The sequence below is a fragment of the Artemia sp. Qi Xiang Cuo genome, chromosome 10, assembly GCF_049724085.1.
Source record: "Artemia sp. Qi Xiang Cuo chromosome 10, ASM4972408v1, whole genome shotgun sequence".
Classification (NCBI taxonomy): domain Eukaryota; kingdom Metazoa; phylum Arthropoda; class Branchiopoda; order Anostraca; family Artemiidae; genus Artemia; species Artemia sp. Qi Xiang Cuo.
The window spans coordinates 8,639,996-8,695,235 of NC_142803.1; the positions used below are offsets into that span (position 1 = coordinate 8,639,996).

Genomic DNA, 55,240 nt, shown 5'->3' on the forward strand with positions numbered 1-55,240 from the left:
AAATTATCACTGACAAAGTCCATAAAAACATACAAAAATGTGACAAAATTCCTGTTTTTCAAATTCTCACTGACAAAATCCATAAAAAACATCAAATAAATCGACCGACACACATAACCATCCATGAATTATGTAAAAAAAGTTATAGGTGGCAGCAGGGGTGCGTGATCGGAGTAGCACCTCCCTCTCTACTCACCTGTCCAAAACTCTTTGATATCTGGTCCTTTTGTTACCTCTTAGGACATCTGATTGACATTTTGTGGTACTTATTTTGTACTTTCTATTTGGCTGCTCAATTTTGCCTGGGGAGGAATTGTCAATGGGGGGGAGGGGGGAATTTTCCGTGGGGGTAATTTTCCAGGGATATTTTTGGCCGGAAGAATTTTCCAGGGGGTGGCCGGCTCCCACTATTCTGTTAACCAGGGGATTTATTAAAATTATCACTTTCATTAAACACAAAATAGTTAAATTTTCAAAAACATATGCTTGAGCAACAGGAAATTTTTATAATTTACAGACGTGGGTGTATAGCTAGCATCGACTATTGGTTGGCATCGACGTGTGTGTCAACTCTGGATGGATGCCAGAGAATTTGTGTCTTTTTTTCTCAAGGAAAAATACACTGGAGGGGATAGTTCCCTCCTATATCTGCCCCTCTCGTATAGGAAGGGCAATGCCCCCTTATTTTTTCTTTTTTATCAAGTCTTCTTTCTTCTCTCTTTTTTTTCCTGATCCACCTCCGATAATGTCAATGCAAGGATAGTTCAAAACCATTTAATATATCTTTTTATTCAATAACAGTTTGGCTTCCTCTGAGTTGGCCACTCTAGAACTTTGGACTATGAACTTCGGACTTTCCGCTTAACCACGAAAAAACGAAACAAATTTCTTCTATAAGGAGGGCCACTGGTAGGTCCGCCTAGCCCAAATGCCCCCTTAGCTTTTCGCTCCCAGTCCGCTTCTGTTAATCCCTAATACTTTCTGGGAATATTTCAGGTATATGGGAATATTTCTGTTATTATGGAAGTATAGAGGAATATTAAACCCCAAAATTAGCAGAATTTGTTTTGTATAGGAGGTAGCTGCCCTTTCCTCGTCCTCAGCCTCCCCCTTCTGGTCGTAGAAATTTCAGAGGACGCTTTTTCGATCGAAAATTGAGAGTTCTAGTTTTTTTTTTATAAGTCGACAACGTGGGGAAATTTTCTGGGGGTATTTTTCCCGAGAATATTTTCCGAGGGTGAACGCCAACTCCCACTATTTTGTTAACCTGGACACATATTAAAATCTTCACTTCTACTAGATGCAAAATGATCAAATTTTCAAAACCATATTCTTGAGCAACAGAAAATTTTTATAATTTACAAATGTGGGTATTTAGCTTATGTCATCTCTGAATGGATATATTGGAGTTGATGTCTTCTTTTTTGTCAAGGAGGACATCACTCATCCTAGTCCACCTCCGATAATGTTCATACAAGGATAGTTCGAAACCTTTTTAATATATATTTTTATTCAATGAAAGTTCGGCTTCCTCAGAGTCAGCTGTTCAAGAACTTTGAAATACTTATGAGCTTTGGAATCATGAAGAGACATGAAGCAAGTATATATCAAGCTCGATGAGTGCTTAAACAATTACAATTCTGCTCACAAGTTTTTGCTTCCAAGTTAATCTTCGGGATAGAGGAATATCTCTGAAATACGAAATTTTCAAGTTTGATAGAGCTTGGACTTCTAAGGTAATAAAAAAAAGAAAAACATGTTTCTTTCACTGAAAGTAGGGACCAACAATAAAACGAACAGAAATCATTAAGTATATGAGAGGAGTCACCCTCTCCTCAATGCCCTGTTTTTTAAGCTAAAGCTTTGATTTTCTGTTCCAGTTATTTAAGAATGACTCCTGAATCACAAAGGCCGTTTAATTAGAATAATAAGCTCTTTGAAAAGTTCTAAGACCCCCCCCTCCACCAGAATAATCCCCCTGAAAAACCTGCGTCTACTTACCAATATCCAATACTAAATTTAAACAATGGGCAAAGTTCATAGCTTGCCGCTCTTCCCCCAGGCACTGTGGGAGGTCAAGACATCCCCATAGACATATTTATTAGATTTTTCGACTATTCTAAAAAAGGTGGCTATCTCAAAGCTTTGATTGGGAAACCTTAGGGAAAAAGGAGCTTGGGAGGGGGCTAACTTCCCTCCAATATTTTTGGTCACTTAAAAAGGGCACTAGAGCTTTTGATTTCGGATCAAAAACACGCATCAGTGATCTTTCTTCCGGCCAAAAATGCAAAATTCTACCTTTTTGTACATAGGAGCTTGAAACTTCTACAGTAAGGTTGTATGGTACGCTAAATCTGATGGTGTAATTTTCATTAAGATCACTTGATGTTTTGGGAGTGTTTCCCCCCTTTTCAATAAATTGGGCAAGTTTTCCCAGGCTCGTAACTTTTGATGGGTAATATCAAACTTGATGAATTTTGTATATTTTGAACAAGCATCAAAATTCAATATTCTTTTGATATATCTATTGTTATCAAGACTTTGTTTCTTGGAGTTTCGGTTTCTATTGAGCCGCATCACTCCTTACTCACAGTTCGTTACCACGCACTGATTGAAACATCTGAAGAAGGAATCCTGGAAGTGTCAAACACCTTTGAATATCTGCCTCGTTTTACCCCGTGGGCTAACTTATTTACCCAATAAGGTCAAAGAAGATCCAAGCAATTTCGTGGAAAAGTTAGAGAAAAGGTTTATACTCCCTGGAAATGTCCTTTTGCGTAGGTCACCAATCCACGATACTCGCTCTTCAACTTTCAGGTCAATCCATAAAAAAAACCTATCTTTTCAAGTCAGGCTTAGCATTTGGGATGTTTTTATGCTTTCCGAATACTTTTGAAATTAGTCTGAAGAAGTTTTCCCCCAATTAATACTAAGATTAGCCTAAAGATGGGAATTTTAGACGCCCCTACACAAAAATTTTCTTTTATATTCCCTCCACGCCCCTTATTTCTTGTCCTTATATATCTGACACCTATGGAAGCATTCATTTTTTTTGGGGGGGAGACAACCTCTCTGGGGCTGAGAAGTTTAAAATCTCGGGAAATTGATTGCACGCCTAGTTGGTGCAATCATTAGGTGGCATTCTATAATTAGATGATTAATACGCATTGATTAATAATCAATTCTTGTGTGCTGATTTCTATAGCCAAGAATTTTTTACAGTGGGTCATCATCATTGGTATTATGATAATGGTGAAAAGTAACTTTTAATTCAAACCAAGCTTCTGTCCCAGGAGACAATTTGGTAAAGCAGTTGATCGCTTCTTTCCACGTAATCTGATCAGTTACGCTCGGGCATTTTCAATGTGTATCGGATAAAGTCGTATTCAACAATGAGTAAGTTTTTTCCTGTTTTTGCAAAAACTGTTATGTATTTCTGTTACCTTAGGTAATTTACAGTTAAAGACACTTTTTTTTCAAGAGTCTTTATGCCAATCCTATAATGGATGTAACACATACATGTTCTATAAATGCTTGAAAATTTCTGAAAAAAAAAATAACAGCGATGTAGGAATCTCAAGACGGCTTACAAAATGTGGTTTACATTCAGGAATTCTTAATAAACCGCTCAGGTTCCACCACGTATAAATTCATTACTGGATGAGGTACAGATCTGAAAAATGTGAAGAATTGTAAAAAAATTAAAATAAAAAAATTAAAAGAATATCTCAAGATATCTATGAAGAGCACGGTCGCTTTCCCCCCAATTCTGCTATACATTTCATTTCTTGGCATAGGTCTCACCCAGGCACTATGCAGGAATTTCTTGGGAGGGAACAAGAAAAAATAACAAACTCTGTCGATATATATGAATAATAGATCCACAAAATAAATTTTGTATAGGGATGGGTACTTGTCTGTTAAACGGCACACATTCAAGAATTAAGTTATGTCACATCTGACAATAATCTGTTTGTCTCTCTGGAATTGGTTATGATTTGCCTATTTTGAGTAAGAAAAACTACGATGTAGCTATATTTTAACTAAATATTTAGGAGGTGGTTAACTAAATATATGGAGGTGGTTAGGGATTAGGTTCGGTATTTAATATAATGCAGTGTGCGGGGCCTGCTTTCCATAAATCTTTCTCGTAGTTTCCGTAATTTTGTTTAAGTATTATTTTATCATCATGTTTGGTGTATTTCATTTACCACACAAGTACCTAGGGATGCCCCCCCCCCCAGTGTACGTTCCTTTTTTCACCCCAGATCTTACAATCTGTCAATGTTTGTTCCATATCTTTTATGCGTTAGTTTTTCATTTTTTGACAAACACTTCCCCTAGATACAAAGAAAAAAGATCGGTTGTAAAGCAAAAACAAAAGTATTTTTTTTCTTCAAATGAAAGTAACGAGTGACATTACAAATCAAACGGACAAAAAAATTATTACATACATAAAGGGGCCTGCACTTTTCCTTATCTTCTTGCTTATTTTAAAGTCTTTCTTTACTTTTATTTAAAAAAAAACACGTTATTTAGTAAAAATAATTTTTTTAAACTCAATGCGAGACCTACTGCCTCCTCAAACAAGGCTTTTTAAATCAAAATTAACTTTTGGACAGCAATACTTCAAGAAACTGAGTTCATTTTGCAAGTTTGCTATTCGAAATAAAACATAATCATCCAAATCAGGCAAACATCTCCGCAACATGATGGAAGTTTTCATTCCCGCAGGTCTCACAGGATATGCAGACTTTCACATAAATCTTCTAGGGTATAAATCTTCAAAGCTGTCCTAAATTTCTACATAGTAATTTTTTTTTTATAATTCTTAGTTTAGTAGTTTTTAATGGAATTTTTTGACAGTAAATACCTATAGCAGTGGCACATTAAGTATATTTGAGGTAGGGGAGGGGGCGATTGATGGTGAATAATTTGAGTTATACTTAATTTCTAATAGCAAACAAACATAAAAAAGGTACTACTATAAACGAATAAATAAATCTTGAATATTTGAATCGAATTTAAACTGAACAAAAATCACAACAAACAAGAGTTTGGTTGTTGCCCTCTTCCCCAACTGTAAAAGTTTGATGCCTACTGCGTCATTTGCCTCTTATTGAAAACTATATGTCTTGAACAGTTCTTGTAAAGAAGTAATAAAATTAAACTGAATATATAATATATAATGGTACTAATCACTAAAAGCTCAGCAGGTTAAAATTTTACTTTAGCGTAGTTTTTATCTTTATTTTCAATATTGTATGTACAAAAGAAAATATTCGTAATAAAATTCCTTTTCAGTAAAGAACAAATGACGCAATGGGCTTTAGACTTTTATAGCTAAGGAAGAAGGCTGTAACCAAACTCTTGCTTGTTCAAGTACTTTTGTTGGTTCAAGTTTGATTTGAATATTCGAGATTGATTTATTCATTTATTTTAGCACATTTTATATGTTTGTTTTCTGTGATTGATTATTTACTTTCTGTTCATTTTGGATTTCACTTATTCTTTAATAGTAATTTTTGGTCGTTTTGGGTTAGAATTATTATAGGATTTTCCTATTGGCCTTAAGTTTAATATGGCTCTTTACTATTCTTTGAAAACATTTCTTATTCCGAAGGTCTTTTTTAGTTATTTTCTGTTTGTTTTTTCTTTTTATAAGTTCTTCAATGTTCCCCATTTCAACATCATTTTTTTTTCAACATCATCAACTTTTTTTCAACATTTTTTTTTTTAATCAAAGCATCAAAACATGAAAGTGAGGTTTTTTTCAACATTAAAGTTTCAAAGTTCAAAATTCCCTGAAAGTAGTTGCAAATAGATGCAGTAGCAGTTGCAAGCAGTTGCGGCCACATTTGCAAATTATGAAACAAATAGACGTTCCGTACTTGTGCATTATTTCTCACCCATTGATATGCATGAAAAAAGTCAAGTTTGGTTAATGCTAATGAAATAAAGTAAAAAGGATGAAAATATAATAGTTTAGGAACAAATTTGGGCTATATATTTGCACATTAGGGGGGTGGGGGAGTAAAACATAGCATATATTAAATACGTAACCTAACCTAGGTACCTATTCCCCCCCCCCCTAAACCCCCAAAACAACAGTTTAAATATTATAAACGTAATGAGAAATCACATTTTGCGATCCATTTATCTAGCAAATACCCATTTTTCTGGTTTCCTGTAGTGTTTCCTTGTACAGTCTATAGCGGTGGGGGAGATATAATGCACAAGTACCAAACGTTCAAATGGGGATAAGTCCATTTATTTAGATAGTGAAAACAGATACAAAAGTTTAGACATTTTGATCACATATACAGAGATCGTCATCAGTAGAAATACTAAAGTATTAAAAGTATAGCTAACATATTTATACAAAACAAAATAATTAATTTCCGGTTCATACCCTAGATTTTTCTGAGAGAGTTCACTGACAGAGTTCATTCAAAGTCTTGAGATATACATTTTCTTCTTTAATACTGCCTAACTGTAAAATGAATTTCCAATAATGGTGGTAGTCTCAATACGCTTCGCCTTTTTGTACACATCCAGAATCAACATTCCCCCCTTTTACTAATTATAAATTCTGCTTTTAAAAAAACGGAACAGTTGCATAATTCACATTCCTTGTCCCGGGTGCTGTAGGGGCATAGCATCTCCAGGGGCTTAGCTATTAAATGTTATGACTTTTTCGAATAAAATAACTTTTTAAGATTTCTATCAGTATTAAGTAGAAAATCTAAAAGAGCAAGAGGAAGGAGGGGTAGCTTCCCTTTTCTCTTTTTTCAACAACCCTCTCAATATGTCTTTAAAGTTTAAACTTAACACCATTAGTCGTTACTTAGATATTGGTGTTAGATATGTTGGATACTGGTGTATGTTAGATAATGTTAGATATTGGTGTATTCTTTCGAAAAACCCTCCTGCAAATAGTGTGCCTTTATTTTGTTCGACCTCGCTCTCAACATTTCTTAAAAATTATACCTTAATATTCTTAGCCTTTTTGGAGAAAAAAAGCCTTTCCCAACTTTGTACATAAAAAATTGGCAACTTATATAACTCACAGCACTTGCCCCAAGGGCTGGGAGGGGGGGGTTAAATCATTCCCGAAGATATTGTTTTTTTTTTACTTTATTGACTATTTTGAACAAGATGGCTATTTCAAAGTTTTGATGGAATATCTTTGCAGGGAGGACAGTTGAAAAGGAATGAGAGGGGATCTGATTGCCCTCCAGCCCCTTTTTAATATCTCCCTTAACATAATCTGAAAGTTTAAACACAATACCCTCATCTATTCTTGTGATACTAAAGATTCACCTATTTGGTAAACAGGAAGCTCAGAGTATCTTCAGATTTAGTTTAATATGCCCCTCAACATTTTCCGAAGTTTTGCCTTAATACGTCTAGCCTTTTCCAACACACTTAGAATAAAAAATTCCTCCTTTTTCCTAGCGATAAATCCTATATATGAAAAATGTAAATTGAATAATTTACAATCCTTAGCCTGGGGCTATGGGAGCGTTGCATCCCCGGAGGCATAGTTACTAGACCTTTCGACTGTTTTGAACAAAATCACTTTTTCAAAATTTTGATCAGTGATGAGGGAAGAGGTCATCTATAAAGAGCAATGGGACTTGTTGCCCTCCGATGGCCCTTCAATATTCCTTGAAATTTTCAACTGAGTACCCTAACCAGTTTCTTAGATACTGATGATACGTCCTTCTGACTATTAACGCGTATTTTATTGTTGTGTTTTACAGTGTGTTTTATTGTGTTCAACATCCTTCTTCCAAGCTTTGCGGGGTTATGTCACTGCCATTGGCATAGTCATTTGAACTTATGAATAATTTGAACAAGATGTCTATTTCAAAATTTTGATCCAATATTTTTGAAGAGATTGCAACTAAAAAGGCATGGGAGGGGGCTCGTGGGCCTCCGAACAATTTTGAACCCCTCCTCTTATCAAATTTTCATACTCCCTCTAGTTGCCCTGAAATGGAAAACTGGATACCCTTCGCAAAAAAATCTGTTTACTTTCTTTGATAGCTTGGATATACTTAATCTATTTTGATTTGGTTAAATTTTAAGAGCAGAAGTAGTCCCAAAAGTTTGAACGTAATACCCGTAGTCATTCTTGGGATACTGCTGAGATGCTTTATTGGGAATTAGCATTAACACAGTGCATTTTGATTTAATCTCAAGACAACATTTAGTTTTTAAACATAATGAGTAAATGGGAGGGTGGGGGTGGGAGGGGGATTAGTCGCCCTCCAATCACTTTCGACTATCAAAAAGGGCACCAGCCCTTTCTATTTTCAATCGAATGAGCCTTTTTCGAAGTTCCTACGACAACTCCTTCGATACGAAGTGCCCTGGTCTAAACAGCAACAAAAAAAATAATATATTGCTCCCATATCGATGTTTATTATAAAAATTTCAAGCCTTCCAATCACTTTCGACTATAAAAAAGAGCACTAGGCCTTTTGATTTCCAATCAAATGAGCCCTTTTTGAGTTTCTACGACAACGCTTTATATAAACGCCTTATATGCCCCCAGGGCATAAATTACAACCCTTACCTTAAGGGCTGTGAGGGTTTTCATCCTCAAAGACCCAATTTCCAGTACTTTCAACTACGTTAAACAAAATGGCTATCTAAAAATTTTGATTGGATCTGTTTGGGAAAATGGTTGGCGTGAGAGGGGCGTTAGTTGCTCTCCAATCACTTTCAACTATTAAAAAAGGCACTAGCCCTTTCAATTTCCAATCAAATAAGCCCTTTTGAAATTTTTACGACAACGCTTTCAATATAAACCTTGTATGCCCCCAGGGCATAACTTACAACCCTTGCCCTGAGGGCTGGGGGGGGGGTTGTCATCCTCAAAACATAATTTCCAGAACTTTGTACTAAGTTGAACAAAATGGCTATCTGAAAATTTTTATTAGATGTATTTTGAGGAATGGTGGGCGTGAAATGGGGGTTAGTTACCCTCCAATCACTTTCGACTATTAAAAAGGGCACTAGTCCTCTCAATTTCCAATTGAAAGAGCCCCTTTTGAAGTTTTTACGACAACACTATCTATAAAAACTTATATGCCCCCAGGGCATAACTTACAACCTTTGCCCTGGGGCACTGGGGGGTTTGTCATCCTCAAATACATAAGTTCCAGAACTTTCAACTACGTTGAACAAAATGGCTATCTCTAAACTTTGATTGAATGTTTATGGGGAAATGGTGGGTTTGAGAGGGAGGTTAATTACTCTCTACTTACTTTCGACTATTAAAAAGGGCATAAGCCCTTTCAAGTTCCAATCAAATGAGTCCTTTTTCAAATTTCTGCAAGAACTTTCTATATAAACCTTATATGCCCCCAGGGCATAACTTACAACTCTTTTACTAAGGGCTCTGAGGGGGTTATCATCCTAAAACACCTAATTTCCTGAACTTTCAACTACGTTGAACAAAATAGATATCTCAAAATTTTCATTGGATGTGTTTGGGGAAATGGTGGGCGCGAAAGGGGGGTTAGTTGCCCTTCAATCACTTTCGACTATTAAAAAGGGCACTAGCCCTCTCAATTTCAAATTTAATGAGCCCTTTTTGAAGTTTCTACAACATCGCTTTCTATAAAAACCCTACATGCCCCCAGGGCATAACTTACAACCCTTGCCATGAGGAGTGTGGGGGAAGGGGGTTGTCATCCTTAAAGACCTAATTTCCAAAACTTTCAACTACGTTGAATAAAGTGGCTATCTACAAATTTTGATTGGATGTGTTTGGGGCAAAGGTGGATATGAGAGGGGGGTTATTTGCCCTCAAATCACTTTCGAATATTACAAATGAGCACTAGCCCTTTGAATTTCCAAATGAATGAGCCTTTTTTCAAGTTTCTACGACAAAGATTTCAATAAAAACCTCATATGCCCCCAGGGCATAACTTATAAATCTTGCCCTAAAGACTGTGGGGGGAGTGTCCTGCTCAAAGGTATAATTTCCAGAACTTCCAACTGCGTGTAACAAAATGGCTATCTGAAAATGTTGATTGGATGTGTTTGGGGAAATGGGGGGCGTGGAAGGGGTGTTAGTTGCCTTCCAATCACTTTGGACTATTAAAAAGGGCACTAGCCATTTCAATTTACAATTGAATGAGCCCTTTTTGAAATTTCTATGACAACGCTTTCTATAAAAACTTATATGCCCCCAGGGCATAACTTACAACCCTTGCCCTAAGGGCTTTGGGGGGTTGTCTTCCTCAAAGACCTAATTTCCAGAACTTTCAACTACGTTGAACAAAATGGCCATTTCTAAATTTTGATTGGATGTGTTTGGGGAAAAGGTGGGCTTGAGAGGGGGTTAATTGCCCTCCAATCACTTTCGACTATTAAAAGGGCACTAGCCCTTCGAATTTCCAATCGAATGAGACGTTTTTGAAGTTTCTACGTTCTATGACATCCCTTTCTGTAAAAAGCTTATATGCCCCCAGGGCATAACTTACAACCCTTGTAAGGGCTGTGGGGGAGTGTCCTCCTCAAAACATAATTTCTATGTGGAAATCAACTACGCTGAACAAAATGGCTATCTCAAAATTTTGATTGGATATGTTTGGGGAAATGGTGGGCGTGGAAGGGGTGTTAGTTGCCTTCCAATAAATTTCGACTATTAAAAAATGCATTAGCCCTTTAAACCTTCGATTGGATGAGCCGCTTTCGAAGTTCCTGTGACAGAACTTTTTTTAAAAACCTTGAGTGCTACCAGGCCATAGCTTACAATCCTTGCCTGAAGGACTGGGGGGGTAGGGTGGTCCTTATTTTATCACTTCAGAATTATAAACCTCCCACCCTGCCATTTTTGTCTATATCAAAAGTCAACAACATGGGCAAAAAATTTCCAAATTGGTCAATATTTAGGGTATGTTCAATTCAAGTGAAGTTAAGCATACAATTGCTATACTTCTGCTTGGACAATGTTTAACGCAATTTCGGATGCACTTAGGAAATTCATTCAGCAAACGAAATTTAATGAGGACATATTACACATAATCTCATACAATCTCATACACTAAACTCATACAATCATTAGTTTGTTAAAGCAATCATAATGACTGGTTAAAATATGTCACTGGCATAGCAAATATCAAACATATCTTTCAGTAATTGATAAAAATTGCACACTACAAAGCCATGATGGGCCTGGGCTGTCAGAGTTTGTAGCTTGCCCTTGAAGGATTGTTGACTTGTTAGAATCAAGAAAACGTTTGCGATGCTCTTTAACTACTTGCAGAGCAAATTGCGTCTGGTGTTCATTTTTTGTTAGCAGCAAATTGTAGTCCTGCATAAGGGCAACTGCACGTTCGGCTGTGTTATTCCCTACTCGTAGTTCTCTGACGATTGCTTCAGCCTTCACATAGGATTCATTATCCACCCAGGTCTCAGGATCTGTAAACAAGAAACTATCTGGAATGGAAAGGATATAAAAGAAGTTCCTTGTATTGTGTGCAACGAAGTCCTGTAGAATCTTGTTGGTGACTATAGTTTTGTCCACAGTGATGTGCTTCGGTGGGTCCTCTGGTCCTTCATGGCAGAGTACTTCGACTATTGCTCTTTTTTCAGCTGCATCAACACCCCTGTCAAAAAATGCCAGTCCTATCAGTTCTTCACTTAGATACCACAGCTGCCCACACAGTTTCTTCAGTGCACCAGTTGCTGCTGACGATCCACGAGTGAGGAGATTTTTCAGACGCATTAAATCATTGGCTGGTGCTGCTGTTGGCAGAGGAGAAAGAAACAACGATTTAAGATAACTTCCTAACCCACAAGCACAGAAGTTGCCCAGACCAGTGGTTTCACAATCTGTCAGCTTGAAGCCAGAATATCTGAACATGTATATTTTCAATGCATAAATCAGTCGTGCCATGAAACGAACACCATGAAGGACTCCTGGTTTCCTGAACATCACATAACGAGCTGGAAGTCCACCAATGAAAAGCAGGGAAAGCTCGAGGAGCTCACGATAGTCTTCACGTTGGTGACAAATATGCAGCTGATCAGTCAGAAAAATCTTAATATCATCCAGGGCAACAACCAGATCTGCAGCAATGACCAGAACCTCAACACCAGACTTGTAATCAGTATACACAATATTTGTCCAAAAGGCTTTGACCCGTTTGAACAGCTGGATGTCAGGGCCGCTTGAAGGTCCCATTGTGATGCTGAATGCCTCTTCCAGCATTAATTCATGGATGTGGTGTCTGCTTGCAAGATGCAGAACATTTCTACCAAGATGCTGTTCAAACAGAGTACAGGGACCGTTCGTTCGGCCGGTGTTGCTTGATGTTCTATCAAAGATGAGAGCCTTGATGCTGTCTACAGTGCCCCAGTCTGACACTGTGTCCATCGTTGCATCTGCCATGGCTTTACCAGTACCTGAACCCAGCTTTGGGATACAAAGTAGTTGTTCTCACAATAAATACACAATTAACTAATAAATATATGCCGTGAACAAATGATTTTCTTTATATACACCCGAGTTCTATAACATTCGTGTATAATCAAAATTCGGGTGCCTTCAGCATACCCCAAGCATGAAGTTATTCTAAAAATAAATGACACTTTTTTTTCTATTATAGAAGAATAGTTTGGGATGGCGGGAGGCAGGAAAAACAATAAATATTTTTTTGATATATACATAAGGACCACTCTACTCTGGGGGGTTGTCATCCTCAAGACCTAATTTCCAGAACTTTCAACTACGTTGAATGAAATAGCTATCTGGAAATTTTGATTGGATGTGTTTGGGGAAAAGGTGGGCGTGAGAAGGGGTTTGGTTGCCCTCCAATTACTTTCTACTATTAAAAAGGGCACTAGCCCTTTGTATTTCCAATCGAATGAGCCTTTTTTGAAGTTTCTACGACAACGCTTTCTTTAAAAACCTTATTTGCCCCCAGGACACAATTTACAACCCTTTCCCTGGGGGTCGGGGGGGAGTGTCCATCTCAAAAACATAATTTATATATGGAAATCAACTGCGCCGAACAAAATAGATATCTCGAAATTTTGATTGGGTGTGTGTCGGGAAATGGTGGGTATGGAATGGGTGTTAGTTGCCTTTTAATCACTTTCGACTATTAAAAAGGGCACAAGCAGCTCCAATTTCCAATTGAATGAGCCCTTTTCGAAGTTTCTACGACAACTTCTTCGATAGGAAGTGCCCTGGTCTAAAGGGAAAAAAAATAATACATTGTGCCAATATCGTTCTTATATGCCCCCAGGGCATAATTTAAAACCCTTGCCCTGAGGGCTATGGGGGAGTGTTCTCCTCAAAAACATATTTTCTATCTAGGAATCAACTACGCTGAACAAAATGGCTATCTCAAAATTTTGATTGGATGTATTTGGGGAAATGGGGGGCGTGGAAGGGGTGTTAATTGCCTTCCAATCACTTTCGAGTAAAAAGGGCACAAGCCACTCCAATTTTCAATCGAAAGAGCCCTTTTCGAAGTTTCTACGACAACTCTTTCGATACGAAGTGTCCTGGTCTAAAGGAAAAAAAATAATAATAAATAATACATTGTGCCAACATCGTTCTTTACTTAGGCAACGCTATTGCGCTGCCTATGATACATCCTGATGTAAACAATGGGCAAATTGCGTAATTTACAATCCTTACCTTGGGGCTATGGGGTCCTGACATTTTTTTAAGTATGGCTTTTAGTCTTTTAGACTAGTTTGAACAAAATGAAAATTCCCAAATTTCGATCTGTTTTGAGTAGAAGGGCACCTAAAAAGAGCAAGTAGAGGGGGGTCTGGTTCCCTAAAATCTCTTTTTCACATCTCCTTAACATACTTTGAAATTTACAACTTAATACCCTAAGTCACTCTTTAGATATTGCTAATATTCCCTTTTCACAACCAGCAAGCACATAATTTTTTTTTTTTATTGTGTTTGGCTTCCCTCTCAACATATCCTTAAATTTTCACCTCAACACCCAAAGTCTTTTTGGAGACCCAGTATTAAACATGCCCTTTTTTCAATAAAAATCCTTATGTGTACAATGGGCAAATTGCATATACTATAGCCATTGCCAAGAGACTGGAAGAAGTGCGTCAACCCTGGTGGCATTATTATTTGATCTTTGAACTTTTTTGAACAAACAAACTATTTCTAAATTTTGACCTGATACATTTGAAGGAAAAAGGCCTGTAGGGGGCCTGATTGCCATTTGATCAATTTTGAATCCTAATAACCACGCCAACCAGTACAACCACGCCTTCTATAAAAACCTTTTATGTTAACAATAAGCAACTTGCGTTGCTTACAGCCCTTTCCCAGGTGCTGGGAGGGGTAGGGGGGTTAAATCCCTGTAAATATTGTTATAGAGTCGTTTAGTGTGGGGGGCTGGTTGCCCTTTGATCACTTTGGACTCTTAAAAAGGGAACTAGAACTTTTGATTTCAAATCAAATGAGCCTGTTCCGAAGTTTTTGCGACCATCCCTTGAATAAAAACCTTTTATGTTAACAATGGGCAACTTACATAGCTTACAGTCCTTGCTTTTGGGGCTGTGAGGGGTTTTGTGTGCCCCAGTGGCATAGTTATTTATCCTCAGGATTATTTTGAATAAAATGATTACCTCAAAATAACCATTTTGGAAGCAAAAAAAAAACATTTTTAGTTTGAAGTTTCTTGCTTTTGGAACTTGCAAAGGATACTAAAACAATTAAAAAGTACATACAAACATTAAAGCGTAAACTTGATAATGTTGCAATATCAGTGTAAGAATTCTATAACGTCTTAAAGGGCGACCCTTTAAAAAGTAGGAGGGGGGATGCAAACTGGATCTCTTCGAAGCTCATTCGCCCTAACACATCTTTTTCTTCTAATACGAGTTTCAACCAAATTTAGGTAAAACGCTTGTTGATGCAATTTAAATCTTTTAGATTACCATGACACGGAGCCCTTCAGTTCCAATAATTCAGAGAGCTCAGATTCACAATACAGCTTTGAGGAATATCCAGGGGAAATCCAAAGGGAAATGTGTCTGCCAAAAGAGAAATTAGGATTTTTAAAACGGTGGTTGTCTGAACATATTTATGATCCATACCCAACAGAGTTAGAAAAAAAACGTTTGGCGCAACTATCCGGCTTAACCATGCTACAGGTAAGCAGGGTTGTCAAAAATTATGCTTTTGGATTTATTTCACTCATTTCAATTAACACTATCGATATTTTGATAAAAAGGATTTTTCAAATTGGCTATTTTTTTTAGCGTCCTTAGCCTATTCCAATTTTTGTTTTAGCCCAATTGGTAGAACTTATGTGCAAAATTGTGACAGTGCAGATTCGTCGATGGCTGTCCCCTTGACACAAAATAGTGGTACTTGTTGATAAAGCAAAATTATGGGCGATTTTAGAATTGTCTTTTATCTTTCACAAAGGTAAGTTATGGTATTGGTTAGTTTCAGTAATTACATAAAAACTAGAATTTTGTTGTTAGAGCTATACAATGCTGTGATCAAAACAAGTTGAAGCTCGGTGTTTATAAGATACCAGTGTAAATAAGCAATAATGGAAAAATGGAATGGAATGCTCTTACCTGAGCGATCACGGAGAAAATAGGTATTTTCAAGCTACCTGACCAACATTGCCTCATATGTAATTACCTCCCCTGCGGTGATATAATCGGGGTTTTGGGTGAAGTCCTGAGTCAGTAGTTAATGTATTGGCTCCGTTTCATGGCTTATTTACAAACATTTATTTTCCTAACGAGGATAGGCTGGGTATACGAGGTTGGAACTGCCTATTGTTTTCAGATCGTTTGGGGGTCTCTACTTCGTCGTAAGTTCCTTTCTCCGTCTTCATCTCCGACAGGGAAATCCTGCTTGCGTGGCTTGATAGTTGCATCATAGTGGACCTTTCAGGAGTTTTCGTATTAAAAATCCGACTGCTAACAGCGCTGCAGGGTGACTTTAAAGGTTGGTGCCCTCGAAGAAATTATAGCCTAGTAAACGACATAGCATTTGCGCTGGGCACTGATTAATTGAAAGTTTCTCTGGGTTTCGTTTGTTTTGGCTTGCTTTTGGGGGACGGAAAAACTTTAGGGGGAACCCATTGTGCGTTGCACCCCCCCCCCCCCATTGTAACATTTATATTTTTAGGCATGAATATATAATGAGTAGAAGGTAATACGCTTGAGATTCTCTCTGCACGATTTAGAATATTGTTGATAGAAGAGCATCGCCAACTGTGGAAAACCATGTCGTGACCAAAATGGGTCCAGGACTGCACAAAGCCTCCATTCCCTAGAGGTCGCAAGGACTTCTTATTGTACGGTTCTAAGCTGGATTAAGGGCTTTTTGTAGAGTTAAAAAATACATTAGTCCCCGTCCTGCACTGGCAGTTGGACCATTACTTTTCCTGAGGTCATAATAATTTCAATTACTAAAAGAATATGAAACTTGCAACTGGGATTGTTATGACATTGAAGACAAATATTGCAGGAAGATTTTGACTGGCGAATTCAGACGCTTCGAACTGTACTTATAGAGAATTTCAGAAACTCCTATCCTTGAGGTAGGAAACATGAAATTAGCTGATATAGAACTTATTTACTCAGATAGGAAGGAGGGGGTGCAGAGGCCGGGAGTAAGGCTCGTGATGAATAAGGAAGCTTCCAAATCCTGTTTAGATTGGGAAGGTACTAATAACAGAATACTAGTCGCGTATTTTGTGACTACTAAATGCAGGGTATCATTCGTAGTAGTATACGCCCCTGAAGAACTGACTGATGGAGATAGTACTGAGTCAGATAACTTTTACTTACAGTTACAGGAATAAATAGATAGTGCCCCAAGAAGAGATATGGCCTTTTATTAGATGATTTTAACGTCCAGGCTGGTAGAAACGGGGATAGATGGTATCCTAACCTAGGTAAATATTATGTACCGTAGCCTATGGTATCCTGAACTAGGTACAGTAATGGCTACAGATTGCTCTTTTCCAGCCTTTCCCCCAGTAATTATTATTATTTTCTTACGTATGTTGTTACAAAATTCAGTAGCAAGCAGTCGTCATTCATTGCACATAACCTTTGAAATATTAAAATTGAGCATTAGCATAATCATCGCGTTATTCTACAGTTTTAAGGCAGGGGTGGGAAAATCCGTCACTTCAGTTGAATTAAGAAATTTTGGCGTGACTTCAATTAGTACCTTCTGTTTATTAATTTAAAAAAAAAGAACAGGAATAAAGAAAATTTGGTATTACAATTTTATTACATGGGCCTCTCGGCTTAATCACTATAGACTGGCAATGATAAAACCCGTTTTGTGACGGCTTAACTGTTGTAGAGCAGGCAATGATAGCAAGGTTTTCATTGCGTATACGATATTAAACTGTGGTTTTTTGGGGTTTAGGGGGAAACGTACCTAGGTTAGGTTACGTATTTAGTATATGCAATGCTTTACCCCCAACCCCCCCCCCTAATTTACAAATACATAGCCCAAATTTGTTTCTAAACTATTATATATTCATCCTATTTTATCTTATTTCATTAGCATTATCCAAACTTGACTTTTTAAAATGGCCCATATAATGGGATTGTACCGAAATTTTTTAGAAAGCTCAAGTTGGTTAAAACTGCTCTTAGGTCTACGATGAATGAAAAACGACTCGACCATTTGCTGAGACTCTCCTGTGAAAGGGATTTTTCGGATCAATGAAACCCGGAAAGGAATGAAAACTTAGCTAATCCCTCTCTAATTATCATTTTATGCATATTATGCGATCTTTAAATATTACAGTGTATTAGAAGGTCATTTTTTTTTTTTTTCGGAGAAAATCTGGTAATGATTCGGTAAGTTCTAATAGACCTCCCCCCCCCCAAACATTGGAAAGAGGCTCAGGACACCCCTGGCTACTACTATTACTAATCCAACATCTACGTCTTTTACAACTACTACTAAGGCTAAGAGTATTAAGGTGAAAATTTGCGGATATGTCGAGGGGAAAATTGAATTAAATCAAAACATGTTATGGGCATACAAATTGTCAAAAGGGTGTATCAGCGATATTTTAGGGGCGGCCTATCGTTTCAATCTGAAACTTCCAGGGCATCATAGGGGGAATATTCAACTGATCAAACGGCAATATATGCATACTACTAACGATAGTAGTGCTAATGCAATTAGTACTAATACTGCTATTATTCATACTATTAGCTGCTACTACAGTTAATGGTATGAAGGTGATAATTTCAGGGAATATTGAGGGGGATGATGAACTAAATAAAAACGCACTATGTGAATGCTTGTGTCAAATTAAACAAAAGATGAGTAGAAGGCTATCTTATACTCCGGAACGAACCACGTGGTTTATGGTTTTCTCAGTGAGAATGAAAAAACAGGAATTTTCTCACTTGGAAAAACAGGAACTTTGTCACATTTATGTCTGTTTTCATGGATGGTTATGTGTGTTGATCGATTTATTTGATGTTTTTCATGGTTGTCAACATCAAATTATGGATGTTTTATGGTTTTTGTCAGTGAGAATTTGAAAAACAGGAACTTTCTCACATTTATGTCTGTTTTCATGGATGGTTATGTGTGTTGTTCGATTTATTTGATGTTTTTCATGTCTGTTTTATGGATGATTTATGTCTGTTCGTTGTCAGTGAGAATGGACATGTTCGACGCGAATGCTATGAGATTGTTTGGATAACCTAACCTGAGAACTTGATTTACATAATCGCTAGGGGAATTATTGGTTCACGAAGGGGGAATTAAGAAACAAACATGGCTTCATTGTTGTTTGGCTAGTCTAACCTGAGAAATTGATTTACATAATCGCTAGGGGAAATTATTGATTCACGAAGGGGAAATTAAGAAACACTATGGCTTCTTTAATCTTAGGTCTGAGGGATAAACGTTCTTTAGGTCAGAGAGAAAAATTAATATTCTATTTTGAAACAGGGCTTCATTGATCTTTAGTGTCAGGAATTATAAATGACATCACTTGTTATCTTGGAATAATGTGGGAGTCTAAAGAGATAGAAATTCTATTTTTAAATACGGCCTCACTGAGCTTTAAGTCGGAGAGATAAATTGATATTCTAACGAAACCTTAATAGTTTAGCTAGGAAAATTTATGAGATGAAGAGATTAACGTAGGAAAGGGTTTCCTAGAAATTTGAAATGTGAAAGCACAGAGATACCAAACAAAAGGAACACGCTGAAATTACTTTTAGGGATTATTTGGGCGAAACGGTTTTAGACAGCTTATGGAATTATTTCGGCGAAACAGTTAGAGACATTTTAAAAGATGATTTAAAAGATGGTTTTAGAAGAGGTTTTGAGTGTGGTCGTTATAATACACAAGTTCCATTTGAACAGTGTTGTGAGGTCCTCTACCCCAACCCCAAAGGGTTCCGATCGCCATACCCCAATCCCAAAGGGTTCCAATCCCTCTACCCCAATCCAGAAGGAACCCCCGGTCCCCAAAGACCCCCGAGCCCCCAAAGACCCCCCCAAACCCCCAAAGGCCATCCCCGGGCCCCCAAAGGCCCATCGAGCTCCCAAAAGACCACCGGGGTCCCAAAGGCCTTCACCCGGTCTCCAAATGTCCCCCAGGCTCCCAACTGGCCCTCCAGGACCCCCAAAGGCCCTCCACCGGTCCCCAAAGGTCCCCCAGGCTCCCAAAGGGACCCCTTCCCCTCCCTCTCCATCCCTCTCCTCCCCCTCCTCAGCGTCCCCTCCCCTCCCCTCCCCCTCCTCCCAATCCCCCTCCCCTCCCCTCCCCCTCCCCTCCCCTCCCCATTTTTTTAATATTTTTTATGCATTGAGACACAGAAGGGCACCCTCCCCCCGGTCCCCAAAGGTTCCCAGGGCTCCCACCCGGCCCCCCCAGACCCCCAAAGGCCCTCCCCGGGCCCCGTCTTTCGTTGATGTATGTTGTCTGAAACCTATAGTTTGGGATGAGTAGTTTGCTATTTTTGACTTTTCTGAGCTAGGTTTCTTAGCCTTTCATAGGTATGTGTATTCTGAAACCTATGATTTGGGATGGGTGGTTTGCTATTTTTGACTTTTCTGAGCTGGATTTCTTAGCCTTTCATAGGTCTGTGCTGTCAGAAAATTATGATTTGGGATGTGTAGTTTGCTATTTGGACTTTTCAGAGCTGGATTTCTTAGCCTTTCGTAAGTGTTTGTTGTCTGAAACTTCTAGTTTGGGATGAGTAGTTTGCTATTTCCGACTTTTATGAGCTAGGCTTTCCTGGTATATCATAGGTGACTGTTGTCAGAAAATTATGATTTGGGATATATAAATTACTATATCGGACTTGCCTGAGCTAGATTTCTTAGCCTTTCATAGGTGTTTCTTGTCTCAAAGTTCTTGTTTGGGAGGAGTTGTTTGCTATTTTGACTTTTCAGAGCTAGGTTTCTTAGCCTTTCATAGGTGTGTGTTGTCAGACAATTATGAGTTGGGATATGTAAATTACTATTTTTGACTTTTATGAGCTAGATTTCTTAGCCTTTCGTAGGTGTTTGCTGTCTGAAGCCTATAGTTTGGGATGAGTAGTTTGCTTTTGGACTATTCAGAGCTGGATTTCTTAGCCTTTCGTGGGTGTGTGTTGACTGAAACTTATGATTTGGGATGTGTAAATTACTATTTCGGGCTTTTCTAAGCTAGATTTCTTAGTAATTCGTTTGTGTGTGTTGTCTGAAACCTATGATTTGGGATTTGTAGTTTTGCTTTTTGGACTTTTCAGAGCTAGGATTCTTAGTCCCTCATAAGAGTTTGTCGTCTGAAACCTATAGTTTGGGATGAGTAGTTTGCTATTTCAGGCTTTTCTGAGCTAAGGTTTCTTAGTATTTTGTAGGTGTGTGTTGTCTGAAACTTATGACTTGAGGTGTCTAATTTGCTATTTCAGGCCTTTCTGAGCTAAGGTTTCATAGTATTTCGTAGGTGAATGTTGTCTGAAACTTATGATTTGGGATATGTAAATTACTATTTCGGGCTTTTCTGAGTTAGATTTCTTAGTCTTTCGTTGGTGTGTGTTGCCTGACACCTTTGATTTGGGATATCCGGTTCTTAGTCTTTCGTTGGTGTGTGTTGTCTGAAACCTATGATTTGGGATTTGTTGTTTGCTTTTTGGACTTTTCAGAGCTAGGATTCATAGTCCCTCCTAGGTGTTTGTTGTCTGAAACCTATAGTTTGGGATGAGTAGTGTGCTATTTCAGGCTTTTCTGAGCTAAGGTTTCATAGTATGTCGTAGGTGTGTGTTGTCTGAAACTTATGATTTGAGGTGTGTAATTTGCTATTTCAGGCTTTTCTGAGCTAAGGTTTCATAGTATTTCGTAGGTGAATGTTGTCTGAAACTTATGATTTGGGATATGTAAATTACTATTTCGGGCTTTTCTAAGCTAGATTTCATAGTCTTTTGTTGATGTGTGTTGTCTGAAACCAATGATTTGGGATGGGTGGGTTGCTATTTTAGACTTTTCTGAGCTGGATTTCTTAGCCTTTCATACGTATGTGTTGTCTGAAACCTATGATTTGGGATGGTTAATTTGCTACTTTGACTTTTCTGAGCTAGGTTTCTTAGCCTTTCATAGGTGTGTGCTGACAGAAAACTATGATTTGGGATTTGTAGTTTGCTTTTTAGACTTTTCAGAGCTAGGATTCTTAGTCCCTCAGAGGTGTTTGTTGTCTGAAACCTATAGTTTGGGATGAATAGTTTTCTATTTAAAGCTTTTATGAGCTAATGTTTCTTAGTATTTCATAGGTGTGTGTTGTCTGAAACTTGTGATTTGGGGTATGAACTTTGCTATTTCCGACTTTTCATAACCAGATTTCTTAGTCTTTCGTAAGTGTGTGGTGTCTGAAACCTATGATTTGGGATGTGTGGGTTGCTATTTTTTGACTTTTCTGAGCTGGATTTCTTAGCCTTTCGTAGGTGTGTGTTGTCTGAAAACCTATGATTTGGGAATGAATGGTTTGCTATTTTGACTTTTCTGAGCTATATTTCTTAGCATTTCATAGGTGTGTGCTTTCAGAAAATTATGATTTGGAAGGTGTAGTTTTCCACTTAAGTTCTTTATTTCACAAAGACTTAAAGAAATTTAAAGCTCAATTCTAAAGTTTTCGGTGGAAGATAGAAAAAGTAATACCATACTTGTGAATATTTTCTCGAAGAGATGAAAAATTTAAAATACTGTTCCAAATTTTTCACAGAAGATAAAAAAGTTCAAGTTCTCTTCGGAATTTTACCAATGAACATAATTCAATTCTAATTTCTCCAGAGAAAACAAAAATCTTCCACTTCAGTTCTTTATTTCACAAAGACATAAAGAAATTTAGAGTTCAATTCTAAATTTTTCGGTGGAAGATAGAAAAAGTAATACCATACTTGTGAATATTTTCCCGGAAGATAAAAAGTTCTAGTTCAATTTAAAGTTTTCTCAACGAAGTCAAGGAAAGTTCAAGTTCTCTTCTGAATTTTCTCAATGAAAAAGAAATTAGTCATTGATCATTTCTATTTTTCCAAATAATATAAAAATTTTCCACTTTAGTTCAGATCTGTCTCGAAGAGATGAAAAATTTAAAATACTGTTCCAAATTTTTCACAGAAGATAAAAAAGTTCAAGTTCTCTTCGGAATTTTACCAAAGAACACAATTCAATTCTAATTTTTCCAGAGAAAACAAAAATCTTCCACTTAAGTTTTTTATTTCACAAACACATAAAGAAATTTAGAGTCCATTTCGAAATTTTTCGGTGGAAGATAGAAAAAGTAATGCCATACTTGTGAATATTTTCACGGAAGATAAAAAGTTCTAGTTCAATTTTAAATTTTCTCAACGAAGTGAAGAAAAGTTCAAGTTCTCTACTGAATTTTATCAAAGAACACAGTTCAATTCTAATTTGTCCAGAGAAAATAAAATCTTCCATTTAAGTTCTTTATTTCACAAAGACATAAAGAAATTTAAGTTTCAATTCTAAATTTTTCAGTGGAAGATAGAAAAAATAATACCATACTTGTGAATATTTTCCCTGAAGATAGAATGTTCTAGTTCAATTAAAAAATTTCTCAATGAAGTGAAGAAGAATTCAAGTTCTCTTCTGAATTTTACCAAAGAACACAATTAAATTCTAATTTCGCCAGAGAACATAAAAATCTTCCACTTACGTTCTTTAGTTTCACAATGACATAAAGAAATTTAAAGTTCAATTCTAAATTTTTCGGTGGAAGATAGAAAAAGTAATACCATGACTTGTGAATTATTTTCCATCGAAGATCAAAAGTTCACTTTATTTATAATTTTTCTTAAATTTAGTTCTGATTTTCTCAAAGAAAGGAAAAATTTAAAGTTCTGTTCCAAATTTTGCATAGAAGATAGAAAAGTTATACATTGATTGTGAATATTCAACATGAAGATAAGGAACTCCACTTTAATTCAGAGCTTTCTCGAAGAAGTGCAAAATGTTCAAGTTCTCTTCTGAATTTTCTTAAAGAAGAGAAAAGTTACAATTCTAATTTTACCAATGAAAATGAAAAAACCTTCCACTTCAGTTCATAATATCTCAAAGACATAAAGAAATTTAAAGTTCAGTTCTAAATTTTTCTGTAGAAGATAGGAAAAGTTATACTATGATTGTGATTATTTTCCAGTGAAGATAAAAGTTTCACTTTAATTTAATTTTCTCAGAGTAAAAAGTTCAGTTCTCCTGATTTTTAGCAAAGAGATGAAAAATTTAAAGTTCATGTTCCATAATTTTTTTCATAGAAGATAGAAAGAAGTTATACATTGATTTTGAATTCTTCGACACGAAGATAGAGAATGCATCACTTTAATTCTGAAGTTTTCTCGAAGAAGTGCAAAATGTTCAAGTTCTCTTCTGAATTTTCTTACAAGAAGATAAAAAAGTTAGCTTCAATTCTAATTTCTCCAGATGAAAATGAAAAAGCTTCCACTTCAGTTCTTAATTTCACAAAGACATAAGAAATTCAAAGTTCAATTCTAAATTTTTCGGTGGGAGATAGAAAATGAAAAAGTAAAGTTCCGACAGTGCAGTTCTGGTTATTTTCTCTAGAGAAATGAAAAATTTAATAGTTCTTTTCTAAATTTTAAAGTAGAACTTTAACTTCTTTGTCTTCAGTGAGAAATTTGGAACAGTACTTCAAATTTTTCATTCTTCGAGAAAATATCACAAGTATGTACTCTTTCTATCTTCACTGAAGACAATCGAATTAAACTCAGATTTATCTATATCTCCGTGAAAAACAATAAGTTTAGTTTATGGTATAAATTAAATTATTATATTCTTTAAATAAATAGAAACAATTTTTCTTCACATGTTTAAGTTAGATTGAACTAGGTTAACTTTTATCATGAATACTCATAAGTATGGTATTACTTAATTCTATCTTCCACTGAAAAATTTAGAATTTCAGAAGTTCACTTCTGAATTTTCTTAAAGAAGTGAAAAAAGTTAGCTCAATTCTAAGTTTACCAATGAAAATGAAATAACGCTTCACTTCAGGTTAGCTTAGGTTAGGTGAGAGACAGGCAAAAATTTAAGGTGCTATGATTAGGTTAGGTTAGATTAAGTTAGGTTAGAGTTAGGTTAGGCTAGGATAGCCTACGTCCGCCCGCGTACTACGCCTAACCACCCCAAACCTAACTTACCCTAACCTAACTTAATCTAACCTAACCTAATCATACACCTAACTTTTTGCCTGTCTCTCACCTAACCTAAGCTAACCTAAGTGAAGCGTACGTAGGCTAACCTAAACTAACTTAACCTAACCTAATCTAACTTAATCTAGCCTAACCTGACCTGGCCATACTCGCCAGAAAAGGTTAGGTTAACTTATCATGAGCGCTCATGATAAGTTAACCTAACCTAACTTAAACATGTAGAAATGTTTCTATTTATTTATTAATATTTATTTATACCTAACCTAACCTATTGTTTTGGAGGTTAAATGAACGAGTTTGAACGATTGTCTTTAATAATAGAACGAGTCACTCATTTTTTTAATTTAAAAATTTGAGGGGTAAATCCATAAGACAAAGGAGCTAAAATTTAATTTAAAATTAGAAGAGAACTTAAGATTTTTCATCTCTTTGAGAAAAAACCATAGCTGATGTAGAACTTTTTTATTTTTTTGGAAAAATTAGAAGAGAATTTTGAATTTCTTATATCATTGAGAAAGTAAGAACTGAAGTAGAAGCTTTTTTCATTTTCATTTGTCAAAATCAGAATTGAGCTAATTTTTTTATCTTCTTTAAGAAAATTTAGAAGAGAACATGAACATTTTTCACTTCTTCGAGAAAACTCAGAATTAAAGTGATGCATCTCATCTTCGTGTCGAAGATTCAAAATCAATGTATAACTTTTTCTATCTTCTATGAAAAATTTGGAACAGAACTTTAAATTTTTCATCTATTTGAAAAAAATCGGAACCGAATTTAAGAAAATTAGAATTAAAGTGAAACTTTTTATCTTCACTGGAAAATAATCACAATCATAGTATAACTTTTCCTATCTTCTACAGAAAAATTTAGAACTAAACTTTGAATTTTTTATGTCTTTGAGATATTATGAACTGAAGTGGAAGGTTTTTTCATTTTCATTGGTAAAATTCAGAATTGAGCTAACTTTTTTCTCTTCTTTAAGAAAATTCAAAAGAGAACTTGAACATTTTGCACTTCTTCGATAAAGCTCTGAAGTAAAGTGGAGTTTCCTATCTTTATGTTGAATATTCACAATTAATGTATAAATTTTTCTATCTTCTATGAAAAATTTGGAACAGAACTTTAAATTGTTCATTTCTTTGAGGAAAATCAGAACTGAATTTAAGAAAAATTATAAATAAAGTGAAAATTTTGATCTTCATGGATAATGATCAAAATCCGAGTATTACTATTTCTTTCTTCCATCTGAAAATTTAGAATAGAACTTTAAATTTCTTTATTTCATTGTGGAACTTAAAACTGAAGTGAAAGATTTTTATTTTCTCTGGAGAAATTAGAATTGAAGTGTGTTCTTCGGTAAAGTTCAGAAGAGAACTTGAACTTTTGGTCACTTCGTTGAGTAAATTTTAAATTGAACTAGAACTTTTTTCGTCCATGAAAATAATCACAAGTATGTTATTACTTTTCTATCCTCCACCGAAAAATTTAGAATTGAACTTTAAATTTAAGTATGTCCTTGTGAAATAAAGAACTTAAGTTGAAGATTTTTATTTTCTCTGGTGAAATTAGAATTGAATTGTGTTCTTTAGTAAAATTCAGAATAGAACTTGAACTTTTCTTCACTTCGTTGAGAAAATTGTAAATAGAACTAGAACTTTTTATCTTCCGGGAAAATATTCACAAGTATAGTATTACTTTTTCTACCTTCCACCGAAAAATTTAGAATTGAACTTTAAATTTCTTTATGTACTTGTAAAATAAAGAACTTAAGTGGAAGATTTTCATTTTCTCTGGTGAAATTAGAATTGAATTGTGTTCTTTGGTAAAATTCCGAAGAGAACTTGAACTTTTTTATCTTCTGTGAAAAATTTGGAACATTATTTTAAATTTTTCATCTCTTCGAGAAAATATTCACAGGTATGGTATTACTTTTTCTATCTTCAGCCTAAAAATTTAGAATTTAACTTTAAATTTATTTGTGTCTTTGTGAAATATAGAACTGAAGTGGAATATTTTTATTTTCTCTGGTGAAATTAGAATTGAATTGTGTTCTTTGGTAAAATTCAGAAGAGAATTTGAAATTTTCTTCACTTCATTGAGAAAATTCTAAATTGAACTAGAACTTTTCGTCCCGAGGGAAAATATTCACAAGTAGGGTATTACTTTTTCTTGTTTCCACCGAAAAATTTAGAATTGAACTTTAAATTTCTTTATGTCTTTGTGAAATAAAGAACTTAAGTGGAAGATTTTGATTTTCTCTGGTGAAATTAGAATTGAATTGTGTTCTTTAGTAAAATTCAGAAGAGAACTTGAATTTTTCTTCACTTCGTTGAGAAAATTTTAAATTGAACAAGAACTTTTAATCTTCTGGGAAAATATTCATAAGTATGGTATTACTTTTTCTATCTTCCACCGAAAATTTTAGAATTGAACTCTAAATTTGTTTATGTCTTTGTGAAATAAAGAACTGAAGTGGAAGATTTTTGTTTTCACTGGAGAAATTAGAATTGAATTATGTTCTTTGGTAAAATTCCAAAGAGAACTTGAACTTTTTTATCTTCTGTGAAAACTTTGGAACAGTATTTTAAATTTTTAATCTCTTCGAGAAAAAATTCAAAAGTATGGTATTACTTTTTCTATCTTCCACCAAAAAATTTAGAATTGAACTTTAAATTTCTTTATGTCTTTGTGAAATAAAGAACTTAGTGGAAGATTTTTATTTTCTCTGGTGAAATTAGAATTGAATTGTGTTCTTTGGTAAAATTCAGAAGAGAACTTGAATTCTTCTTCACCTCGTTGAGAGAATTTTGAATTGAACTAGAACTTTTTATCTTCCAGGACAATATTCACAAGTATGGTATTACTTTTTCTATCTTCCACTGAAAAATTTAGAATTGAACTTTAAATTTCTTTATGTCTTTGTGAAATAAAGAACTTAAATGGAAGATTTTTTTTTTCTCTGGACAAATTAGAATTGAACTGTGTTCTTTGATAAAATTCAGTAGAGAACTTCAACTTTTCTTCACTTCGTTGAGAAAATTTAAAATTGAACTAGAACTTTTTATCTTCCGTGAAAATATTCACAAGTATGGCATTACTTTTTCTATCCTCCACCGAAAAATGTCGAAATGAACTCTAAATTTCTTTATGTGTTTGTGAAATAAGGAACTGAAGTGGAAGATTTTTGTTTTCTCTGGAAAAATTAGAATTGAATTATGTTCTTTGGTAAAATTCCGAAGAGAACTTGAACTTTTTTATCTTCTGTGAAAAATTTGGAACAGTATTTTAAATTTTTCATCTTTTCGAGACCGATCTGAACTAAAGTGGAAAATTTTTATATTATTTGGAAAAATAGAAATGATCAATGACTAATTTCTTTTTCATTGAGAAAATTCAGAAGAGAACTTGAACTTTCCTTGACTTCGTTGAGAAAACTTTAAATTGAACTAGAATTTTTTATCTTCCGGGAAAATATTCACAAGTATGGTATTACTTTTTCTATCTTCCACCGAAAAATTTATAATTGAACTCTAAATTTCTTTATGTCTTTGTGAAATAAAGAACTGAAGTGGAAGATTTTTGTTTTCTCTGGAGAAATTAGAATTGAATTATGTTCATTGGTAAAATTCCGAAGAGAACTTGAACTTTTTTATCTTCTGTGAAAAATTTGGAACAGTATTTTAATTTTTTCATCTCTTCGAGAAAATATTCACAAGTATGGTATTACTTTTTCTATCTTCCACCGAAAAATTTAGAATTGAACTTTAAAGTTCTTTATTTCCTTGTGAAATAAAGAACTTAAGTGGAAAACTACACCTCCCAATTCATAATTTTCTGAAAGCACACACCTATGAAATGCTAAGAAATCTAGCTCAGAAAAGTCAAAAATAGCAAACCATTCATTCCCAAATCATAGGTTTCAGTCAACACACACCTACGAAAGGCTAAGAAATCCAGCTCAGAAACGTCAAAAAATAGCAACCCACACATCCCAAATCATAGGTTTCAGACACCACACACCTACGAAAGACTAAGAAATCTGGTTATGAAAAGTCGGAAATAGCAAATTGCATACCCAAAATCACAAGTTTCAGACAACACACACCTATGAAATACTAAGAAACCTTAGTTCATAAAAACTTGAAATAGCAAACTATTCATCCCAAACTATAGGTTTCAGACAACAAACACCTATGAGGGACTAAGAATCCTAGCTCTGAAAAGTCTAAAAAGCAAACTACAAATCCCAAATCATAGTTTTCTGTCAGCACACACCTATGAAAGGCTAAGAAACCTAGCTCAGAAAACTCAAAGTAGCAAATTAACCATCCCAGATCATAGGTTTCAGACAACAAATACCTATGAAAGGCTAAGAAATCCAGCTCAGAAAAGTCTAAAATAGCAACCCACCCATCCCAAATCATTGGTTTCAGACAACACACATCAACGAAAGACTAAGAAATCTAGCTTAGAAAAGCCCAAAATAGTAATTTACATATCCCAAATCATAAGTTTCAGACAATATTCACCTACGAAATACTATGAAACCTTAGCTCAGAAAAGCATGAAATAGCAAATTACACACCTCAAATTATAAGTTTCGGACAACACACACCTATGAAATATTAGGAAACCTTAGCTCAGAAAAGCCTGAAATAGCAAACTACTCATCCCAAACTATAGGTTTCAGACAACAAACACCTATGAGGGACTATGAATCCTAGCTCTGAAAAGTCCAAAAAGCAAACTACAAATCCCAACTCATAGGTTTCAGACAACACACACCAACGAAAGACTAAGAACATTATATCCCAAATCACAGGTTTCAGTCATCGCACACCAACGAAAGACTAAGAAATCTAACTTAGAAAAGCCCGAAATAGTAATTTACATATCCCAAATCATAAGTTTCAGACAACATTCACCTACGAAATACTATTAAACATTAGCTCAGACAGTCCTGAAATAGAAAATTAGACACCTCACTTCATAAGTTTCAGACAACACACACCTACGAAATACTAAGAAACCTTAGCTCAGAAAAGCCTGAAATAGTAAACTACTCATCCCAAACTATAGGTTTCAGACGACAAACACCTATGAGAGACTAAGAATCCTAGCTCTGAAAAGTCTAAAAAGCAAAACTACAAATCCCAAATCATAGGTTTCAGACAACACACACAAACGAATGACTAAGAAATCTAGCTTAGAAAAGCCCGAAATAGTAATTTACATATCCCAAATCATAAGTTTCAGTCAACACACACCCACGAAAGGCTAAGAAATCCAGCTCTGAAAAGTCCAAAAAGCAAACTACTCATCCCAAACTATAGGCTTCAGACAACAAACACCTATGAAAGGCTAAGAAATCTAGCTCAGAAAAGTCAAAAATAGTAATTTACATATCCCAAATCATAAGTTTCTGACAACAAACACCTATGTAAGACTAAGAAACCTAGCTCATAAAAGTCAAAAATAGCAAACTGCTCATCCCAAACTATAGGTTTGAGACAACAAGCACCTATGAGGGACTAAGAAATCTAGCTCAGAAAAGCTCAAAATAGTAATTTACATATCCCAAATCATTATTTTCTGACAACATTCACCTACGATATACTAGGAAAGCCTAGCTCATAAAAGTCTGAAATAGCAAACTACTCATCCCAAACTAGAAGTTTCAGACAACAAACACCTACGAAAGGCTAAGAAATCCAGCTCTGAAAAGTCCAAATAGGAAACTACACATCCCAAATCATAATTTTCTGACAACACAGACCTATGAAAGGCTAAGAAATCCAGCTCAGAAAAGTCAAAAATAGCAAACCACCCATCCCAAATCATAGGTTTCAGACAGCACATACCTATGAAAGGCTAAGAAACCTAGCTCAGAAAAGTCAAAAATAGCAAACTACTCATCCCAAACTATAGGTTTCAGACAACATACATCACCGAAAGACGGGGCCCGGGGAGGGCCTTTGGGGGTCTGGGGGGGGCCGGGTGGGAGCCCTGTGAACCTTTGGGGACCGGGGGGAGGGTGCCCTTCTGTGTCTCAATGCATAAAAAATATTAAAAAAATGGGGGGGAGGAGGGGGGAGGGGAGGGGAGGAGGGGAGGGGAGGGGGATTGGGAGGAGGGGAGGGGGAGGGGACGGTGAGGAGGGGGAGGAGAGGGAGGGAGGGGAGGGGGTCCCTTTGGGAGCCTGGGGGACCTTTGGGGACCGGTGGAGGGCCTTTGGGGGTCCTGGAGGGCCAGTTGGGAGCCTGGGAGACATTTGGAGACCGGGTGAAGGTCTTTGGGACCCCGGTGGTCTTTTGGGAGCTCGATGGGCCTTTGGGGGCCCGGGGATGGCCTTTGGGGGTTTGGGGGGGGTCTTTGGGGGCTTGGGGGTCTTTGGGGACCGGAGGTTCCTTCTGGATTGGGGTAGAGGGATTGGAACCCTTTGGGATTGGGGTATGGCGATCGGAACCCTTTGGGGTTGGGGTAGAGGACCTCACAACACTGTTCAAATGGAACTTGTGTATTATAACGACCACACTCAAAACCTCTTCTAAAACCATCTTTTAAATCATCTTTTAAAATGTCTCTAACTGTTTCGCCGAAATAATTCCATAAGCTGTATAAAACCGTTTCGCCCAAATAATCCCTAAAAGTAATTTCAGCGTGTTCCTTTTGTTTGGCATCTCTGTGGTTTCACATTTCAAATTTCTAGGAAACCCTTTCCTACGTTAATCTCTTCATCTCATAAATGTTCCTAGCTAAACTATTAAGGTTTCGTTAGAATATCAATTTATCTCTCCGACTTAAAGCTCAGTGAAGCCGTATTTAAAAATAGAATTTCTATCTCTTTAGACTCCCACATAATTCCAAGATAACAAGTGATGTCATTCATAATTCCTGACACTATAGATCAATGAAGCCCTATTTAAAAATAGAATATTAATTTTTCTCTCTTACCTAAAGAACGTTTATCCCACAGACCTAAGATTAAAGAAGCCATAGTGTTTCTTAATTCCCCCTTCGTGAATCAGTAATTTCCCGTAGCGATTATGTAAATCAATTTCTCAGGTTAGGCTAGCCAAACAACAATGAAGCCATGTTTGTTTCTTAATTCCCCCTTCGTGAACCAATAATTCCCCTAGTGATTATGTAAATCAAGTTCTCAGGTTAGGTTAGCCAAACAATCTCATAGCATTCGCGTCGAGCATGTCCATTCTCACTGACAACGAACAGACATAAATCATCCATAAAACAGACATGAAAAACATCAAATAATCGAACAACACACATAACCATCCATGAAAACAGACATAAATGTGAGAAAGTTCCTGTTTTTCAAATTCTCACTGACAAAACCATAAAACATCCATAATTTGATGTTTACAACCATGAAAAACATCAAATAAATCGACCAACACACATAACCATCCATGAAAACAGACATAAATGTGACAAAGTTCCTGTTTTTCCAAGTGAGAAAATTCCTGTTTTTTCATTCTCACTGAGAAAACCATAAACCACGTGGTTCGTTCCGGAGTATAAGATAGCCTTCTACTAAGATGAATATAAATATAGCCAAATAATTTTTCTAGCGCAGAACTACCATAAGCCACCATAAATAAATAAATGAATATCAGAACAAAAATAACCAAGTCAAATTCAAAACAAGCAGAAACTAAGAGAAGGAGTAAACTAGCACTCACATGCCATCTGCCTCTTGAAGACTAGGACATAATCCACGCTTTATTGGAAACAAATACATTTTAAATACTTTCCCTTATTTATCTTTAACAAATAAAAAATTATTAAGATATTCAGAAATAAATAGAGGTATGTATATAAACCTATCAATCTGTATTCATTTAGTTTTCAGTAATCTTGGTTACGATGGTAATTTTTTCCTTTTTTATGATATGAGAAATAAAAGCGCATTGCTCAAAATAAATATTGTTTCCAGTAAAGTTTAAATTATGTTCTGGTCTTTAGAAGACACAGCGGGTGTCAGCCTTACCACTCTTAGATTCTGCTTGTTTTCCGCTTGACTTCGGTATCTATTGCAATTTCCGTTTGTTTTGGGATCCATTCATTTATTGATGGTGGTTTATGATAGTTTCAAACTAGAAAAACTATTACACCGTGTAGAATTCCTATAACTCAAGTTGATTTAACTCTTTAACTTAATATGACCCAAGCTAATGACCCAGTTACTAAAACAACATAAGCACACAAGCAAAGCGAAGTAAAACGAAGCAAAGCAACACTACAAACACGTAAGCAATTATTAAGCAAGCAAGCTCAGCACGATGCTATATCTTCCTTCCTCTGAACATGCTGTTGTTTCTATAAGTTTAGTCTGTTGGGTTTAGCCACTGTCCTACCGAATCTTGTTTGTATCACTCCGCCACTGTTGGTGGCACTATTTCCACTGTATTCAGTGGGGGTTGCCAAGCTGGGCATTCAGCAGGGTTGTCTTCAGGCACCACCTCGGACGGTTATGTAATTTCTAAGTTTTTGGTCATCTTGTTCTGGATTGATTGATTCGTCTGATTTCTTGTGGGATAGTCTAACTCTATTACATCGAAGCGTTGATCCGTCCTCAGTAGCAGCTGTATACGATCGTGGCTGGGGGCAAACTTCAACAACGGTTCATCTCTTCCAAGGACTGCTAGGTGTCGCCTAGACACTCAATCTCGACCCTACTTGAATTTCGGGCAGGGATTTAGCAGACTTATCATAGTACTCCTTCCGTCGTATTCTACATTTCTCTTTGAGTCCGAAAGCTTGCTTCAGGCACGATTTTCTTCTCTAGATGTTTCTGTGTGACAAGGAGGACTGATTGCAACTGCCGCCTCATGAGCAGCTGAGCTGGTGCTGCCATACCATCAATGGGCATGTTGCGATATTCCAGGATACCGATATATGGATCTTGTCCGCTGATCCTAGACTTGTTCAAGATTCTCCCGCAGGTTTGCACGCATTTCTCGACGAGCCGTTTGTTGTTGGATGGTAAGGTGATGTTCGACGCCCCAGTCTTTTGTGAATAGTCCGAATTCGCTAGAACAGAACTGTGGCCCGTTATCAGAAGTGAGAGTGGCTGGTATTCCATTGCGAGCAAACTGACCTTTGAGTTTAGTGACAACCTGAGAATTGGTGGTGGAGGTTAGGTTGTCCAACTCGAAATAGCGGCTGTAATAATCGACCGTTATTACATACTGCTTCCCATTCCATTCGAACAAATCACAACCAACGTGATGCCATGGTAGTGACGGGATCGGCATGGGAATCATTGGCTCTTTTTGATTGTTCGACATAGTGTGAGTGCAGGCGTCGCATCTTCGGATAGACATTTCAATATCTTTTCCGATATCAGGCCAGTGAATGATTATTCGGGCTCTTTTCTTGTTTTTTTCTGTGCCCAAATGAGCGGAGTGTAGTCCCTTCAAGACGTCATCTCGTAAACTAGTAGGGATGACGATTCTCGGGCTTTTGAAGATCAGATTATCGTGCGTTGAGAGATCTTGGCGAACACTCCAGTACTGGATTATAGTGCTCGGGCACTGTCTATTGTTTTCGGGCCATCCCGCCAAGATGATGGTCTGCAGCGCTTGTAGTTCGTGATATGTCGCGGTCTCCTGTTTGATCTCCCTAAGTCTGCTGCCCGTTGCAGGTATGGATTTCATGAACGAATGTAGAAAGATTTTGATCTCTTCATGTAATTCTTCTTCAATATCTGGAAGATGAAGTCTTGAGAGCGGATCTGCAACAGGAATTTATGTACCAGCCCGGTACTTGAAAGTCAAGTCATAAGGCTGTACGTATATCATCAGGTGTTGAGTCCTTGGTGGGGCTGTATGGAGGGGTTTTACTAGTAAGGACTCAAGTGGTCAATGATCTGTGACGAATTGTACTTTTCTTCCATAGTGGTGAAAATGGCATATGTAGTGGTGAAAATGGCAGTATCCATATACTATGGCAAAGAGTTCTTTCTCCAGCTGCGATTACTTTTGTTCGGATTTGCTCAGCGAACTTGATGCGTAAGCGAAGACTTTGCTGCTCGAAGAGATTCGTGCTCCTAGTCCATGTCTCGAAGCATCCACTTTGAGCTCAAGGGTTGGGCTAGATCTGTCGAAGAAAGCCAAGTTGGTGAATATGGACTCTTTGAGCAGGTTGAGACTGGAGGCGTGGAGCTCTTTCCACTCAAACTTTTCTGCTTTAATCAGGTCCCTTAATGGCTGGTTCTGGGTTGCCAGGTTTGAAATATATCTCGAGAGATAGTTCAGCATTCCAAAGAGAGTCTGGAGCTCCTTTGACTTTGGGGTAGGCCCCTCGTAAGGGCAGAGTTTCTCAGGGTCTGGTTTAATGCCTGCATTGCTGATGATGTGACCAAAATAGCATACTGACTGGACTGCAAACTGGCACTTTGATTGGTTGAATTTCACACCCTTCTGTTCAGCTCTTTCTAGCACGGCTGCAAGTCTTCTGTCAAGTTCTTCTCGGGTATCTCCATAGATAAGCAGGTCATATACAAGTATTTTCAGACCTTCCAGACCTTGAAATATCTCTCCCATCTTCCTCTGGAACTCGTTCTGCGCAGATATCAACCCGAAGGCGTATCTCTTCCATCGATATCTCCCGTAGATTGTGTTGAATGGCGTGAGCACTGAAGCTGCTTTTGAAAGCACAAGTGACCAGTACCCCGAGGTGGTACCAAGTTTTGAAAAATAATTTGCACCACTCAGATCGGCGATGGCATCTTCAAAAGTCGGGATCGGGTAATGAGGGCGCTTGATGGCCTTATTGAGGTCAACCATATCAATGTAAAGCCTCACGCCTCCATCCTTCTTTTCAACAAGCACCATCGAATTGACTCACTCTGTGGGTTCTTCCACCTTTTCTATGATCCCCAGACTTTCAAGTCTGTCCAGCTCTTGCTTGAATTTCTCACGCATTGCAATTGGTACTTTTCTGGCAGGATATGCTGATGGGAATAGAATTGCCTCCAACTATGAAAAACCTATACTTCTGCCCGAAGGTTCAATTATAATTGCATGCTCTGACTATTGGAATTGTTGGCTTTGGAGCAAGGAGATTGAAGTAGTGTTGTGGTATGATGTTTGCCTGAGCCCCAGTATCTATTTTGAAGCTTACAGTAGTCTGATTGTTGATCTTTAGTGGTATGAATGCCTCATTCTTACTCTCACTTTGCTGCACAGCATATAGCAGTATTTCATCGTCTTCGGCAAATTTTGACATTTGTCTCCGCTCGTCATTCTCGATGGCATTTACAACTTTACTAAAGCATACTTTGGCAAAATGGTTTAATTTTCTGTAGTTGGAGAATTTTTTACCTTTTGCAGGACAGCTGTGTCTGGGGCCCTAGATTCCTCCACAGAAGTAGCACTCTGTGCCCTATGATCTTGATCTTGCATCTGCTGTTTTATGTTGTTTTCTGTATACAACATTCACTTCTTTTTTTACTACGGATTTGGCTGGGGTAGTTTTCGAATGACTTCAGCTGTTCTTGAGTCGTTTCATAGATTCTACAAACTTCTACTGGTCTTTCCAGTGTTAAAGTTTTACTTTCAGCCAAAAGTTTCTTCCGTATTCTCGGATTTCTGATAACACAGACGATTTTGTCTCTGGTCATCTCTTTTGGATCATGGTATTCACATGGCTTGACTAATAGCTTCAATTCTGTTACGTATTTCCCAAGTGTCTCTCCATCCCGTTGATCACGTTTCTGAAAGATATATCTGGCAAACTCTTTGTTCTTTTTCGGAACAGCATATTCACGGAACTTGAGAAAATAAGACTCAATTTTATCTGCATTCGCCACTTCAATACCCATTGTTTGAAAATGTCTCTTCCCTTTTCGCCAATCCATATGAGTAGATAGGCACACTGAATCTTCTCTGATTTACCAGAGAGAGGGCCAAGAAACATGAGTCTTGCATGTTCTTCTAACTTCGACCATTCTTCATCTAGATTCTCTGATTCCCAGTTGATTGCTGGAGGGGCTACTCCATCCATGCTTGCTGTTCACTTGCCGACCTCTGACACCACGTAGAATTCCTATAGTTCAAGTTGATTTGACTCTTTAATATGACCTAAGCACCTATAAATAAAACAATAGTAAGCACAGAAGCAAAACAAAGCAAAACAAAGCAAAACAAAGCAAAACAAAGCAAAACAAAGCATAGCAACACTAAAAACACGCAAGCAATTATTAAGCAAGCTCCTCTTTCACCTTTTGTTCAATTTCACATCTGCATTCACACACTCTCTTTCAATTTAGTTCCTCATTCCCCTCAACATTCCCTGAAATTTTTACCTTTATAGCATTAGCTGTAGTCATAATATTAGTAGTTGGAGTCTTAGCAGTAGTACTAGTAGTAGTGGTAGCAGTAGTAATAGTAGTAGTAGTAGTAATATTAATGATAGTAGGATTAGTAGTAGTACGAGCACTACTTGCAGCAGGAATATGCACATATTACCTTTTGATCAGTTGAACATCCCCCCCCCCTATGATGCCCTGAAAGTTTCAGCTTGATGTGATTGGCCGTTCTTAAGATATTGCTGATACACCCTTTTGATAACCCATATGCAAATAGTATGTTTATATTTAATTCAACTTTCCCCTCGACATTTCCACAAATTTTCACCTTAATACTCTTAGCCTTAGTAGTAGTTGTAAAAGACGTAGTAGTCGGAGTAGTAGTAGTAGTAGACAGGGGTTTTCCGAGCCTCTTTTCAATAGAGGGAGGGCTATTACATTTTTCTGAATCACTACCAGATTTTTACCGAATTAAAAAAATTTCCTCTAAATACAGTGTAATATCCAAAGATTGCGTAATATGTATAAAATCCAAATTAGAGTTACATTAGCCGAGTTTTGATTCCTTTGCACATTTGACTATTTGAAACAGGTCACACTGATCCTAAAAATCCCTTTCGAAGGATAGTGTCAACAGGTGGCCAAGTCTTTTTTCAATCGTCGTAGACTTAAGAACAGTTTTCACCAACTTCAGCCTTCTAAATATTCTTTCTTTCTTAGTCGATGTCAAAGGAGCAGTCTCCGTCATCTAGAATGCTTTGCATAATAACAGGATAGCCTTTTCCGGTTCAGCATCTAATCGAGCATCGTCAAAATCAGCTCTGTGAATTCTGGGTACGTGCTCTAAACTGCAAATAAAGCCTCGTATCTGGAACACCTTCTTGTCTCTGATAAAGTTTTCACCGGAAGTTGCCTTTGACCTTTTCCATGGCCTGTGTGTAATAGGTAAACGCTTAGTGGCTCCAATCAAGAAGGAATAAAGGACTCGGAGTGTGCCGACCCTGCTGTTGACAAGGATTGAAGATTCCCAAGCATAATCCACGATGTTGTTTATCAGTGTGCCAGACAGCGAAATTATGGGTTTTCTCTTTTGAAAATCCTAGTCACATGAGGCTCAAAATGTCCTGACATGTAGGCGAAATCAAACGACTGAAAAGCCAGCTTATCCTCATTGAGACTAGCATTTCGAATGTGCCCTACTATATTGTTAGCAAAATTCACGCCTTTCTTTGATTTCAATTCGATTATATATAATATATGATCTTAAGCTAACCCGTCTCCATCAATATATCGTGCTCCAACAACCTAGCACCCTGCATGCCTTACATCCAGCGTCGTATCAGTAAAGATTCGAAAGAACAGCGACTTGTTAACAGCTTCTTTTACTTTATATTTAACTTCTTCTCCAAGGAAAGAGATTAACTCATTTTGAGGCCTTCCAGTCATGTAGGTAACTTTATGGAGACGATCGTTATGATTTCGTACCAAGCTTTGATATCAGGACAATGTTGACTTAAGAGTTGAATGAATTGATAGATAGTTCCCTACTTTCTCTGAGACATATCTTCTAAAAGCTAGCTGTTGCCGGGCTAAGTATCTCGTGCTGTTTAGTAGGACAAATATAACACCCCAAATCTTTTCCTCATCAGCGGACTACAAAATCTTGATGTTGCGCTCCTGTCTGTCCATCAGATATCCTACAGAAGGGTTGCACTTCGAAAATTGCATGAAATCAATAAGAGCGGCGCGATGTGATGACAACAGAAGTGTTTTTCTGTAGGTTCCCTTGCCGACCAGCTCCTTCGCTTTTTATTTTGTCTCACTGACGAATCCCAACTATGAGAGCATCACTACTTCTATTCCTACCAGGCCCAGAGGGGAAAAGACAGCAGACATGGCAGAACACGGCATATTTCTGAATCGAATATTCCCAGTGTTGATAGTCCTCATACCAACTTTTGACAAATTTTGTAACATGTCTAACACTAGAAGTATATGTATTAGACGGATAACTATGAACACAAGGTTGAACAGGCCCTAGGTTGATGAGGTAGCCCTATTGATTATCTATTAGGGGTTTCGGCACGATTTCCCGGATTGTGCTCCACTCTAGGGTCTTACGGTAGTAACACCTGAGTCTGCTGGGCTTGCACGCAAGTATCTTTCAAAAGTTTTATCATTTTCAGCACAATATTTGATGAAGACGATATACTTTCAACAATATCGAAGAGTTTACCCGCAATATCTTCTTCGTTAAGTATTTCAGATTGCTGGACCTTGTATAAGATAGTCTTACATTTTTTTTCCATCGTAAATTAGCTGTGGTAACATTCCAATGTAGCTTCCAATAGTAGACTTGACTTTGGAATAGCTGACAGAACCAACAAGATCTAAAGGAAGAAGATCGACTGGTTTTATTGTTCGAGGTCTGCTTCCTAATATTTTAAGCTATGTCATATTCGGACTCGAGAGAACCAACTTGACTTTGGAATAGCTGACAGAACCAACAAGATCTAAAGGAAGAGGATCGACTGGTTTTATTGTTCGAGGTCTGCTTCCTAATATCTTAAGCTATGTCATATTCGGACTCGAGAGAACCAACTTGACTTTGGAATAGCTGACAGAACCAACAAGATCTAAAGGAAGAGGATCGACTGGTTTTATTGTTCGAGGTCTGCTTCCTAATATTTTAAGCTATGTCATATTCGGACTCGAGAGAACCAACTTGACTTTGGAATAGCTGACAGAACCAACAAGATCTAAAGGAAGAGGATCGACTGGTTTTATTGTTCGAGGTCTGCTTCCTAATATTTTAAGCTATGTCATATTCGGACTCGAGAGAAATATTGTCCATTTACCCCTGGAAAGACTGGAGTCAGCTATGAAAGTCCAATATCTCCTTATTTTCTTCAATCTCGGCCTTTCTTCAATGTTGTAAGGTCCTGGCTACAAAGTCGTCCTCTTAATCTTCACTTAAGATGTAAATCCGAAACTAGAGAGATAATCAGGTATGAAACCTCTTTCACTTTACCAAAGTATTGGTGAAAGCAAGTTCCAGAAGTCTTTAAGGAGTAGGGCTAAAGTTTATGAAATTCAAAAACTTACAGTACGAGTTTCTAATCAACTTTACAGCAAGGTCATAGCCAAGATTTTGTTAAAGGTGTCTAGGGCAGTTCACTTTGGGTCTCTTGCTGCAATGAAGTGGTGGAAATTTTTAAAATTTTCTATTTAATAATCTTTTTTTTGTATTTGACTCTTAAGAAACTAATTTTGCCAAGCTCAATACTAAAAAGGTACTCTCGCACCGTAGAGAATCAATTTTATTTAAATCTAGCATTTTTAAAGTTTTTTTTTTCATTTTTCCTTCTTTTTAAATGCCCTTCGCTTTTTGAAGTTCAACCTCCCTAGCCTGGCTACGTCCCTGGGTGAACAAAAAAGTTTTTCTTATGTTTATTTGCAAAATGAGCAAAAAAACTACGACAGATCGATTCTTCAGACTATACCAGACCAGACCTTAATTCCATGACCTTTTCGAATAAAAAAAAAACTATATAGTAAGAAAAAACACTTTTATTTGATATTTCCTCACCATGAACAGATAAACTACAAAAACTAATGGCAGTCTGAAAATAAAACCTTGGCGTAAATTGCTATGAGGCAGAGGGCAGTTGTGCTTTCCAGACATTTTTGGTAGTTATCTTTTTTCCAATAAACTACGGATGAAATGATGAAAATAGTTTATTACTTTCGCGGAAAAAGCGAGGCATCATATACGTAATAATTTCAGTTCGTTTTTATTTTTAATGTTGCTCCTTACTTTCAGTTGAAAAAAACTAGTTTTTCTTATTTAATATAAGACAAAAAATGATGCAAACTCCGCTGTAAGAAATTCTCACTATTGAAAATAAAAATCAAGATCAGTTAATAAAAAAGTTCTTCGCTCAACGTCCAACGTCCGAGTAGGCTAACAGCTAAACTTAGTTATAGCTAAAAATCTAAAGGTCCATTCACATTGAGATTTTACTAATATCGGAACTCAGCCCAAACCGAAAACTGGATACTGGATTTTGCTAATCTTGTAAAATCTCGAAATTAGTAAAATCTCGTTATGAATGGGCCTTAAATGAACGAGAGATAAGTTTTAAGTATTTAAGTTAAGTTAAGTTAAGTAGTTAAGTTAAGTTTTAAGTTTTCCTTGTTAGCTCCCCTTGCTCGTTTAACCGGAAGTAAGAAAACGTCAGTAATTTATCGAACATGTCAAATAAAATTTTTTTATTGAAAACGTCAGTTTGAAAACGTCAGTAATTTATCGAACATGTCAAATAAAATTTTTTTATTGAAAACGTCAGTTTGAAAACGTCAGTAATTTATCGAACATGTCAAATAAATTTTTTTTTATTGAAAATGTCAGTTTGAAAACGTCAGTAATTTATCGAACATGTCAAATAAAATTTTTTTTATTGAAAACGTCAGTTTGAAAACGTCAGTAATTTATCGAACATGTCAAATAAAATTTTTTTTATTGAAAACGTCAGTTTGAAAACGTCAGTAATTTATCGAACATGTCAAATAAAATTTTTTTATTGAAAACGTCAGTTTGAAAACGTCAGTAATTTATCGAACATGTCAAATAAAATTTTTTTTATTGAAAACGTCAGTTTGAAAACGTCAGTAATTTATCGAACATGTCAAATAAAAATTTCGGGTTATGTCTATTAAATGATAACAGTAATCAGTTAAGTGCCATATTTCCTTTTCAACTAGTAGTTCTTCGAAGTTAGTATTTTGAACTCTATAATTTTAACAGCAAACGTCCGATTTACTTAATTTAACAATAATCCTTTTCAAAGATAATAATCCCTTGAAAGCACAGTTACGAAAGGTCTTAACAAGTCCAGAGACTGAAAGAGGTCAAGGGACTACATAATTGAATGTTGTTAACTCATTAATAGAAAGGTCTTATTACATCTTATGACAGTTTATAAGGCAGTGGCGTATCCAAAGGGGGGGGGCACCCCCCTAACGTAGTCTAAAGTAGTTTAATTTACTTAATTAACGCAAGAATGTGTTAATTAAACTTGCTCCTAACGCAATTTTATTGGATAAACCTATTCCCCCACTAAAAAAAAATCCTGGATCTGCCCCTGCTATAAAGCCACCAAGAGGCCGGTCCACCTCATATCCATGTTTCTCATTACTGCAAAAACTACTGTTAGGATTACAATTAGGATTAGGAATCGAGAAATACAATTTTTTTTTTCCTCATTTTTTTAAGTACAATATTGTGTAACGCTTTTTTGGTGCCGATCTTCGTACTACTGTAAACTAAATAAAGCTATACAGGGCGTTCTTTCCGCTAGCTTTATCCTACGATTTGAATAAGAACATTATTCAGCTCAAACACATGTCCGGGGGAGGGGGGGTAGAAAGGGCCTGGTTTCCTCGCCTCCTGAATTTCCTTCACCTTGGAGTCACGATCGATTTCCTAAGCAATTTTAAGCATTTTCACAAGGAAAAATTTTCTGGAGGATATTTCTGTAAGAAGGGTATTTCTCCGTGGAGGTGGGGTTAGATTTCCTGGGGTTATTTAAAAAACGATCAGAAATTAAATAAAAAAACAAGTTTTTCTAACTGAAAACAAGGAACAATATTTAAACTTAAAACAGAAAGACATTATGTATTTTTAGGGGGTTGCCCCCTCCTCAACACCTGGCTCTTTACGCTAAAGTTTTTTGGTACTTTTAAAAAGCGTCTTATTGTTCTAATTAAGCACCCTTGTGTTTCAGGAGCCGTTCTTAAAGAACTGGGACAAAATTCAAACTTTAGCATAAAAAGCGAGGTGTTGAGGAGGAGGCAACCCCCCACATATACCTAATAATTTATTGTTCGTTATAAGTTTTAATGTTGCCCCTTACTTTCAGTTGAAAAAACTTTTTTTTTATTTCATTTCTGATATTTTTTTAAATAATCCCAGGAAATCTGGCCCCACTTCCACGGATAAAAACCCTCCTTACGGAAATATCCTCCAAACAATTCAATCCCGGTGAAAATTTACTCGAGACAATTATCCTTAACAACTCGACGCGTACCAATGAGACGGAAAGGAGAAAGCAAGATATATAAAAATAATTTTGTAATGGAATTCTTGCAAATTCCCCCAGTGGCCAGTGTATAATTTCACCTGACAAGTTAATCCCTTAGAAACTTCCCTCCCCATGGAAAAACCCCCAGTAGGAAATTTACCCCCCCCCCCTACCACCCTAAAATGCATGCAAGCTTCCCAATAACAAATACTATGCATAAACAATGGGAAAATTTTACAACCTAAAGATCTATCCCCTGGGGATGGAGGGAAGTTCATGTTATGTCCAAAGATATAGTTTTTGGCCTTTCAACTCTGATGGACAAAATGGCTATTTCAAAATTTTGATCGAAAGACTTTGGGGGAAAAGGGGCGACGGAGGGGGCCTAGTTGCCCTCCAATCTTTTTGGTCACTTAAAAAGGGCACTAGAACCTTTCATTTCCCCTTGAATGAGCCATCTGAAGATAAACTAGGACCAGTGGTTTGAAACGATCATCCCTGGAAAAAATAAAATAAACACGCATCCGTAATCTTTCTTTTGGCAAAAAATACATAATTCCACATTTGCGCAAATAAGAGCTTGAAACCTGTATAGTAGGGTTTTCTGGTACGCTTGAATCTGATGGTGTAATTTTCATTAGGATTCTTTTACTTTTAGGGAGTTATTCCCCTTTTTTCTAAAATCAAGTATTTTTTTCAGGCTCATAGCCGTTTATGAGTAAGACTATACTTAATGAAACTTATATATTTTAATCTGCATAATAAGCCGATTCTTTTGATGTATCTATTGGTATTAAAATTCCATTTTGTAGAGTTTCGGTTACCTCTGAGCTGGGTCACTTCTTACTTACAGTTCGTTACCACAAACTGTTTGATAGGTCTTATTGCATCTTATGACGGTCTATAAAGCCACAAAGAGGACGGTCCCCCTCGTATCTGTATTTCCTTCCCCTTGGAGTCACTAACGATTTCCTAAACAATTTTAAATATTTTCTATAAAATTTCCCTATTTTTGTCAGCTATTTAGAAGTTCCCATCTCCCAGAATGAAAATGTTTGTGGCCAAAATGTGGCCTTAATATTGATACACATGACGTTGAATTGTATTAGCCAGTCTTTGAACCAGCCTTCCCCTCCAATCATGGGTGATACTTCAATAAACTTCTATAACACTTCTATACGGACTAATTCTAACGCTTCTAACACATATATGGACACATATGGACTAATTCTAACACTTCTAAAGGACTAACTTCTAAACTCATGTACACTGCTATACTTCTATACACCTGTGCAAGAACGCTTGTTTGATCATAGTTACTTTGAGGAGAAAATATAGGATACGCCCTTTTGGTTTTAGCAAGATCTACCCAATCCTAGCGAGGATATTTAGTTTTTCTATTCCAATACGCTTGCTTTTTTAAAATAACGTTAGTTCTTTGGCTCATACATCAAAACATCATTGGCCCATACGTTAGCTAAACAAACGTTGGGTTTTTGACTCATACGTCAAAACATCATTGGCCCATACGTTAGCTCTTTTAAAACAACGTTTGGTTTTTAACTCATACGTCAAAACATCACTGGCCCATACGTTAGCTCTTTTAAAACAGCGTTGGGTCTTTGGCTCATACGTCAAAACATCATTGGCCCATACTTTAGCTAAACAAACGTTGGGTTTTTGGCTCATACGTCAAAACATCACTGGCCCATACGTTAGCTCTTTAAAGATAGCGTTGGGTCTTTGGCTCATACGCCAAAACATCAGTTGTCAATACGTAAGCTCTTTTAAAACAACGCTGGGTCTTTGGCTCATAGGCTACGTCCAAACGTCGTTGGCTTGATAAAAACTAAAATAACCTAAAATCCAAAATCAAGAAATAAAAACAACAAATATCTATATCTATAATTGTCACAACTTGACTGAGAGCCATAGAAGCTAAACATAGTTGTTTCAATGAGAACGCTAAAGCGACTGGCTAAGATAAAATAAAATGAATATGAAATTGATTATTCTGTTGCGAAATTAAACTATTGCTTGCTACTATTGCTGCAATTCTCCTAGGTCTTGTATTTAATTAAATAAAAAAAACAAGTTTTTTTAACTGAAAGTAAGGAACGACGTTAAAACTTAAAACGAACAGAAATTATTCCGTATATGAAGGGGGCTGTCCCCTCCTCAACGCCTCGCTCTTTACGCTAAAGTTTTTTTATTGTTTAAAAAAATAGAGTTGTGAGAAAGTCAAACTTTAGCGTAAAGAGCGAGGCGTTGAGGAGGGGACAGCCCCCTTCATATACGGAATAATTTCTGTTCGTTTTAAGTTTTAACGTCGTTCCTTACTTTCAGTTAAAAAAACTTGTTTTTTTTATTTAATTTTTGAACGTTTTTGAATTAATGCAGGTTTTGATTTTGGCTCACCGTACATGAATAATTAAAACAAAATTTGCATATTATATTTGGTTAAATGGCTTTCTCGAAACTTGTTTAATTTTATTTACGAACGTTTTTATTAGTAATAAATATACGTAACTTAGAATTAACTTACGTAACGAACTTCTATATTCATAAATTTTTAACACGTATATTAGGGGTTCGCCCCCTAGTCAATACCCTGCTCTTTAAACTATAGTTCGAATTTTTTTTCCAGTTCTTTAAAAATGACCTCTTAATCACAATCAGTTGATCAGTTGAAAAACTTGTTTTTTTTTTATTTAATTCCTGATCTTTTTCTTTAATAATGCTGGGAAATCCGGCGCGCCCGGCCTAGCCATGTCCCGTCCCCCATGGAAACTTCCTTCATGGAACGAGCCTTCCATATAGCCCCCGACCCTCTCCTTCCCCCACCTACCAGAAAAAATCTCCTCTGAAAAAGTCTGTATACTTCCCAATAACCAATACTATATGTTAACATTGAGTAAAGTTCATAACTTTCAGCCCTCCCCTGGGGACTTTGGGGGATCAAGTCATCCTAAAAAACATATTTATCAAATTTTCGACCGTTTTGAACAAAATGGTTCTTTCAAAATTTTGATCGGATGCTTTTGGGAAAAAAATGAGCATTGGAAAGGATCTGATATCCCGCCATTTTTTTTGGTCACTTTTAAAGGGCACTAAAGACTTTACCTTTTATTTCGATGAGCCTTTTCGAAAATTTCTAAGACCAGTTAGTCATTGCAGTTACCCCTGGGGAAAAAAACAAACAAACAAACAAACAAACAAATAAACACGCATCAGTGATCACTTATCAGGAAAAAAATGCAAAATTCCACATTTTTGTAGATAGGAGCTTGAAACCTCTACAGTAGGGTTCTCTGATACGCTGAATATGATGGTGTGATTTTCATTAAGCTTCTATAACTTTTAGGGGGTCTTTCCCCCTTTTTTGAAAATCAGCCAAATTTTCTCAGGCGCGTAACTTTTGATGGGTAGCTCTAAACTTGATGAAAGTTATATATTTGAAATCAGCATTGAAATCTGATTCTTTTTGATATATCTATTGGTATCAAAAACCCGTTTTCTAGAGTTTCGGTTACCATTGAGCCGGGTCGCTCCTTACTTACAGTTCGTTACCACGAACTGTTTGATCTAGTCCCCTGGTGATTTCGTAAAATTTTATTACCCTCGTTAGCTATTGGTTCACTTTTAAGGACAATGTGATATATCGGGTCAATATTCCTATTACCTATATATCTGTGTATTAAAATATTAGCAAGAAAATGTTGTATTTTGCTTCAATTGCCTCCCTAGCCCATTTTGTAAACTCTCTATCGTAAGAAGTGGCCGTGGCATCGTCAAATTGTACGTAATTATCAGGGTTATAGAAAATTTGTCTTACAAAAAACTTAAAAAAACGCACCAAAAATTTGTTTATATTATTTTTGTTACGTTTTTACGAGTCGGACAAACATTTCGCAGGGGGGGGATCAAACCCCCTACCCCCCCCCCTCCAATGGATACAGCCTTGTCTGTAGGTAAAAATGATCATCCAGCCAATAATATTCACTTTCTCACCCCACACATTTAGCTAGGTATGCCTCTGTATTGTATCCTCAGGGGCGTAGCTCCAGCATTTTTATTGGAGCGGGGGGGGGGGGGGTAAGAGGGCCAAAATCCGGAGAGTCAAGGGGCATGAGCTAAGCAATAACTTTTTCTCCAAATTATTTGGGGAATACCCCCCTTGTCCCCCCTCCAATGAAAATGCTGGAGCTACGCCCCTGAGGATACAATACAGAGGCATACCTAGCTGAATGTGTGGGGTGAGGTCATTTGGTATCCCTAGCCATATATTTGCCATCTCCATCCCCAGAACATTCATGATTCGTTTATGGTCATATTAACTGTTAGAGCTTGAGTAATATGGCGCAAAGATTAATCTGGGGCAAGAAAGCTTGAGCAATCTGGTGCAATGATACTAGCTGCACTAACAATAAAAGCCCAACTTGATTCTTCTCAGAGAAATTGATTATTGATTAGTTTGGTGATTAAATTCAAATGATAGCTGAATTAGTGACTTTCAGTGAGAACTACCGCCCCGGGACCAAATCTGGGGGTATTTTGAGGAAGGGATGCCCACAAGCGCATTATATTGATTGGAAATATTGCATTGTAGATACAATAGACCACGGCGAAAAGTGTTGATTCACAAAGTGTTGATACTAATGACAAGCATAGAACGGAGGATTACTAATTTGTTCGTAGGACACCTTGTCAATCTACTCCCTTCTCAGTTAGATGATTTCACATGTTTCAACTCTTTTCTGTTACCTATCATTTATAAGTTCAATAAACAGTGTCACTGTTTCAAACAATAATGTTCCTAATTCAAACCTTCCTCTACTATATTTTACGAGAAGGCCATAAACCTATAATTTTCGCTTTCATCGTTAATCAAATTTCAAAAGGACCTTATGTCCAAAGGGATCCGAGTAATATTTTTCTTCAAAGAAGACGGTAGATCAAACAAATTTGGGAGCCTATAATCTAGATATCTGATCCTTCCATTTTCCCTGCCGAGGAATGTCTCTACTATTTTTCTCAAGTTTTTCTCGGCCGCTTTAGAAATAATTTTTTTTACGCTTTTCGTACCGAACAATATTATAAATTTTTGGCACACAAATTTTTTAGTGTGCCAAAAATTTTGCAAACCCATTTTAACATTTATTTTTTTTATTTTAGATTAACTGTTGGTTCATGGAGGTTCAAGAATATCGTCCGACGACGAACCTATTTAATCAACCAAATACTACAAATGAGTCATCACCATTTAACTCTTATTACGAGTCACCAACAACAACTAATTATGTTGAACCTCAAATTGAGCCCTCATTTTCACAAGAAGACCCTAGTGGATGTGCATTTAATGAATTCAATGTTCCCCGAAAAAATTTTGAAACAAGGATAAGTCAATATGAAGGTCAATATCGATATCGTCAAACCGCCGAGGTCAAAGAAGTATTTAATCAACGGTATACTGCTGATAAATCGTCGTCATACAGCTCTTATTATGAGTCATCAGCAACCAGCTCTTCCACCAGCACCACCAGCTCGTCACCAGTAATCGATTCAATACCGACTGCTAACTTTTATGCGTTACCAACAACTAATGACGTCGAACCTCAAATAAACCCTTCATTTTCACTAGGATACCATAGTGGATATTCATCAAGTGGATTTCATGTTCCCCAAGACAATTTTGAACCAAGAATAAGTCCTCCGCTAATCCCACCCGATGAGCCTCACAATTATAACTTTATATCCCATTGATAATTTATTAGTAAATGACCCCTCTTTATAATTTTGTGACTGAAACATAGCCAATAATAAAATATTCTTTTATGAATTGTAGTATGTATGAATTTTAGAACAGTAAAAATGTCAGAGCAGACGTCATAGGATAAGCTGAAAGGATTAACGGATTTTTTTTTAATACGCAAATGTGCTGAAGGGTGATTCGATACACCGTGATCAAATAGTTCTCTTTTAAACTACACTCCCATTGAATTTAATTCAGTCCTCTCCTTTCAGTCAAGCTAGCTCATATGAAGAGCTGAAAGAACCTTTCTAATCCTTAAGAGAAGGTGGACTGGATTGACATGAAAAATGTTAAACAAAATATTTGAAAGAGCAAAAACTCCTCTTCTGAAATTTCAATTTCAACTAAATTTCTGATTCAATTGTTTGTTTTTTTCTTGCTTTTTTCCCAATATTATGTTACTCATCTTTTTAAGGTGTGGATCCTCTGATAAATTGCCATTTAAATCTTGGTGAAAAAAATCCTATTAAGACTTGCCCAGTAATCTCTCACATCGCCCATATCGATTAATTTTCTGGCAGCACTAGTGACCAACTTTGTGCCGAAAAACATAAGAAAATAGTCTTTTAATTTTAATAGTCTTAGAATTTCTGCAATAATAGGGGTAATGTCACCCTACAGCACAAGTGCTACAGACTTAGTCTAAAATTGTATAACATTTGACAATAATGAAAGGGCGCCGTCTTAATAACCATGATAGAGAAGCCCTAGCCAGAGTCTTGCAATCCAACCTCTAGTTTACTCTCCCTCTCCTTCCCCAAGTAATTTTCATATATTTTGGGCGTACTAACAGAAGAAGCGGGCTGATGCAACACCATAGAGGGCTATTTAAAGAGAAACTGAAAATCAATTGATTTTCAGTATCAGTATCACAACTGGCATATCAGTTAAGTATAGTTCTTTGTAAATTTTTCTCGATTGCTCCATAAAAAGCCTTATGGAATCAAAAAGGGCATCTTCAGAGTAGAAATGCTGCTAAACCTGAAGCCTTACAAATCCATTTAGTCGAAAACCAATAACAAGAATTTACAGTCACCCTCTCAGCCCCTTAAGCAACTAAAAAAAGATAAAACAACATCTAAATTTTTTTATTGTCCTTCAGTTTTCTAAAACTTTTTGGGGTAGAAATGCTATTAAACATGAACAGGACACCTTACAAATGCACAAGGATGGGAACCAATAATAAGAAATTTACAGTCACCCCTCTTTAGTGTCACCCTCTCAGCCCCTTAAGCAACTAAAAAAAGATAAAACAACATCTAAATTTTTTTATTGTCCTTCAGTTTTCTAAAACTTTTTGGGGTAGAAATGCTATTAAACATGAACAGGACACCTTACAAATGCACATGGGTGGAAACCAATAATAAGAAATTTACAGTCACCCCTTTTTAGTGTCACCCTCTCAGCCCATTACGTAACTTAATAAAGATAATACAACATCTAAAAGTTTTTTATTGTCCTTCAGTTTTCTAAAACCTTTTGAGGTAGAAATGCTGTTAAACATGAACAGGGCACCTTACAAATGCACATGGGTGAAAAACAATAACAAGAAATTGTACAGTCACCCCTCTTTAGTGACATCCTCTCAGCCCCTTAAGCAACTTAATAAAGATAAAACAACACCTAATATTTTTGATTGTCATTCAGTTTTCCAGAATCTCTAAATATTTCTAATAGGACAGTGTTCCATAAAACAACACTTTATGACTTCGATCAGACCGTCCGTGGTAATGATGTGTAAGGAGTGATACGGCTCAATTGCAACCGAAACTCTCAGAAACAGAGGCTTGACAGCACTAGATAGATCATAAGAAATAACTTTTGTTACTTATTAAGAAGATATAAAGTTTGTCAAGCTTAATGTTAGTTACCCATCAAAAGTTACGAGCCAGAGAAAATCTGCCCATTTTTGAAAAAAGGAGAAACAGTTCCAAAAACCTCAATTGATTTTAATAAATACCACATTATCAGTTTCAGCATATCAAAAAAACCCTACTAAAGAGGTTTCAATCTCCTATATACAAAAACGTGGAATTTGTGGTTTCATGAGTTATTCTTAAATAATTAAAACAAAAAGTCAAACTTTAGCATAATTCCCAAGGTATTGAGGAGGGGAAGAACCCCCTCAAATACTTAATAATTTCAGTTCCTTTAAGTTTTAGGGTTACTACTTACTTTCAGAGGATTTTCTTTTATTTAATCTCTCTCTAGAATTAGCTCTTATTGGAATTACTAAGAATATTCAAAAAGCAATAAGTTCAGAAATGCCCTTGCTCTGTAATTATCCGACAAAATTGAACATTTTAAACGGATTTTCAAAAAACAAATTTCAAAGCTTCTGTTTCTTCAACTAACATTTTCCCGTCTATATCAGCTTCTTTCACCTTTGGTGAAAAGAAATTTCTAAGTCACGTTTAGAAATTTCGGGTATATTAGAAATTTCTATGTCACGTGCATGTTTTTGAAGCATGTCTCATTGCTTATTTTGGAATATCCGAGAAACTCAAATAATTCATTAAGATTTTTTAATTGTTCAAAACTACCTTTTAGTGATCCTGTAGCTTTATCTAAAACAACATTAAAGTAAGATATCTTCTATAAATTTATCGGATCTTCAATAGGTTCACCATCGCCTTCATAACTGAAATGTTGCTTTCTGTTCCAGTCTTTTATTTCAAAATTCTGTTGATACTTCCAAATCTTCTGCGAGAGTTTTTGCCTGAACTCAAACTTGTTCAAATCCAGTATTTCTGTAGCTGCTTATTGATTTTAAAAGTTTTTCAAATAAAGAAAATGCAATGGATATATCTACAGATTTATTTTGAAGTTCCTTGGTAACCTAACTGACTTGGAAAATCGTACAAAAAACAGTGATACTCAAAATTTAAAGTCTTTCCTGTTTGGCATTTCATGGTAATTCACGGTAATACCTGTTTGGTATTTCATGGCTTTTACGATTTGAACTCCACCTACCTACTCTCACCTGGTATCGCAAAGCGGCTTTTACATGTTTGAGAAGTACTGGCCATCTTTTTAAAAGATGCCAAATACAAAACATATAGGCGCCGGAGAATATCAAAGAAGGAGAAAGAAAAAGGAAGAAAATTTCCATTTCGTGCTCCACCCAGATTTCCAATGGATCCTCTAGACCCGATATCATGTTCTGCTAAAACTGAACCGCAGAAACAAATATTTTAAATATCTTATGTAAACGAATTGTGTCTAGGTTCAACAGCTTCTGTTGAACGTTATCATTTATCTACTCAGTTGAAGTTAAATTAGGGTTTATTCATCAACCAAAAATAAAAAAATCCAGACGCTAAGCTTGTAAAGAAGATTATTACCCCAACTAGGCCTAAAAACAACAACAAAAAAAACTATCATATAAAAATCACGAATAAGCGACTACACCACCCCTACTCATTTTCAATTCATCAATTCTCAGCATTCAACATGTTTAACCTTGTCCTTCTCAATCCATCAACCAAACACAAAAGTCCATTTTTTTTTTTGCAAATTAAAGGCAAAAGAGACCGGAGAACTGACACACTCACCCCCATATACCCTATAACAATGTTCTTTTATCAGACTTCTAACTTCAGAGACATGGGTCACCTTCTTGATCTCATCTGGCAGACTAATTCAATCACGAAAAAAGTTGAAAGTCTTTTTTGAAGCTATGTACATTTCAAGATACCAAATGATTTTGATAGTGCAATTGATCCACCCATACTGAATAAAACAACTAAACTAACAACAACTCACCGCCGCGCCAAGCCGCCAAAGGTCAACACAGCTACGCGCGCTCCTCCCCCATCCCAATCTGTCCAAAGCCTCCCTCTTTATACCCTTCCAGGAAGTTCCCAATTCCTTTAAGCCTTTCTTTATGACATCCTCCCTCCCCAAGCGAGGACAACCTGCTTTCCGTTTAGCCCTAGACAGTTGGCCAAAAAGGATAATCTTCGGTAATCTGTCATCCTTCTTCCGCAGAACATGTCCTAGCCATCTCAACTTTTCTCTCATTATAGCCCAAGAAAGTAGGATTAAACCACTTTTTTCGTACAGCCGACTGTTTGAAATACGGTTAGTCAGCCCGGTGCCCAGAACAATCAGTAGGCAATTTCTCTGGAAAAGATCTAGCAAATCTTCATCTGTTTTTGGAGCACCCATACTTCAGAACCATATTTGACCACTGTCATCACTGTAGCTTCCAATATTCTAATCTTGGTTTGCGGATTCATCTTCCTATTCTTCCAAACTTTTTTTGTACCTGAGAAGAAACACCCTGATTCTTGTTCTACTTTTAACATCTTCACTGCACCCACCGTCTTAACTAATAATACTACCTAGGTAAGTGAAACTGCTCACCTGTTCAATCTTTTCGTTACGAAACGTCACCTATTTATCTTCACTTATTCTTAGCCTTAATGGCTTAGTCTTTTTAACATTAATTTTCGAACCTATTCTAGCACCCTGAACTCACAAAACATCAAAAAGTTCATTCGTTTTGCTCACACTTTCATCTAGGATGCATAAATCATCAGCACAATCTAAGTCCAGGATAGTTTTTCCTCCCCTTTTGATTTCGTGGTCTCCCATTACCTGTCATGTGCTCCTTAAGACAAAGTACATCAAAATGATCCATATAAAGGGAGGATGGAACAAAACCCTGCTTAACTCCTGATTTAATACAAAACAAGGTGCTAACCTTATTTCCTACCTTAACCGCAGCAGTGTTATTCTCGTATATAGCGCTAATCACTTTAATGTATTTGCCTAGTATACCATAAAAGGATAATACCTTTGCTAAAGCTCTTCTGTCAACAGAATCTTATGCTTGCTCATAATCTATAAAACTGAAGACCAAAGGTGTTTGACAACACAGGCACACAGTCGACACATACTTTACCTTTTCTAAAACCGCACTGTTCTTCTCTTAAAACTTTGTCTACAGCATCTCTCAGTGTAAAAAGTATCATATTACTAAGTAATTTGAAACCTACAGAGACCAGACTAATGAATAGCCACACTATCTGATACCACACTATCAGCACCTGGAGCCTGATTGAATAGCCTGGAGCACCCATACTGAATAGCCACACTATCAGCACCTGGAGCCTTATTAAATAGCCTGGAGCACCCATACTGAATAGCCACACTATCTGATACCACACTATCAGCACCTGGAGCCTGATTGAATAGCCTGCAGCACCCATACTGAATAGCCACATTGTCAGCACCTGGAGCCTTACTGAATAGCATGGAGCACCCATACTGAATAGCCACACTATCAGCACCTGGAGTCTTATTGAATAGCCTGGAACACCCATACTGAATAGCCACACTATCTGATACCACACTATCAGCACCTGGAGCCTTACTGAATAGCCTGGAGCACCCATACTGAATAGCCAACAATAAAAATAAAATATTCTGTCTTCTGAATTTATTATCCAAGGACAGCCTATTATTTAACCCTTCGTAAGCTTTCTATACATATGCACTTTTGAAAAGTGCGTTCCATCCTCTTTGCGCGGAAACTTCGGTAAGGTAATTTTGGCAGGACTTTATCGTCAAAAGCAATTTGTTTTTAACTTTTCTTTTTTTTCTTTAACTAATCTTTTTTTTTCATTGTGATGGTAACGAGGGGCCTGATTGGTCCCAATCGCTCCGATATGCCTTTATACAACCCTGCCTATACAAAAGACTACTCAAACACAAGGGCCGTTGATTTTGAATGAAAAGTACTTTTGAAGAATTTTGACAATTGCGTTATTAAGTTACTATATAATACCAATGATCCAGATGGAAACAACTTACCTAATGGCTCAACAGGAGTGCACCGAGCCTCTAACTAAGGGGTTACAACTTACCTAATGGCTCAACAACTTACCTAATGGCTCAACTGGAGTGCATCGAGCCTCTAACACCGAGCCTCTAACTAAGACAAAGGGGTAGTCTTCAAAATTTCACAGGCTCTTTATAATTAGGCCTAGAGACCAGCAGAAGAAGCTCAAATCGTATGGCACCTGTGGTCCGCCAGATGACGTGGTTAAATTTTCTAATCTATTCGTTCCACGAATATTGCTAAGGATGGTTTAGCATCTCTTCCACTAGCTTATGATTGGTAGTATCCCGTGGCCCTTGTTTCACCATATAAAGTATATAAAGGATATGGATGAGAACAACCAGAGGCTTCACTAGTCAAAATATTTTTCATTGGGTGGGGTGGGGGGGGGAGCACGGGATTTTACCGACTCGTCGGTCATTTTTAACGACTGAGATCGATATTCTCCTACATCGATCTTACTTTACTTA

At 36.7% G+C, this 55,240-nt stretch overlaps 1 protein-coding gene across 1 annotated transcript; it reads left to right on the forward strand.

The window, feature by feature from the left end:
* Positions 1-3,314: 3,314 nt before the first annotated feature.
* Positions 3,315-48,943, forward strand: LOC148947441 (uncharacterized). The gene is made up of 3 exons (XM_089095852.1): positions 3,315-3,396; positions 14,942-15,162; positions 48,286-48,943. The coding sequence occupies exons 1-3, from the start codon at positions 3,393-3,395 to the stop codon at positions 48,871-48,873; spliced, it is 813 nt and encodes a 270-aa protein (XP_088951978.1). The 5' UTR covers positions 3,315-3,392; the 3' UTR covers positions 48,874-48,943.
* The last annotated feature ends 6,297 nt before the right edge of the window (positions 48,944-55,240 follow it).

Bases quoted from the DNA above. Each gene is read 5' to 3' on its own strand.
- LOC148947441 (XM_089095852.1), top strand. The intron at 15,163-48,285 runs GTAAGCAGGGTT...TTTTTATTTTAG, and splicing joins CCGGCTTAACCATGCTACAG to ATTAACTGTTGGTTCATGGA.